At 32.5% G+C, this 72,089-nt stretch overlaps 6 protein-coding genes and 1 pseudogene across 10 annotated transcripts in view; all 7 read left to right on the top strand.

The window, feature by feature from the left end:
• Nucleotides 1-2,021, top strand: part of LOC139511389 (protein lethal(2)essential for life-like) — a 2,817-nt gene extending 796 nt beyond the window's left edge. Inside the window, exon 2 of the mRNA XM_071298086.1 lies at nt 1,087-2,021. Coding sequence (XP_071154187.1) covers nt 1,087-1,577 — 491 coding nt within the window. The 3' untranslated portion in view covers nt 1,578-2,021. The remainder of the gene's footprint in view (nt 1-1,086) is intronic.
• Nucleotides 2,022-7,076: 5,055 nt separating this feature from the next.
• Nucleotides 7,077-10,390, top strand: LOC139511390 (alpha-crystallin B chain-like). The gene is made up of 2 exons (XM_071298087.1): nt 7,077-7,455; nt 9,445-10,390. The coding sequence occupies exons 1-2, from the start codon at nt 7,224-7,226 to the stop codon at nt 9,933-9,935; spliced, it is 723 nt and encodes a 240-aa protein (XP_071154188.1). The 5' UTR covers nt 7,077-7,223; the 3' UTR covers nt 9,936-10,390.
• A 5,185-nt stretch (nt 10,391-15,575) lies between these two features.
• Nucleotides 15,576-17,770, top strand: LOC139510472 (uncharacterized; annotated as a pseudogene).
• Nucleotides 17,771-22,547: 4,777 nt separating this feature from the next.
• LOC139511388 (serine/threonine-protein phosphatase 6 regulatory ankyrin repeat subunit B-like) lies at nt 22,548-40,213 on the top strand. Of its 2 annotated transcripts, none has more exons than XM_071298084.1 (5): nt 22,548-22,822; nt 29,938-30,158; nt 31,230-31,447; nt 32,965-33,175; nt 34,722-40,213. In XM_071298084.1, exons 2-5 carry the CDS (start codon nt 29,942-29,944, stop codon nt 39,485-39,487), a joined length of 5,412 nt encoding a protein of 1,803 aa, XP_071154185.1. In that variant the 5' UTR covers nt 22,548-22,822; nt 29,938-29,941; the 3' UTR covers nt 39,488-40,213. The 2 variants fall into 2 exon arrangements, with proteins under 2 accessions (XP_071154185.1, XP_071154184.1); XM_071298083.1 differs by lacking the exon at nt 22,548-22,822 and adding an exon at nt 27,390-27,693.
• A 3,613-nt stretch (nt 40,214-43,826) lies between these two features.
• LOC139511387 (D-serine dehydratase-like) lies at nt 43,827-53,977 on the top strand. 3 transcript variants are annotated; one of them, XM_071298080.1, is made up of 9 exons: nt 43,827-44,031; nt 46,252-46,450; nt 46,847-46,984; nt 47,348-47,490; nt 48,948-49,128; nt 49,432-49,553; nt 51,115-51,304; nt 51,948-52,056; nt 53,660-53,977. In XM_071298080.1, the coding sequence occupies exons 2-9, from the start codon at nt 46,260-46,262 to the stop codon at nt 53,747-53,749; spliced, it is 1,164 nt and encodes a 387-aa protein (XP_071154181.1). In that variant the 5' UTR covers nt 43,827-44,031; nt 46,252-46,259; the 3' UTR covers nt 53,750-53,977. The 3 variants fall into 3 exon arrangements, with proteins under 3 accessions (XP_071154181.1, XP_071154183.1, XP_071154182.1); XM_071298082.1 differs by lacking the exon at nt 43,827-44,031 and adding an exon at nt 44,402-44,421; XM_071298081.1 differs by lacking the exon at nt 43,827-44,031 and adding an exon at nt 44,705-44,840.
• A 3,532-nt stretch (nt 53,978-57,509) lies between these two features.
• Nucleotides 57,510-58,882, top strand: LOC139510428 (uncharacterized). The gene is made up of 2 exons (XM_071297011.1): nt 57,510-57,999; nt 58,377-58,882. The coding sequence occupies exons 1-2, from the start codon at nt 57,510-57,512 to the stop codon at nt 58,880-58,882; spliced, it is 996 nt and encodes a 331-aa protein (XP_071153112.1).
• A 4,849-nt stretch (nt 58,883-63,731) lies between these two features.
• On the top strand, nt 63,732-70,237 carry LOC139511386 (D-serine dehydratase-like). 2 transcript variants are annotated; one of them, XM_071298079.1, is made up of 9 exons: nt 63,732-63,844; nt 64,878-65,049; nt 65,977-66,114; nt 66,532-66,674; nt 67,400-67,580; nt 67,881-68,002; nt 68,505-68,694; nt 69,224-69,332; nt 70,051-70,237. In XM_071298079.1, the coding sequence occupies exons 2-9, from the start codon at nt 64,892-64,894 to the stop codon at nt 70,138-70,140; spliced, it is 1,131 nt and encodes a 376-aa protein (XP_071154180.1). In that variant the 5' UTR covers nt 63,732-63,844; nt 64,878-64,891; the 3' UTR covers nt 70,141-70,237. The 2 variants fall into 2 exon arrangements, with proteins under 2 accessions (XP_071154180.1, XP_071154179.1); XM_071298078.1 differs by lacking the exon at nt 63,732-63,844 and adding an exon at nt 64,237-64,334.
• Nucleotides 70,238-72,089: the final 1,852 nt, after the last annotated feature.

Genomic DNA, 72,089 nt, shown 5'->3' with positions numbered 1-72,089 from the left:
TTATGTGGAAGATCGATGTTCGCAAGCAAGTTGTCTTCTTTTTTTCAAAATTTTATTTCTTTATTTCATAGGCGGACTCAGAGAGGGCTGAGGGGCCCGCCGCCCCCCCCCCCCTTTTCATGCGAATGACAACATTTCACTGTGAAAATTTGTCCATGACAATATTTTTGTGTGTGAAAGACTGTCCATGAAGATATTTCTTTATCAAATTATTACAAAAACAGTGCATGATTCATATGATATATGTTATTTACTTCATATAGGCGGACTCAGAGAGGGCTGAGGGGCCCGCCCCCCCCCCTTTTTCATGCGAAAATAACATAGCGAATCACTGAAGCATGACTAGAGCCTTTAATTGAAGTCAACGGGCCCCTTACAAAAAGTTCTGGATCCGCCACTGAACTTCCTCTTCATGAGATAAAATTTCATGACAATCCATCTTATTGCACACAAAATATTACCTCCCTTTAACAGGACTAAATTACAAAGTATTTATCTGTAATAATTTTTTATATGCAGACAATGAAATTCACTCCTTCTCTGGACATTTTTCATAGATGCAAGATTGTCTTTGGGGAAAATATTAAAGGACAAACTGTTGCTTTACAAATAATCTGCAACACTGTTGCAGGGCTCAATTGAGTAATGTTTTGTTATATCAATTCCAAGTGAAAATATAGCAAATACTAGTTATTCCTACGGTATTTATGTTCAAACAATACAGAATAAACGTAAAATGATTGAAATTAATAGACAACCAAAATAGCGTAATTTGAAAACAGGGGGGATGGCTTAATATCGTTGAGTCGACATGACATATGGCATATATTCATTATTCGTATCGTGGTCATTATTATAATATGACTAATTCAGATCACGTTATTCGTTTACCTAAAAGAGTACAAAGTACTTTTATAATAGGGTTGGGAACTGATTATTTGATTTTCGGGGTAGCGGGGTTGGACTAGTATAGTTCTATTTATACACAATTATTTCGAGAATATTTAAGAATGTGACAGATTTAAAAAAAAAAATTGTTCTGTAGCGCTTAAACTCAAAGTTTTTTTTTTTTTTTATATATTTCAGGTAAAGTAATTATTCATGCTAAGTACACAGACGGTAATGATGAATGGGGAGATACTGTCGAGCGCACAAGGACAGTCCAGATTCCTGAAAATGTTGATGCCGAAAAAATTCACAGCTTCATGAAATCTGATGGAACTATGATGTTAGAAGCCCCTTACCGGCTGTCAGAGGAAAAGCAACTCCAAATTGTCCCACAAGAAGGTCGGGCCTTGGTGTCCAGTGACAGCCACAGCAATTTGATGACTTTCAGTGTCGACAATTATAGGCCAGAAGAGGTAAAAGTTACATGCAAAGATGGTATGTTGACAGCCCAAGGAGAACGACAGAGGTCTGAGGATGGTCATGAAATTCGTGAGTCGTTCTTTCGTCAGATGACAGTTCCCCGGTCTGTGGATGGGAAGAACATCCAATGTTTTAGAGATGATAAAGGGAATCTTACTATCCGGGCACCAATGGCTGAAGATGTTGAAATGGAACAAGCCAAAAAGTAGACCCATGGTGACTTTTAGATTTATTTTCAATTTGTCATCTTACCAATTGCTGACTATAGACATTTGACCATTTTATTACTTTATCATTTGATTTAGTGTTCATTGTTATTGTTTTTGAATTATGTTTGGATGCTTTTGTTAATTTGCTAGTGAACTTATGATTAAATGGTGCATACTTTCAATTTTATCAAAAAAGAGGAACAACACTTTAGATTCTTTTTGTTAACTAGAAACAAGGTTTTGACAAAAGCTTGTTTAACAATCATGTGTTATCTGCAAATGAACAATTATATCAGTATTTGTAGTGGAACAATCATTGAATTTTTGTAATGGAACAATCATTGAATATGGCATAATTTTAGTTCAATTTAAAAAAGAGAACATACATGTTACTTTATTTACTTTGTTGTTGTCAGAGATAGACATTAAATATCATTTATACAATGTTTTTATCATTTATGTATCGAAATGCAAGGGACCATTGATTACCATAATATTGAATTTTAAATGATTCGTTTTCCATATATATATTATATACATATTTAAAAAAAGATGTGATATGATTGCCAATGAAAAATCCTTTGACAAGAGACTAAATGACACAGATATTAAAAACACGGCCTTCAACAATGAGCAAAATCTTACCGCATAGTCAGCTTTAAATGCTTATTACCACAAAAACAGATCAAGTTTGAATTTTGGTGGCGTCACAAGGTTTTAGTTGTCAACTTCCTTTAAATGTAGAAATGCGGCATAGTGTTAAGTTTAAAGTCTCGTGTTTGATGAAAATGAATTAACCTTAAATAACATTGGTGTTGCCTGACATGGAAATTATATAAATTAGGGATAAAATTATAATGTTTTTATTTTAGTTGACTTGACCACAATGATATATAGCTCTTGCCATCACTTGCTCTCCGTCGTAAACTTTACCTAGATGTTCATTGATATGATCCACTACCCATCATGGCCGCTGTTTCTAAAATTAGAACAAGTTAGTTACATCAAAGCAGTTAGAGATCTTATGGGTAAAAATGAGACGCCGGTCAAGATCTGTCCTTCAGTTAATTTTAAGAAAAGAATACTATATTCAGTTGTAGAGATATTGTCCCTGAACTGTCAATATTTTGAAAATTTCGATGTTATGGTTAATTTATTGAAAAATGTAATTAATAGATAGAGATATCAAACCGTATAAATGACAGAAAATAAAATCCACAAATAAGTCACATATATGAAATCATTTGTTGATCCCTCATATCGACCAAAATCACTTGAAAGAAGATTTGATTGACTCTATGGGACGCATATTTAGCTCACCTAGCTAATTAGGCGGGTTCGCCCCTATATTCTGACACCCCATTAGTCCGACATCCCTTGGGTGGAGATTTGTCTTGTTAGCAGTCATGCCACATGTTCTTATTTTTTTTTACTAAGTTAACACTAGATAGAAAAAGTGTTCTGGCGGAATGCTGTTAGTGCGAATAATATTTCGATTTACTTGAGAAATATGATATAGAAATCACGCTTCTTTTGTCGTAATTTGGAAAAAAAAAATCGGCTGTTGTCTGCTCTATGGTCGGGTTGTTATCGCTTTGACACATTCCTTATTTCCATTCTCAATTTTAATTTTACTTCAAGGTAAAACAACATGCAACTACTACCTACGTAAAACCTGGTTTTTCTGTGGAGAAGTGTATCATTGGCAATCATAACACATCTTCTTATTTTTATGTTGCATGAGTAAGTTGGGGATTTTTTTTTTTTTTTTTTTTTTTTTTTTTTTTTTTGTACTCAATCCAGAAAAGAAAAAATGTATTTGTATATGATGTTACGCATGTTATTGGTGTCACTTTTTGTAACGTCGTATATATGTAACGTCAAAGTCGTGTACTATATTGACGTGTTGTATAATTGCCTTCCATCCTAGCCTTTAAACTGAATAAAAGGCAATACGGGTATACACCATGTTCTTTTTATTAGAAAAAAAAAAGAAAATATGAAGTATGCGTATTGTGTTCTATGAAGAAAGAAGATATTCAGTAATTGGTCATAAGGATTTGTCACCTATAATTTGTTACTATATTTCATAAAAATCTACGTTTATTCATAAAGAATATTAAGGGACTATTTTATGTTGGGTTTTAATCAAATTGGTACCAACAGAAGCAGAACTCTCATAGGTTTATTCGTTTATTTGGTGATATATTTGTTGGGAAGCGTTAATATACGTTTGTAAACACGAAATTTATTTTATCCTAAAATTTGCTTAATATTCCAACCAATTAATTAAAAAAAAAAAAAAAAAAGTAACTGAAGAAACATTTTATTTAACATAAATATAAGTATTTTTACATTTCTGCGACTTTCAACACATGGTTTGTAAATGCTGTCAAAATGTAGTTTTGCATAAAATTCTAATAATTTTTATATTCACTAACCGATTTATTTGTATTTTTAGAAAGCAAGAATTATAATAAAAAAAAATATATGTAAAACGTGCTTTTAATTTATTGCTTTATTGTTTCCTAAAATAGTAAATGGGTGTGAAAAAGATGAAAAATCCCTTGTTAAATTAATAAACATTACTGGTAAGAACAGAATTATATATTTATAGGTTTAGCTAACTATAACATTGTATAAAACAAGGTTTTAATCCACCATTTTCTACATAAGAAAATGCCTGTACCAAGTTAGGTATATGACAGTTGTTATCCATTCGTTTGGGCTTTTGATTTTGCCATTTGATTGTAAGAGACTTTTCGTTTTGAATTTTCCTCGGAGTTCAGTATTTTAGTGATTTTGATTTTTATATATAAGTATTAATATAAATTGACACGTTCAAACCGAAAATATTTGAAAACTGATTGATTGAGTGTTGGTGTTTCATCAGTATATTAAAGGAGAAGAAAATGTTTATTTCTATTAAATGGGCCAACAAAGAGCATATAATATGTCCCACGTTAGGGGAGGGTTAGGATCCCACTAACATGTTTAACCCCGCCACATTATGTATGTATGAGCCTGTCCCAAGTCAGGAGCCTGTAATTCAGTGGTTGTCGTTTATTGATGTGTTACATATTTGTTTTTCGTTCATTTTTTTATATAAATAAAGCCGTTAGTTTTCTCTTTTGAATTGTTTTACATTGTCTTTTCGGGGCCTTTATAGGTGACTATACGGTATGGGCTGATTGTTGAAGGCCGTACGGTGACCTATCATGAGTTGTTAATTTCTGTGTCATTTAGGTCTCTTGGGAGAGTTGTCTCATTGGCAATCATACCACATCTTCTTTTTTTATACAATACGAGACATTATTTATGACATCAACAGGAAAAACAGAAAACATGGTGTCAAAAATTTGTATTATTTGCAGAGGAAACCGCAGTGCACGATCATCGGCCGTAAGCCAACCTTGACAATCCTAGTAAATAAGGTTCATCGAATTTACAACCTCGATCCTAATAATTACTGTAGATATACTTCGTAGAAAGCTCCGAAAACCAGGCCTCGGAAATTCTTGAAATGATAACAAAAAATATGGGTATGATTGACGATGAAACAATTCTCTACCAAAGAATTTAATAACTGCAGATCACCGTACGGCCCTCAACAATGAACAAAATCCATACCGCGCAGTAAACTATAAATGGCCCTGCATTAGAATTATGTAAAACAATTCAAACGAGAAAAGTAACGGGCCCACGACTAGGGTCAGGCACATACAGAATGTGGCGATGTTTAACATGTTTGCTGCATGACCCTCTCTAACCTAGATGTATACACATAGAAATACATATAAGATGAATCTGATGATCAGTAGTTGTCGCTTGTTGATGTGGTCTTAAGTGTTTCTCCTTTCTCGTTTTTTACATAGATTAGACCATTGGTTTTCCCGTTTCAATGGTTTTACACTAGCAGTTTTTGAGACCCTAAATAGCCTGCTGTGCGGTGTGGGCCAAGTTTCCGTGTTGAAGACCGTACTTTGACCTATAATGGTTTACTTTTATAAATTGTGACTTTGATGAAAAGTTGCCTTATTGGCACTCATACCACATTTTATATCTATATAACAAAAACACGTGGACGTGACCGAGGACTTGAACGTCCGAACAACAAGTACAGATCTGAGATCATCTGAGAGTACTCGCATTTATACATAAATAACTTTTTTAGCGATAACTGAAAACATGCAAATAACTGTCTAATCAATCTTGTCTGCATACTTATCAACATTTGCATATCTGTTATTTTTTCGTTCTTTGTATGTTTCAAATACATCATTTTTTTTTTTAGATTTTACAAAGTATGTATGAATGTGTAAAATACATAAAATGTCAGGTTCTTTGTTTGTAGAGAAAAATAGTTTTTTTTAGAATTATTAAGGGAGAAAAAAGTAGCGAAATACTTCTTAATGAAACACCCTTTTTTGACAAATGAACATAGTTATACATATAAAAAAAATGTATATTGAAAAAATTGTTCCTGAAGCCTATATAATCTGTCATATGTGTTTACCTTTACACATAGGCATACAAAATGGTACGTGTCGATGACGGATCCAGGGAGGGGGAGGTGTTCCGGTGGTTGGAACCTCCCCTCCCCTTTTTTGACCGATCAATGCATTTGAATGGGGACGTGTGGTTGGAACCCCCCTTTTATCCTGGGTTGGGAAGCCCCCTTTTAAAAATGGCTGGATCTGCCCGTACGTGTAATATTGAAAATTGTGTTTATTTCAATCACGTAATGAATAAGATCGAGCAATCTAATTAAAAACCGATCTCTCATCGCACCCGTTTTCTAATATGTCGCGAGCTCCAACGCGACATATCAGAAAACGGGAGCGATGAGAGATCGGTTTTTAATTAGATTGAAGATCGAGTTAACTCTTAGATTTTTTTAGTTGCTTTCTAATTACCATATGCATACTTATTTTAATTACATTCAGAATCCTTTATATACTTCTCATTAATCAAATGTTTTGTTGAAATGGTGTTTAACATCCAGTGTCAAATATTACATACATATAATATTTCAATTAACTACATTAGTGTGTTTTTTTTTTTTGTTTTTTTTTATCAAATTAAAAAAAAAATAGTTTTCCCGAAAAAACCAAAAACAAAATAACAATGCCACCCAAAAAAGCCTGTACCAAAAAGATGACGGCTCGGTATGTTCACATGAACACTGTTTGAACGGCTGTGGTTAAGTTACCCGTTTAAGCACAGTGATGAATATCTACTTTCTCTTTGACTTTGAATTTATCTAAATAGCATTCATATTCAAATTGATTAAAACAAAATGTTATACTGCCAAAATAATGAAACGGTTTGTATGTATATTTTGGGGGTCTAAAATAAAGTCTGCTGGATGTAGATGAAATAGAATACAATAGAATATGAATAGATAATCAATATTTCTAAAAATAACATTCTAGATCATACTAGATTATAACCTTGAACCCGAATAAGTTATTTACGTTGTTTATATTTAGAAACCGGTATTTTTCCTTTGTTTACATTCTACAACTTACGAGAATCCACCTCTCGAACTATATAAAAGCCGAAGAGACAGTATGGTATCAAAAGGAAACGGACATTCCATGTTAACAGTACTAGACTATCATTAACCAGGTAAAAATCGAAATCATGTCTTTTATCCCAGTACTTTGGAACCGCTACAATCAAAGGCAGAATGATTCTGAGGACATGTTCCACTTCATGGATGACTGGAACCCAATGCCCTTTAGCTGGGGGTTTGGCCGCCCCACGATACAGAGAAGACGCAGACCTGAGAATTCACTCGAGGATAGAAAGTGGACCTACAGTGTGAAGCTTGGAGACTTCGATGAACAACACGTCAAAGTAAAAGTAGATGGTGGTAAGTATTTAATTGATAATAGCTGGGACGATCATAGATATTTGGCGACAGGACATTTTTTCTGAAGCCCTCGTCCTTGTTTTCTATTAATTTTAGGAAAATGAATAAAATGGAAATAACGTACGTGGTATGAAAAATTTGCCTTTCGCTATGAATATCAATTTGTCTTTCCACAGCGGTCACTGATAGATAAGATATTTTTTATTCCAATTATGGGCCCCAAAGGGCATAAACATTACAACATCAATAATTTTTTCATAATACAATACAAACAATGAGATAAAAAAAAAAAAAAGAAGTTAAACGAGAACTATTTAAGTTCTTAAAGAATACGTAGATAAAGAATCTATAGTATGTTGGTTTTTTTTAATACTAATGCATTTTATTACAAGTGTGGTTGATATAGATAACAAACAAGCAGCCCAAAAAGAAAAAAAAAGAAAAATAGATATCCACATATGTATAGTACACAAAAAGTTGGATCAATTAAATATATAATAATTAGCCAAAAAGAAAGTAGAAATTAAACATGTCCATGACTCATCCTGTGTCAGCAGCAAATAGGAAAGCATTATGGTTTCCTAAAGGCAGCTGACACCAGGGGACGATACCTTATGGGCCATAGGCATGTAAAATGTGTGTAAATGTCTCTTTCCTACCTGTATCAAAAGCAAACAAGGAAGCATCATAGGTAACTTGAATGCAGTTGATACCAGGGGACGATGCCTCAAGGATATAAGAGAACATTTGAATAAATAATATATCTTAACAATTATTATTTTTTTTTTTTAATCGGCTAGTATGTTTGTGATATTCAGATGAATATAATTTTCTATGTCCAATCAAATGTATATACACACATAGATTTCCTTTAACTAATCTTCACTAAGGAAGATGTTTGTATATAAAATTACATATTATTTTAAGTAACTCAACATTTTCTACACTAAATAACCAGATAATTTTGCTTTTACTGTTCATATGATTAAAATAAGAATTATATTGTGCAATACTAGCTAACATACAATTTCTATCATCCTCAAATTTGTTACAATCAAATAGAAAATGAGCCTCGTCTTCGACAGTATTGGAAGAACATTTATTACATATTCTGTTAATTCGGGGAATACCCTGATATCTACCTAATTCTATTTGTAATCTATGAGAAGATATACGTAATTTAGTAAAACTTCTTCTAAGTTCAAAATTCTTTATCAATGTTAGATATTTTTCAAAACCAAAATTTGTTTTATATAAAAGGTAGGTTTTCAGTTTACTGTCTGAAAATTTATCTATTTGTTTTTTCCAACAGCTAATAAACAATATTGATAGCTTGGTTTGTATATATTTCTTAAATTTGTATAAGGATTCACAAAATGGAGCATTTATGGCATTTGTATAGTCAATACCAAGTATTTTAAAAACAACATTTATTGAACCATACCATGATGTTATATTCATGTGATGTAGTGTCTTTGATTGTGTATATGCCTCTTTTATATCATGATGTACGATAAAAACAAAAATTATGTGAAACCTTCATGGATTTTTATGAAATTTGTGTATGACCAAATTACAGTATCCAGAGTAAAATTTTGAAATTATTTATTTTCATTTATCTGTTTTCTGCTTATAAACGGACTTTTTTTTTGCAGTTTTACAAGTAGATATAGTCTGGGGTTAAAGTTTGTTACGCATCAATTACTTTGTAAAATATTCATAGAAATCCATGTGTAAATTCATATATTCTCGCATAGTGGCTATGCTTGAAATAAGACAGCAATTCAGAACAGGGTATTTGATTTCTTAGTATTAATGTTAGGGTAAGGGGATGATCGTTTGGTTTATTGGGGCTCGGGTTATGGACGAAACAACCGTTTAATCCTTATTCGGGTTGGTTTAATCCAAGATTATATATTATGGAATTCGGTAGAGTAAAAAAATATTCGTGAGCGCTTAAACTCAACAAGTTTTTTTTCTATAATTCAGGTAAAGTAATAATTCATGCTAAGTACACAGACGGTAATGATGAATGGGGAGATACTGTCGAGCGCACAAGGACAGTCCAGATTCCAGAGAATGTTGATGCCGAAAAAATTCAAAGCTTCATGAAATCTGATGGAACTATGATGTTAGAAGCCCCGTACCGTGTGTCAGAGGAGAAGCAACTCCAAGTTGTCCCACAAGAAGGTCGGTCCTTGGTGGCCAGTGACAGCCACAGCAATTTGATGACATTCAATGTCGAAAATTATCGGCCAGAGGAGGTGAAGGTTTTATGTAAAGATGGAATGTTGACAGCCCAAGGAGAACGAAAGAGGTCTGAGGATGGTCATGAAATTCGTGAGTCGTTCTTTCGTCAGATGACAGTTCCCCGGTCTGTGGATGGGAAGAACATCCAATGCTTTAGAGATGACAAAGGGAATCTTACTATCCGGGCACCAATGGCTGAAGATGTTGAAATGGAACAAGCCAAAAAGTAGACCTAGTGTGACTTTCAGTTGTACTTGATTAAATCATCTTATTAATTACAGACTATAGACATTTTAACTCATTACTTTATAATTTGATTTTGTGTTCATTGTTATTTATTTTTTTTGACTGACGAAAGTCGTAATTCTTGATAAAAAGAATATGTGTAAAATGTGTTTGCGAACCAATAGTTGCATGATGCATACCGTCAACTCAATAAAACTTGCTGTTTGCAAATTTTTACCCTTTTTGAATAATAAAGATAACATTTTGAGAAAGCTTGTTTAACAATCATGTATATTTTGTAATGGAATATATCATTTCATGGACTATTTGCATATGAACAATCATGTAGAACAATCATTAAATATCGCATAATTTTAGTTCAATTTGAAGAAGAGAACATGTTTGTTACTTTATTTACTTTGTTTTTGTCAGAGATAGACATTAAATATCATTTATACAATGTTTTTATCACTTATTTTACAAACTCCTAGGAAACATTGATTACTGCAATATTGCATTTCAAAGTTCTTGTACTTTAGAATAATATTCTTAGCTAAAATTGAGAAAGGAAATGGGGAATGTGTCAAAGCGACAACAACCCGACCATAGAGCAGACAACAGCCGAAGGCCACCGATGGGTCTTCAATGTAGCGATAAACGTCCTTCAGCTTGCCCCTTAAAAAAATATGTATACTAGTTCAGTGATAATGGACGTCATACTAAACTCCGAATTATACATAAGAAACTTGAAAAAAAAAAAAAATCATACAAGACTAACAAGGCCAGAGTCTCCTGAGGCACAAAATTGCGGCGGGGTTAACATGTTTATGAGATCTCAACCCTCCCCCTATACCTATAGCCAATGTAGAAAAGTAAACGCATATATAAACTATATTAACTAGTTTGATGGCGCCAAAATTACCACAAACTTGGGACAGTGGTGTAATAGTATACAACATAAGAGCAAACTATAAAAGTTCGTAAGCGTTCCGCGGAACCCGAGTCTTGCATACTTGCCCCGAAGGCCTCGAAACGATAATGTAAAACAATTCAAACGAGAAAACTAACGGCCGTATTTATATAAAAAAAAATGAACGAAAAACAAATATGTAACACGTAAACAAACGACAACCACTGAATTACAGGCTCCTGACTTGGGACAGGCACATACATACATAATGTGGCGCTGTTAAACATGTTAGCGAGACCCCAAACCTCCCCTAAACAAGGACAGTGGTATAACAGTACAACATAAGAACGAACTATAAAAATCAGTTGAAAAAGGCTTAATTCATCAGATGGACAAAAATACAAGTCCATTTAAAAGTAATATATGAAAAAACAGGAAAACAATCTTTTAAAAATTTCCTTCCTGATACTAGTTTTTGATCATAACCAGCTTCTGATCCAGGATAGTGAAAGTTATTAAAATTTTAAAAACTGTAACCACAGAGTGAATTTTATGTTAACTGGCAGAAAACTATTTATAAGTAATATACGGATGAACAGGATTTTGTTACAAAATTTACGTCTGGATACTATCTTATAATCATAAACAAGCTTCTGTCTACATTTGGTAGGAATGCATGATAGTTAAAGAAACTTTAAGCACAGAGTGATTGTAATGTTAACTGGCAGAAAAATTAATGGACAAATGACAGACGAAACCTAATCACATCAGTCACCTCTACAAATAAGGCATCTATATACAAAGTATAAAGCATCCAGGTCATCCACTTCTGAAATAACAAGCTTCTTGGTAGTAAGTCAGCGACGCTACCGACGCCACCGAATCCCTATCATAAGGCGAGCTTTCTGAGACAGTCGTAGGCTAGACAACAAATTAAACTAAAAGCAATCCTAAGCATAATTCAAAATTTTACTAAAACCTTATCATTTTGTATTAACAACACCTGTTGTAGCTATGTATGTTGCTAGATATTTTGGTATAGTCTGAAATTAACGTTTTTGTAGTATGTGTTATTTAAAAAAATGTCATTGAAGATGACTATTATTCAATTTTAGAATGTGACAAATATAACGATATCAGAAGTAAATGTATCAAAAGATATATGAGAGACCATCGACTTTTAGATAAGTGCAATTGTTATCTGTGAGAAATGCAAAAAAAGAAGAGGGGGGGGGGGCGATACCAGTGGAACAGTCAAACTCAAAAATTGAAAAATAAACTGACAGCGCCATGGCTAAAAGAAAAAGACAAACAGATAAATAATAGTACACAAGAAGCAACATACAGAATATGGCGGGGTCAGGATTTTAAACGGGTTTCCCATAGCAATGTTATAAGATTTTAAATCCATAACATAAACGGTACCAATTTCCCTGTGCTAGATGCGCATTCATTCCGCTGTGGCCTTAATTGTCAGTTAATAACCGATCAGAAAGAAGTTTAGCTTTCCTTGTCATGAATTGTGCTTACTCAGGATTTTATAAAAAAAAATGAAACCATATTCATCTACAGGACTTCAGGTAAAAGCATATGCATTTCATCTCATTTTTTCATAAAATTGGTTTAAAAGTTCGAGCATGAACTATTTTTTTTTGATACGGGTGTGAAAAACGGATTGTCAAACAGTAAATGGCACATAAAACATGCAAAAACAATTGTGATGTTCATATAAACCCAATTTAAAGGCTATATAACTCTGCAGCTATATCTGAACATTAATATTATTATCCAATAACTTTCATATTTAAAAGAATCACAAAGGCAAAAATGCGAAACCATACTCCGAACTGTGTATTGTTATCGTATATATTGTCGAGGCTAACTTCTAATATCGTAAAAAAAAAAAAAGTACATGTTCGATTTAGATTAAAAAATTCGTCAAATTAGAAATTTCATTAATCCCTCCCAGTCGAAAAGTCATAATTTACCCGTCAATACTACCGTTTTTCAAGCTAGTAACGTTACTCCCTCTGATACACCCATGCATACCTTGATTTCACCTACAGCAAATAGTGTCCTGTCAATCTTTGCATATGTTATTCGTCTTATAAACCATTGCACATGTAAGCCCTATCAATCTTTGTACATTTGTCAGTCCTATCAACCTATGCACATTTTTTCAATGATGTCAAATGTTGCACATCTGTCCGTCCTATCAATCTTTCACATATGTCCGTCCTATCAGTCTTTGAACATCTGTTCGTTCACCAATGTTCGATTCGCAAATCTTTCAGTCTTACTAATCTTCGAACATCTGTCAGTCATATCGATCCTTCTGCATCTGCCATTTTCATCCAATATTTACTCATCTGTCAGTCATATCAATCATTAAAATTGAGAAAGGAAATGAGGAATGTGTCAAAGCGACAACAACCCGATCATAGAGCAGACAACAGCAATAGGCCACCAAAGGGTCTTTAATGTAGCGAGAAATGTATACTAGTACAGTGATAATGGACGCATAACAATACGCACATTAAAATTCAGTTCAAGAGAAGTCCGAGTCCGATATCAGAAGATGTAACATAAGAAAATTAATAAAATGACAATAATCCATAAAAAACAACAGACTACTAGCAGTTAACTGACATGCCAGCTCCAGACCTCAAATAAACTGATTGAAAGATTATATAAAAAAGAAGATGTGGTATGATTGCCAATGAGACAACTATCCACAAAAGACAAAATGACACAGACATTTACAACTATAGGTCAGCGTACGGCCTTCAACAATCAGCAAAGCCCATACCACATAGTCAGCTATAAAAGGCCCCAATACGACAATGTAAAACAATTCAAACGAGAAAACTAACGGCCTTATTTATGTAAAAAAAAAATTGAACGAAAAACAAATATGTAACACAAAAACAACCATCATATGAATATCAGGTACAATCCTTCCCGTTAGGGGTTATAAGTATCATACTATCATAAAATATATGAGGAGAACATAACCCGTGTCATGCCAACAACTGTTTTTTCAAATAAATGTGTTTAGTTCCTATTCAAAGACCCTATAAGTAAATCAATATTAAAGCCAAAATATGCAATCTTTAATGACCTGGCAACAGTATCGTAACTATATCCCTTCTTAATAAGTCTGTTTAAGAGTTTTGTAAGCTTTTGAGGTGAATACTGACATGTTTGTGTTTTGTAAAGAATATTACCATAACAGGTTGGATGTGAAATACCTGAACGTATAAGATGTCTGCATGTTGAGTTATATTTACGAATTATTTCCTTATACCGATGATAAAATTTGTTTTAGCTAGTTTGTGATATCGGAAACCCTGGTGTAATAATTTATAAGTACTACATAAATTTCTCTCGCTAAAATCTAATACGTTGTTACATACACGAGCGAATTGTACAAGTTGAGATATATTAACACCATAAGATGGTGACAAGGGAACGTCACCATCTAAAAATGGATAAAAATATTGTATTAAGCTTTCCGTTACTGATATAGATTTCAAGATCGAGGAAAGGGCAGTGGTCTTTGTTAGTATTAGCTTTATTTAAAGTAAGTTCAACAGGATAAATTTCTTTAGAATACATACCGAAGTCGTCATTATTGAGAGCAAATATATCATCCAAATATCTAAAAGTATTGTTAAATTTTTGTATCAATGTTGTTTCGATGGGTTTTTGCTAATTTTAGTCATAAATTGTAACTCACAACAATACAAAAAGAGGTCCGCAATAAGTGGTGCACAGTTAGTCCCCATTGGAATTCCAATAACTTGACGATTTATGGAATCTCCAAAGCGAACAAAGATGTTATCAAGTAAAAATTCAAGCGCATATATAGTATCAAAGCATGTCCAATTGACATAGTTCTTTTGTTTATTGCTACTAAAAAAGGACCTAAAAGAGTATGAACATATGTACTCGCATTCTGACTTTTTAAATGCCCATTTAATTTGCGCATATATGTCGGTCTTAACAACTTTAGCATATCTGCGGATGGGGACTGCATTTTTGTTTCTCCTTGATGCATACCCATTCATTTTTATTCACATTCAGTATCCTTTTAAGCCAAACTTTGTATAAATATATATTTGTTGTGTGTTAAATTTGATATGATGATTTTTGGTTGACGTTTAACGTCCAGTGACAAATATTACATTCATATCAGGACGGAATATGTACACTGCTGTATATTTGCAAAATACAGAAAACTACAATAACGTATGTACACTGAAGGAGTGACAGTCGATAAATAAGTCAAAACTCAGCCATTGTAGCCAAAGGGTCCAACTGAACCTTTAGATATGTATATTTTGAATTATTGCATTCACAAAAATGATTCATACTCAACATAATTTTATACATATCTACGTTCAATCGGTTTAAAAATAACTTATTTTAGAGGTCTGGAAAAAATGCATGTTGCATGTATGGAATAGAATAGAATAAAATAGATCTATAATCAACATTTGTAAAAATAATATTCTCGATCATACTAGATTATAACCCTGAACCTAACAAGTTATTTAGTTATTTACGTTGTTTATATTTAGGAACAGGTACTTTCCGTCTTTTAATTTCTACAACTTTGAGAAGCATCCTTCTCCGCTATATAAAAGCCAGAAGAAATAAAATGGTATCAAAAGGAAACGGACACACAATACTATCAGTTTTAAACTTCTAGCTAAAACACAATCTGCAAAATATGTCGTTTATACCAGTACTGTGGAATCGCTTCAATCAAAAGGAGGACGATTCTGATGGTATGTTCACATCTTGGAAGACTGGAACCTAATGACTGTAAGCTGGGGGTATGGCCGTCCCATGATACTGAGAAGAAACGGACCTGAGAATTCACTTGCGGATAGAAAATGGACTTATAGCGTGACCTTCTGTGGCTCCAAAACCCTTCAAATTTTTTTTTTTATGCAGTTGGGAATTTAAAAGATTTATTTCTGCAGAGGGGGAGGGTTAATCTAATTAAATGGTACATGATGACTTGACTATACTATATGTATTATTTATAATAAACAAATCATTAAAAAATTTTATGTTTTCGAATATCAAAAATATAGTTGTGAAAATGAATAATCAGTCCCTTGCTTTAATGAAAATGAAAAATCTTGCTTCGATAGTGCAGAAAATGAATAATCTATCCTCTTAGTTTACAAAAATAAATAACCGATCAAAAACAAATCCTCCTGCCCCCCCCCCCCCCCCCCCCCCCCCCAGAATATCAAATGGTCGTCCCCTTATCCACAACAATCGCTATAAAATTTTTACAGAGACAAGTGCCAATGGCCATTTCTATTTTGGTCTACTTTGTTTTAGTTTTTTTATTAAGTTTATATGTAAATAGAAGTTAAATTAATTCACTGGAGAACATAAATTATATTATGATTTGAATGTTGTTGCATTAAGTATTAACAGCTGATATTTTTTTAAGTGGGGTGGGGTGGGGTGGGTTTCAACTGGAAAGACGTATGTGATCTGTATAGCCCTATTTTTGTAAGAGATTTATAAATAGATAGCCAACTGCAGGTCCCAATCACCTTTTCTCCGTACTTTCTGTATTAATAGGCACTTTTCTTACATATTTTTTTTTACTCGTGTATTTTTTTATAACCCAGGCCTTTTTCTCTCAATATTTTAACCCATATACCTATATATAACACTGTAGGCATTTTGTCTCAAACATTAACATTATACAAGAAGAAGAACTGTTTATTATAGTGCAACCTGAGTATAAAGTATATCGTCACATTAAATACATAATATAAAACTTCAGCCAGCCAAATTGGCTTAAGATTCCTTTATCATCTCTAAAACATTGGATGTTATTAACCTTATATACACAGACACAGTTTTAAGATATATAGGTAAAATCTGAGACTAATGCCTGTGTTACATTAAGGTAGGTATATATGGGGGGAAATTGAAACAAAGGCCTGTGCGTGTAATCTAGTTCGAACAAATCGCCTAAAGTTCCTACACCGTTATCGTCACATGTCATTTTTATTACAAGACAACGAGAAGGAACGATAGCGTGTGCCTTACGGTGCTATCGCAATATCATGACAGCAATTAAGGCTATTGGGGACGACCATTTGTATTGTTGTTTGGTGTTATTTAATGGTGCTTGGGATATTGTAGACGGATATAAATATGATTCGCCTATTCACAATTATATCCTAAATAATAATGAATGTGACAGAGTTAACATGTTCTTGAGAGATAAAACTTAAGTTTAGCAGTATTTTTTCTTCATTTTAGGTACAGTAATTATTCATGCTAAATACACAGATGGTAATGATGAATGGGGAGATACTGTCGAGCGCACAAGGACAGTCCAGATTCCAGGAAATGTTGATGCCGATTTCACAGCTTCATGAAATCTGATGGAACTATGATGTTAGAAGCCCCCTACCGCCTGTCAGAAAGCAACTCCAAATTGTCCCACAAGAAGGTCGGGCCTTGGTGTCCAGTGACAGCCACAGCAATTTGATGACATTTAATGTCGAAAATTACCGACAAGAGGAAGTTAAGGTTGTATGCAAAGGTTGTTTGTTGACAATCCAAGGAGAACGGAAGAGGTATGAAGATGGTCATGAAATTCGTGATTCGTTCTTTCGTCAGATGACAGTTCCCCGGTCTGTGGACGGGAAGAACATCCAATGTTTCAGAGATGATAAAGGGAATCTTACTATCCGGGCACCAATGGCTGAAGATGTTGAAATGCTACGAGCCAAAAAGTAGACCCATTATAACTTTCAATAAGTCATCTTATCAATTTCTGACTATATAGACATTTAAACTCATTACTTTATATTTTGTTTTCATTGTTACTTTTTTTGCTTGCAAATTGATTCTATTTGTTATCTAGAACAAACAATTGAGAAAAGCATAACAGTCTGTTTGACAATCATGTGTATTTAGTAATAGTACAATCATTAATTATTGCATAATTTTAGTTCAATTTAAAAAAGAGAACATACATGTTACTTTATTTACTTGTTGTCAGAGATAGACATTAAAATATATATACAATTATTTTATCCCTTATTTATCAAAGGTCAAGGATACATTGATAACCATGCTATTAAATATCAAACTTTCATATTCATAAGTCGAAAATAAACTAACAAGGCCATGGCTAAAAAACGAAAAAACAAAGAGACAAACAACAGTATACAAAACGCAACATAAAAAAACTAAAGAGTAATCACGAAGCCCGCCAAAATTGGGGGTGATCTCAGATGATCCTGCACCACATGTATCACTCGTAAAAAGAGGATTTTTATGAGGCCACGTGAGGTTTAAACTGATTTTAGTTCACTGATTTCAGTTCGCCAAAAAGTTGAATACTGATTCTTTTGGTAGCCTCTGCTCATGGCTGAAAATTATGTATAAATGTAAATGTTACACTGTAACCGCTATTAAAGATAGGAAAAACAAGTCATGGATTAAAGTATCAACTGAGGGACAAATACTCTATATGCAAGCGCTGTTGGGATGTTGACTAATTGCGTCCTTTTAATAACAGATTAGCAGACTTGCTTTTTTACTGTTATGAATCCCAGTTTTTGACCAAACTCAGTAAAGACCCGTCAGAAATAGAAAGTTAACTGCTGGGAAGCTGAAACCATCTCTTTCGTGATAAAGTTTTGTCCTCAGTCAACATTCGTTGTCTATATCTTAGGTGAAAGACCAGCCATTAGGCAATGAGGATATAATGCATCTGTTGTATCTTTCATTTAAAGTTAATTCGGATAGATGCGTTCAAAATAGTCACCAACTACGAACTTTGAATTATTTGATGAGAGGATTTCATCTATGTAAAACCTTTCTGGACCCCAATTACAATTATATTTATTCATAGTTTATTTGAAAACATGATATGCACTATCAGCCAAAAAAGTAAAATAACAAAAATACCGAACTGCTAGGAAAATTCAAAACGGAAAGTCCGTAATCAAAAAGACAAAATCAAAACATCAAACACATCAAACGAATGGATAACACCTGTCATATTTCTGGCTTGGCACATGCATTTTCTTATGTAGAACATAACATGAATTTAACCTGGTTTGATAGCTAGATGAACCTCTCACTTGAATGACTGTCGCATATAATTCCATTATAGTGACAAAGATGGGTGAACAAAACAAACAGACATAATAGGTAAAAATGTCAAAAATAAGGGCACAGCAGTCAACATTGTGTTATAATGGTAAAGATTATAAAAACAAACAAATATGTAACAAAGAAAGATAAAAAATCATAAAGACAAAGCATTTTAGATTAAATGAAAGACAAGAACACAACAGATTATTATAGCACACTAACAAAATGACGGGATGTATAATTATCGGTAATTTGTACATTTTTCCTTTGATGTATACTCGCTGTTATGTCAGTATCAGTGGACTTGCCGTGATATAAAAATTATTGGGTTAGTACGCAAATGACATGCGCGAATGCAACGCGTAAGGATCTACTTTCCCCTTTCATTCACAAAATTGCACGTGATTTTTTTCGCAGAAACGCACGAGATTTTTGGCGAATGAAACACTTGACATTGTTTGAAACTTTCACAAAGTCAGTTTAGCCTTTTTGAACAATTGTTGTGAAAATGTGAACAGAAAATGCATGAAAACCCCGATAGTCTTTTTTAAAAAAATGCGTTATATGAAGTACAAATAACATATCGTCCATGCTGAGTTTTTATTAATACAATACCAATACCTGATACATAGCCTGGTACACCTGATACATAGCCTGGTACTGTTCCATGTAGTTTTCTTTTTCTGTTTCTTGAGAAGTATTTGTTTTACCTGTTCACTCACTATAAAGTGTTACAATTCATATTCAAACGCAACACATAAATAGTTACCAAAAAGGTACCGCAGTCGCATGAGAGAAGCTAGAAGAAAAAAAATAAATTTACGCATTTTCGACATTTTTGTGGGACCATGTCGACCATCATATACAATTTTAAAAGATGTGGTTTCATTGTCAATATGACAGATATTCATAGAACAAAAAACAAAAAAGTGAACCGTGATATTCATATGCGGATCTAGGATAAATTTAAAAAATGAGGGTAACCGGGGGCACCAAACTTTTAAAGTCTGCTTTGACCAGAACTGTAGCCTTTAAAAGGGGTGACTGTGACCCCGGTCGCCGGTAACCGGGTCGCCTACCCCTAAATTCGCTTCTGAAATTAAAGGTAACCGCAGGGCCTTTCCTAGTCCAAATAATTATGACGTCTTGAAGGCTATTATATTTTTTTTCTTTGACGCCTTACTTCGTCCTAGTCCAAATAATTATGACGTCTTAAAAGGCTATTATAATAGCCTTCAAGACGTCATAATTATTTGGACTAGGCCTTTCCAAGTTTCAAATTTCTGGTCAGTGTTGAAAATAAATGAACATGACTTTGAAAAATCAAGAATTATAAGCTAAAAGTTAGGTGACGTCTATTAAAATGTTTGAAATAGCCGAATTATGAAGTCGACAGGAAATGAGCTTATTCAGATAATTTACAGTCAGCTTACATTGGGTCATTGCCTTCTGTATAAATGTCTCATCACAGTGCTTTCTTAAAATTATTTGAAATCAATGTGATCGTTTTCAGTGGCGGATCCAGGGGGTCCGGGTGTTGGAACCCCCCTTTATTTGGACGATCAATGCATTAGAATGGGGAACTGTGGTTGGAACCCCCCTTTTGTCCTGGGTTTGGACCCCCTCCATTTTAAAAAATGACTGGATCAGCCCCTGGTTTTCATGATGAACACTGAGCGAATAATGACAAAATAAATGTAATTTTATCCACTAAACTAAGTAAAACATAATTATAATAACATTAACGGTACCAATTTTTCTGCACCAGATGCGCATTTCGACAAATAATGTCTCTTCAGTGATGCTCGTGTCCAAAATATATCTTGTCTTTGAACTCGAAAAAAACTTGTCTTTGAACTCGAAATGATGATCGATGAAAAATCTGCTGATTCATATCGTATCATTCTTATTTGAATATTTCTGACTATCACTATGCTGATGCTTCGGGCTCACCTGATATTTAATGTGATAAAGTCAGTATCAAAAACAAAAAGTCCTTTATTCTATATGTACAGCGCCACGTCAAATGGATATCATTGAAAATAGACTAAACATTTAAAGTAGACAAATAAAATGGAATTCTGAAACTAAAAAAATATCCGTGTATATTTATCATTCTACCTAACTTTATTTATTTTTTAAATGAACGATATAAACAGGTAATGATTTATAAATACCTGAATATTATTACGTGATGAGCTTTATGACCAAAGCGACATAACAAGATTAGCTCAGTTTTAATAACCTTTACACATCTGCTAGTTATATCAACCCTTGTACGTCTACAAGTCTTATAAACATTTGCACATATGTCAGTCCTATCAATCTTTGCACATCTGTCAGACCTATCTATCTTTGCACATCTGTCAGACCTATCAATCTTTTCACAACTGTCAGACATATCTATCTTTGCACATCTGTCAGACCTTTCAATTTTTGCACATCTATCAGTCCTACCAATCTTTGCACATCTGTCAGTCCAACAAACCTTTACACATATGTCAGTCCTACCAACCTTTTCTCATCTGTCAGTCCTACCAACCTTTTCCCAGCAGTCAATACTACCAACCTTTACACTTCTGTCAGTTCTATCATCATTTGCAAATTTGTCAGTCCTACAAACCTTTTCACATCTGTCAGTTCTGTCAACCTTTTCACATCGGTCAGACCTATCAATCTTTTAACATCTGTCCGTTCTATCAACTTTTTCTCGTCTGTCAATCGTACCACCTTTGTAAATCTGTTTGTTTTTCGCAAATCTGCCAGTCATATAAACCTTTGCACACATATCAGTCTTATTAACCCTTGCACATATGTCAGTTCTGTCAACAATAGCACATCTGTCAGTCCAATCAAGCTTTTTACATCAGTCAGACCTATCAAACTTTGCACATCTGCTTGTCCTTCAACATTTCCACATTTACAAGTCTGCCAATTCTATCAACCTTTGCACATATGAACATAAACAGGTACGACTAATATTGTTAATGATTGAAATGTTTCTTGTTTTTTTTCCATATTCATACCACGCAGTGAAGAAGACTGCATTGATAAATAAATATTTATCATTCATATTATATGATTTCGAATTTGTTAAATTACAAGATGAAGATGTTGGATTTCAAATGCATAATAGGACGAGATTAGGCTAATGTAATGTGGATATAAACAGTTCTTTGTAGACCGATTAACAGAACCGTATTTTTAACGTGCTTGTCCACAAGGTAGCTGTTAACATAATGACCACTCTGCCTGTACACAATATTCTAAATAGTCATTGCACTTACTCCTCAATTCCGAGTGCTGAGCGGAGAAGCACAAAATACGAATTTCCAACTCTTTGGTTTGAACCGATAGAATATCGAACCCTCTAAATTCCACACCCTAGCACACTTCAATGAGACCACTGCGTCGCTTTCCAATTGAAGGTATTTAATATACTGTCGATATATTATTAAATAAACAGATCAATTCTATAAGTATCCAACAAACCATGAAAGTCTTTAAACTTTATGTTGTCGTTATTCTATTTCTTTTTATAAGAATATATTGGATATCAATAGTGTCATTAACTTGTTTGTGGTAACGAACAGAATTGGCTTATTCAATGCATCTTTTTCGATAAGGAATAATGTTGAAATTTTGATACAGTTAAAGGGTCATAAGATTCTGAAACATAAGACTTGCCGAAGCTTAATTTAACAGCAAAAATGATTTACAGTAACCTGAATATTTTATTCGACTGTGCTTGTTCACTCAACTGGATAAACGTATTGAAGTTATAGTATTTACCATTATATATACAACTTGTTTTGTGAGAAACTACAGGTAAGTAAGAATGATATTGAATATAGTTGAGTGTTAAGAATGTGAATTAAAATAAATACATATTTATATGTCTGCTTTTGTTCCATTTTGTTGATAAAAAATATAGTTGGAAATTAAATGGTTTGGATTTTGTTTGTTATGTAAAGGGAGAAGACAAGATTAGCAAGACTGTTATCAATGGGACACGGATCTGTTATACAGATGATGTTCTCTCACTAAATAATTTAAAATGAGGTGACTATATTGACCCCATCTGTTCTATCAAACTTGAAATGAAGGATAAAATATATATAATTGAGTCTACCTGCCTCTTATCTTGACTTACATCTTGATAATTACAATGTAGGTAGTGATAATAAAACATTACGACAAAGAGATGATTTCAGCTTTCCAATAGGGAACCCTCAATTTCTATGTAGCAACTGCATATTATGGAGTATTGCTTCACATTCATGATTTCATTGATCGAGGGTTGCTTCTTATAAGAAAGCTAATTAAATCTAAGTGGTACAGTTAAAATCGTCCGTATGAAAATTATTCGTACGTCATCACGAATTGATGAACCGTTATGAAATATCTGTTTCACATATGACGACGGATATAAATGTTCCAATTATCGTTACTACAATACTTTTTCATAAGAGAAATACAATTAAAACAAAGAAAAGCAGAGTATGTTCAGGCCGACCCTACCTAGCTGTCGCCATCATAAAAGTACCTTTTTGTAATGATTGCGTTTGGTACCATTCTTACTTCAGACCTTCACGACAGCTACATTTAAAGCAAACTCATATGACTAAATATATTTTTCCTTTTTCTGTAGGTTTTTTTTTCATAGGCGTAATTTGGTTATGTGTATATAACTGTCTCATTAACATACATATGCCCGACATCTCCTTCACTAATATCTTTAGGCAATCAAAACCCTAGTTATTTTTCATAAACTTTCATTGACTGGAATTTATATGCTACTTGAAAGATATTTCCAAGAGTTACGTTTTGTTTGAAAGAAATTCGAATGTTGAATATAAATAAACTCATAATAGATACATACCAGGATTGAAATTTTTATTTGCGGTAGACGCGCGTATAACACATGTTATGTGGAGCCTTCAATGTAATTCAAATTTGTTCCACTAAAATATCTAGTCAAGTGGGCTAAACTAGTATTTACGGAGGTCCGGGTTTTTTTCACAATACAAAATATTAGAATTAAAATTGATCGTAGACACTCTATAATGTTTACACAGTACGTATATGTGTAAAGGATCAACAGAAAATCTGTGCATACAAAAAATATAACGAATGATCCTCGATTGTTTCATGATTTTGAATCTGAACATTTTATTATTATTTTAATTTTTTTTTTTGATGAGATTAAAAAAATTATATTTTTAACAAATTGTTATAAATTTTTATGCAAAAACAATCATAAAATATAACAAGCTTATAAATAGTTAACGCATAATGCACGTTTCAGCTACAAGATACTCTCCAGTTGCTCCTCGAATCAACACATTGAAAGGCCGAACAAATAAAAGTACTATGATGAAGAGTATTGAGACAAGTCAATCTATTACTATTACCATATCATTTAGTTCATTTAAACACAGAAGTGCTGACAACTGGGCTCACTCGTTAAATATACCAGGTTTATGAGTTTGAAGTCAGGCTGGTGTTTCGTTTACAACACCTGCCTCATCAGTGACAGTTACTTAGTTGTTGTCAGAGAAAGACATTAAAATATATATACAATGATTTTATCCCTTATATTTATCAAAGTTCAAGGATGCATTGATACTATAATATTAAATATCAAACTTTGTGTGAAAGAGAGGCAAAAGATACTTAAGGGATATTCATATTCATAAGTCGAAAATAAACTGACAAGGTCATGGCTAAAAAACGAAAAAACAAAGAGACAAACAATAGTATACAAAACGCAACATAAATAACTAAAGAGTAATCACGAAGCCCGCCAAAATTGGGGGTTATCTCAGATGATCCTGCACCACATGTATCACTCGTAATAAAAAAAGGATTTTTATGTGGCCACGTGACGCTTAAACTGATTTTAGTTCACTGATTTCAGTTCGCAAAAAAGTTGAATACTGAATTCTTTGGTAGCCTCTGCTCATGGCTGAAAATTATGTATAAATGTAAATGTTACCCTGTAACCGGTATAAAAGATAGGAAAAACAAGTCATGGATTAAAGTATCAATTGAGAGACACATACTCTATATGCAAGCGCTGTTGGAATGTTGATATATAGAAATAGAAAGTTCACTGCTGGGAAGCTGAAACCATCTCTTTCGTGATAAAGTTTTGTTCTCAGTCAACATTCGTTGTCTATATCTTTGGTGAAAGACCAGCCATTAGGCAATGAGGATATCATGCATCTGTTGTATCTTTCATTTAAGGTTAATTCGGATAGATGCGTTCAAAATAGTCACCAACTACGAACTTTGAATCATTTGATAAGAGGATTTCGTCTATGTAAAAAATTTCTGTACCCCAATTACAATTAGATTTATCTATAGTTTATTTGAAAACATGATATACACAATTTGATTGCACTATCAACCAAAAATGCAAAATAACAAAAATACCGAACTGCTAGGAAAATTCAATACGGAAAGTCCGTAATCAAAAGACAAAATCAAAAGCTCAAACACATCAAACGAATGGATAACACCTGTCATATTTCTGGCTTGGTACATGCATTTTCTTATGTATAACATAACATGAATTTAATCTGGTTTGATAGCTAGATAAATCTCTCACTTGAATGACTGTCGCATATAATTCCATTATAGTGACAAAGATGAGTGAACAAAACAAACAGACATACTAGGTAAAAATGTCAAAACTTAGGGTACAGCAGTCAATATTTGTGTTATAACGGTAAAGATTATAAAAACAAACAAATATGTAACAAAGAAAGACAAAAAATCATAAAGACAAAGCATTTTAGATTAAATGAAAGACAAGAACACAACAGATTATCCTGGCACACTAACAAAATGACGGGATATATAAGTACAGCGCCACGTCAAATGGATATCATTGAAAATAGACTAAACAGTAAAAGTAGTATTCATCAAGACAAATACAATGGAATTCTGCAACAAAACAAAATATCCGTGTATATTTATCGTTCTACCTAACTTTATTTATTTTCTAAATGAACGATATAAACAGGTAATGATTTATAAATACCTGAATATTATTACGTGATGAGCTTTATGACCAAAGCGACATAACAAGATTAGCTCAGTTTTAATAACCTTTACACATCTGCTAGTTATATCAGCCCTTGTACGTCTACAAGTCTTATCAACCTTTGCACATATGTCAGTCCTATCAATCTTTGCACATCTGTCAGACCTATCTATCTTTGCACATCTCAATGATCTGTCAGTCCTATCAATCTTTGCACAACTGTCAGACATATCTATCTTTGCACATCTGTCAGACCTTTCAATTTTTGCACATCTATCAGTCCTACCAATCTTTGCACATCTGTCAGACCAACAAACCTTTACACATATTTCAGTCCTACTAACCTTTTCACATCGGTCAGTTCTACCAACCTTTTCATATCGGTAAGTCCTATCATCCTTTGCATATCTGTGAGTCCTATAAATCTTTTCACATCTGGCAGTTCTGTCAACCTTTTCATATCGGTCAGACCTATCAATATGTGAACATCTGTCAGTTCTATCAACTTTTTCTCGTCTGTCAATCGTACCAACTTTGTAAATCTGTCTGTTTATCAACTTTCGCACATCTGCCAGTCATATAACCTTTACAAACATATCAATCTTATCAACCTTTGCACATATGTCAGTTCTGTCAACAATAGCACATCTGTCAATCCAATCAAGCGTTGTACATCTGTCAGTCCAATCAATCTTTGTACATCAGTCAGACCTATCAACCTTTGCGCGTCTGCTTGTCCTTTCAACATTTCATCATTTACAAGTCCTATTAACATTTGCATATCTGCCAATTCTCTCAACCTTTGCACATATGAACATAAACAAGTACGACTAATATTGTTAATGATTGAAATCTGTTTTTTTTCATATTCATACCGCACAGTGAGGAAGACTGCATTGATAGATAAATATTTATCATTTATATTATATGATTTCAAATTTGTTAAATTACAAGATGACGATGTTGGATTTCTAGTGGGAAATATCATATGCATAATAGGACGAGATTATGCTAATGTAATGTGGATATACATAGTTCTTTGTAGACCTATTAACAGAACTGAATTTTTAGCGTGCTTGTTCACAAGGTAGCTGTTAACGTAATGACAAACCACTCTGACTGAACACAATATTCTAAATAGTCATTTCACTTACTCCTCAATTCCGAGTGCTCAGCGGAGAAGCCGAAAATACGAATTTCCAACTCTTCCGCGAGACCATTAAGGTGGTTTCCAATTCAAGGTGTATACTTTCAATTATATTATGATATAAATAGATCAATTATAGTACTAAAAAGTATTTAACAAACCATGAAATTGTTTAAACTTTAAGTTGTCGTTACACTGTTATTTATAAGAATATGTTTGATATATATAGTGTCATTTACTTGTTTGTGCGCAAATTTGATGAAATACTTTCGATTAGGAATAATGTTGAAATTTTGATACAGTTAAAGGGTCATAAGATTCTCGAACATAACACTTGCCGAAGTTTGTTTTAACAGCAGGAATGTTTTATCATACACTGAACATTTTATTCGACTGTGTTTGTTCACTCGACTGGATAAACGTCTTGAAGTTATAGTATTTACCATTATATATACAGGTATTAGAAACACGACTGTGTTTTGTGAGAGTGAGAGACGACAGGTGAGTTAGAATGATATTTAATATAGCTGAGTGTAAAGGAGGCACAATACAAAGATTTTATAACTCAAACTCCAAGTTTTAAAATGTTGTAACTTTCTTAATAATGATTGAAAATTTATAAAAATGGTAGTTTTGGATAGCTAACAGATTACTCTTTCAAATTAATGCAATGTTAGTATTATGCAACAATTATGTAACCAATTATAATGTTAACTGTGTCTAAAATATTTTTCACCCCACTTTCAAATGAAATTAGCTTCTACATAGGTATCCCTACAGGGTTTATTTTATTATATGTTGTTCCTATGGCCATTATCTACAGAAGGGTGTCACAGATTTCAGCTAGAATGTATGAAACAAATTTTACACCTAATCAAACATTATCTTCTTTTATTTGGTTAGGATGTTTACATTAATTAGAGATTTATGAGAGAATGGAATACCATAAGGACAATTTGAGACACCCTTTTGAAGCCCATGATGTGTTGATTAAGATTTCGTTAAAATTTTCTGTATAGTTAAAGAGATGATAGAACTAAATTCATTCAAGTTAACTGACCCAGATTTTGCCACTTATTACATAATAATTGATTACATAATGATTGCATAATAAAAATTTTGCAACCATTTAAAAGATTAATCTTTTATCTTTCTATATAAACCTCTTTTATTATTTTCTATGCATTCATAAGAAAGTTACAGTTTTTTAAAGGTAAGTGATTGGAAGTAAACAAATCTTTGTAGTGTGCTACTAAAATGAAATATAGCCTAGTTGATCAGATAGTCTAGCGCGTCGGGAATAGTGCAAGGCGATTTGGTGCCACGATATCTCAGTAACAAAAACATGCGAAAGCAAATTTACAGATCTAACATTGTTGGGCTGATGTTTAGACGAATTATGCTTGCTTCTACTCCATTATGATGATCCGATATAATTGGAAATCAGATAGTTTGGATTTATTTTTGTTACGTAAAGGGAGAAGACAAGATTAGCAAGTCTATTATCTCACCATTGCCCCTCAAATCAAGACATTTAAAAGTTCGAATAAAGTACTATCATAATGGTGAAGAGCATCGAGGACAAGTCAATCTTATAATATAACCATATCAATGCTAATTCATCTAAACAAATTAGGTGCTGCTGACAACTGGGCTCACTCATCAAATATACCAAGGGTTGAAGTCATCAAACTTTGCTCAGTGCTCGGAGCACAAAAATCATGCTCGAAATATGAAATCAAGCATTTTGATTGGTTGATGCTCGAGTCTGAGTACAAAAATCGTTCTCGAAAGTTTTATGACCATAAGGCCAGGCTTTTAATTTTTAAAGCCATACTGGAGTTTCGTTTACATCAGCTGACTCATCATTGACACCTGCATGAAAAACATAAACAAAAACAAACGTGTATACATAGTATATTGCTCCTCTGATTGTGTTGAAGATGAACTCATTTTTTTAAATTTTTTAGTGAAAAATTTAACTCTGATAGAGATGTTCTCTTTGACTTTGTTTGCCATAAAATACCAAACTTTTCTAAAATCAGCAAAATATCTCATATCTGTTAAGCTGTGGAGGCAATCAGGTTTTTAATGCTGTTTGAAAATTAAGTCATGTCAATATGAGTTAGATGTATTTATTTCTTACATAAACATATCATATACTATAAACCAAGGGCTTTTTAAATGTCAAATTGTATTTCAATTGTGTATTTATCTATGTATCTATGTTAATCAATATTTTGTTTCATTATACATGTATTCTCTACATGCCCCTTATGGACCTTTTTTGGTAATAAAATATATCTTATCTTATCTTATATATCTATTAGGTACATCCCCATTGAGAGGACCTAAATACTGTAATTGCGTGTAATCGTTGTTATAGATAGACATTGACACACATGTTAAAGGTTAAAGGTTAAAGGTTCGGTTATAATGACTATATTCAATTTGATATTACATTTTAATATTAATAATAGTAATTGTTTCGACACTTATTAAGTTTCATCTATTATGTAACTAATATGCTATGAGCCCTAACCATTTATTGTTGATGAGTTTGTGCTTATAAAATATTTGTCTTTTGTATGTGTATTTGGTAAAAGTGAAAACGATCGAGTTTCAAGGTGCCCATACATAATTCTGAGCAGTTATAAACCTCGTCATAATTCCTCGTCATACTGAACAAGTGTGCGTAACTTTGTACCGATGAAATACACTCACCAACTTTTTATCTCTATTCAGAATTATGACAACACTTATTACAATGGAAGAGTCGAACTACATAAAGATTGCATTACTATTACTGAGAATATCACCACGAGCCGTCAGAATACAGTTTGACTATGAATTCCATCCTGATTGCCTGAATAAAACATTAAATTCAAATAAATGCAAATTGACCGACCTAAAACATAAAGGACGCATTAACAAAGAACAATGGAATTTACTTTTTCCAAGAACAGGTTGGTCAATAATTATTCTATGTTGTATCTATATTCTATATACAGAAGCCAACACCTTGCTCTTTGTCAATAATTTATCAAAAATACATAAAAGTCTGAAATTGTTTAATATTTCACAGCGGTATAATACTGTTACTTTAATTATTCACGCCTTATTTTATTGATTTTGTATTTACATTGTATCATAGATTAAATTATTCGTTCAGTGTATGTTTACTTGTCTTTTGATTGAGTTAAGCCATTTCAATTGATATTTTAAAGTGTGTCTTTTTATGTTGTGATGCTACACTATTGTTTCAGATTAGGGTGATGATTGGTACCTATTAAAACATTCAAACCCGCTGCAATTGTTTGCAACTGTCCTAAGTTGTTCAGTAGTGTCTTTGTTGATGTGGTTTATAAGTCTTTCTCATTTCTCGTTTTGTGTCTAGACCGTTGGTTTTTCTCGTTTGAATGGTTTTACACTAGTCATTGGGCCGCTTTATAGCTTGCTGTATGGTGAGCCGTGTTGAGAACCGTACATTGACCTATAATAGTTTACTTTCATAACTTCAAGAATTTTGTCTGGGATGGAGCGTTGTCTCAATGGCACCTATACCACATCTTCCTATATCTATACATTATAATTTTATGTTAATGACGACAGTAGTTTACCGATGTTCAAATCTCGTAAATAGATTAAAACTAAGGGTTACAAACAGAAACTTCTGGAATAGCAAAAAAAAAAAAAAGAAAAAAAAAACCTCAAAAAGAGCCAACTCATGTGCGTCGATGGGGCAATTGTCTCCTCCTACACGTCACTCGCCATGTGAATTCACACTCAGTCACAATGTTATAATCGGGAATAGAACACATCGGTAAATTTATAGATCAGAAGACTAAACTGGTACCTTAAATCTGAGATCTCGAAACATATCAATAGTGAGTTAGACAACGACTCATCCTACTGTAGGGTCGATTTCCATCCTGATTTCGCCATAATGGCGTCCAGAAAATTACAACCATGCCTGAATACGTCCCACAGGAAAAATGAAATCTATTTGCAAATTATTTACTTTGTAATTCTTTCAGGAGAAGGATCATCAAAACATTTTGACAGTACGTTAATGATTTGTCTCATAAGGAATCTAACGCCAATTCAAATTAGTGACAAACCTCCGATATCAGCTAATCTTACTGTAGGAGCTGATCTGTCCAGAATTAAATGTTACAGAAATAAGATAGCTCACTCTGAAGATGGTTTTATTAGTAGCATAGATTTTCAAGATTATTGGAATGATATAAAAATGGTGAGTTTAAATATTCATTTAAACATTTAGAGAACACATCCAGACTATTGGATAAATCAAACAAAATATCTTTTTCATTGAAATAATTAAATGATGTTGGAGGTTTAATTAGCTATAAAACCAGATTTATCACACCATTTTCTTCGAACTTATCAAGACAGGCAAACGATGATTGTTTTCCATTAGTTCCGTTGGTTGACAAAGTCTCTCGTTTGATTTTGTCAGATGTTATGGACGTGGATTTGACTTTTTTGAATTTACCTTCGATTTTTTTTTTAGTCATACTTTATATGCCCCCGCAACAAAAAGTTAGGGGAATATTGTTTTACCCCCATCCGCCGGTCGATCATTTCGTCCTTCCGTACGTCCGTCTGTCCGTCCCATTATGGGTATATAGTTATTTCTTATATATAACTCCTCCTACAGTTTGAATCCTAGAAATGTTTCACTTTGCTGTCAGTTTGTACATATAAGGAAGGTATTCATGTGGTCAGGATTTAAATTTTAATATTTGCTCTTTTGGGAGAAAGTTGAACTTTGTATTTTTTTTTGGAGTATTTGCTTGCATAAGAGGAACGTTTCCAGATAACTTCTCCTACAGTTTGAACGCTAGATAGTTTTTACTATACTGGCTGTATGTACATATATTTTAGGTGTGTATGTGTGCATTTGTTCAGGGTTTGATCATTGTTTATATTTGCTCTTTTGGGAGATAGTTGAACTTTGTAATTTTTTGGAGTCTTTACGTGCATGAGAGGAGCGTTTCCAGATAACTTCTCCTACAGTTTAAATGCTAGAAAGTTTTCACTTTGCTAGCTGTTTATATATATATTGAAGGTGTGCATGTGGTCAGGGTTTTGTTTTTATTAATATTTGCTCTTTCATGAGATAGTTGAACTTTGTCATTTTTGGGGTAAAAGAGGTTAAATATTATAGTTATTTTGACATAACATCTGTGTGTGCATCAATTGAGTTTCCTAGACACAATACTATTCCAAAGAAAGACCTACATTGACTTTGTTATACTAAAGTTACTTCAGCGTTGAAAGCGGGGGCATTTATTTGTCTAAAAAATTATTTATAATTATCCTGAACAAACATTTTAGCCACAAAGTAAAGACAGACATCTGTTTCTATCAGATATGACGATTAGTCTTATTAACAGGAACAGACTTTTGTGTATTTGGAAATATGGCGCTTATTTCCAGCATTAGGGAATACAGTTATGTATTTCAGATAGGTTGTGTTTTTTTTCTGGAAATTTGAATAAGTCAAAAACCTCTATTCGCAAAAATCAATTTGGATTGTATTATGGACTGTTTTTAACACCAAGAATTTATGGAGCTGTTTAATAATCCTACAAAGTCTTCTGTTGATTTTAGTTTGATAAAAAAAGACCCTTTATATCATGACGATTATAGCCTTGGTTCGCTGTATTGTAATTTCCACAAATGATATTACTATGCTTATTTTCATCGAGGTTCTTAATTCCAATATTATTATAATTACCATTCTAGGCACTAATCAGACTCGGGGGTGATTATATGGAGACAGAATGTGATACTTTGTATGCGAAACAGTTTGATACTTCACAAAGAGAAGATCATCTCAGTTTTATTAAAACTCAAAACAAGTTAATAAAACTGGAGGAAGAATTGGATAAAGTTACTGAAAGAGTTAAAACGTTAGAAGAGCAACTGAATGATCCGATACCAAAAAATTTGAAAGGTAGGGTTTATGATACAATAAAGCATTTACATGTATTTATATTTTATGTCGTTTAAATTTTCTAAAAGTGAGCTGAATGTACTTTCTGCTCTTCAACTTTGTACTTTATTTGGCCTTTTTAACTTTTTTTTAATTCTGTATGATGAGTGTTTTATAGACGAAACGCGCGTCTGGCGCAAATCAAAAATTTCAATGCTGGCATTTACTAGTATGATGAGTTTATTTGTTACAGTACAAATTGAATTCCAATGTATAATAGTAAAAATTTAATTTGTGATACATATTAATTAAAATCCAGTACAAATCTACAGACCTAGTTAAAGTTGGGGTATCCAGATTTATACTAGGAAGATCCGAAAATTTAATAAATTCGGATTACTTTAAAAAAAATAGTTTGTTTTACTTCAATGAAATGAACTGATAAATGATTTTTATAGTTATTCTTATGTTCCGCTGTGACACCAATGACCCATGTTAGGGAGATATTTAGGCAACTGCAAACATGTTTTACCCAAACACTTTCTGAATATTCATGTCTCAAGTCAGGAGCCTGCAATTCATCGGCTGTTGCTGGTTGCTGTATATTTCACATTTCTTTGTGGTGTTGTACATACATAAGGCCGTAAGTATTTTCATTTAGGATTGTTTTACATTTTGTCATGTCGGGCCTTTTATAGCTTGATATGCGGTGTGGGTTTTATTTATTGTTGAAGACCGTATTGTGACATTCACTTGATTATTTCTATATCATCTCATTTGGTCTCTGGTAGTTTGTTGTCCCATTGGTATTAATGCTGCATCTTCTTATTATGAATATTTACATTTTGTCTATTGCAATATCAAATTGTTCGTAATTTGTCCTATAGTAACCTTTATAGTATCCTACCTGTTTCACAGTTTAACAGATCTTTCAAGGAAATATTATTTTCAAATGTATGTATGTAAATAAATTTGCTCACTTCGGTAAACCAGAATAAAACCGATAGAAATTTAAACCTGGTTAAGTTATCTTTCTGATCATGCACTTTACGGAAATATTTATTCTTAATTAATACACTTACTGATCCATGTGGTTTTTTTTTTAGACATCTTCATAAAATAGTATAAAACGTGTTAATTTTCAGAAATGCCAGTTTTGTTAGTAAATCAGGATATTCCTTTCTTCTCTTGAAAATCAGATCTTGACACATTTTTCTTTTGAAGATGCCTGTACCAATTCAGAAATGTGATTATTGTTTTCATCCGTTGTTTTATAAAGTTCAACGTTTCAGTTTTAATGGACTTTCTCTTTTTGAATTTACCTTTTAGTTCGGTATTTTTCGTGATACTTTTTCATGAATAAGTGTATAATCATTGCCCATATTTAACCCACACATTTAAAATCATTTTTTTTAAGGAATTGTACTTCTAAATATTTTTATACAAAACCGAGAAAAAGAGAACATGCAGAAAATAAATGACATATATAAAAGACTGCATCGTAGGTATCTAAAGGAGTGCTCAGGTTCAATATGCTTATATAACCACCGTATTTTATAAATTACAGATTTGTTTACAAAGGAGATTGAACTTTGGAGAACAGAAATGATGACGTTCTATATTACTACTGGAGCAACAAAAGTCCTAAAACAAGTAGAGAACAACTCATTTGTAGTCGTAACAGGGAATTCTGGGATGGGAAAGTCCGCTATTTCTCATTATATAGCATTAACTTTACAGATAAATAATGGCTATCAAATTATACCTTTGACGGATGCATGCGATATCGTCAAGTACTATAATCCGCCGCATGATCAAATTTTTATAATAGATGATATATTCGGAAGATTTTCTGCAGAACAAAGTATATTATATTCTCTGGAAAGGTTAAAAACTAAAATTGGTTGCATTAGGACTGAAAACAGTACATTTCGCATACTTGCTACTTGCAGGTTACTAATTTCAAATACACCAATTTTTAAGAAGTTTTCACAAATGTTTCAAACAGTGGAATGCAACTTACTTTCTAAAGAATTTGAAGCAACTGTAGCAGAAAAAAGAAAAATTGCAGGTTGCTACATTGATCAGAAAACGATAACTCATATTAGTGACGATATGGTTAGAGGTATAGATATGTTTCCACTACTTTGCGTGATTCATAGAAACAGAAAGCAGGAAACAAAAGTACTACTATTTCAAAATCCGTATGACGAATTTGAAAAAGAGCTAGACGAGATGTATGACAATAATAAATGCTGTATTTTAGGTCTAGCATTGCTTGTTATTCACAATAATAATCTACGAAAAGATTATTTTTACGACAACATTAAATTTATAGAGGCATTTGATGCTATTGTAAATTATTTGAATTTACCTTCTCGCCCCACGCTGCAGTATGTCTTATCGTGTCTACAGACTCTAAAAGAAATTTACATCAGGGAGAAAGCGAATACGATAACAACTTTACATGATAAAATATTTGACATCATAGCTCTGTACTTTGGGAAAAAGATTCCTAAAGTTATTTTGCAACATGCAAACGGCAATTTTATTCGAGACCGAATCCAATTTGCATCCGTAAACAAAGAACATGATGAATTTACTATACTGATCCCGCCAGAATTAGAATGTGTATACTTTGTTCGCATGGGTATGGAAATTGAAAGAAAATCGTTTGTCAATGTGTTTAACACGCAGCAGATGAAACATAGATTGTTTCAAGAAAAAATTATAAAGTTTTTAAACAAAAACGAAAAATACATTCTGGCTATAGTACACAATCAATGGCCTTTATTTCTGTCTACATTGAACGGATACAAGGAAATAGTAAAATTCATAATCAGTAAAAGAAACATGAATAACGCACAACGTAGAACAAGTACTGACAAAAATTCACCGATGGCTGAACATGTTGAAACTATTCATCATCAAAATGGTAATAATGAATGGTTGGTTGATACCCAAATCTTTTTAAGACATCGACACGCACCACTTCTTGTGGCATGCAAAGAAGGACGAGTAGACATTGTTGAACTCCTTTTGACCTGTGATTATGATATAAATATTCGTGGACATGACCTAGATCCTCCATTAGTTGTAGCTTGTAAAGAAGGTCACACAGAAATTATGAGTGTTTTATTAAAAAATAAATGTTGTGCTAATGTCCGAGATGAATTTGGACGCACGGCCTTGCATACTGCTTGCGGGAAAGGTTACATGGACATTGTTCATCTTCTGTTATTGTACAATTGTAATATAAACCAGACCGATAGATACAAAAGAACACCGTTATTCATAGCCTCTGAAAACGATCAACATGATATCGTAAAAGTTTTACTTGATTTTAAATCAGATGTAAACATACCGAATTCAACTGGCAAAAACGCTCTACATGTAGCATGTCAAGGGAGAAATATGACTACTATTAATTATTTGCTCGCTACGAAAAGATGTAATATTAACCAGGTTGACACAAAAAAAGAGACACCCTTATTTTCTGCATGTAAAGAAGGGCATAATGATGTTGTTGAATTATTGATAAGTAATAATGCTGACTTAAACATACGTAATATATTTGGCGAAACTGTACTGCATATTGCTTGTATTCAGAGGAATTATAATACAGTGAAAATCTTACTAAAAAGTAATATTGATATTAATCAAACAGATTCAAAGAAAAGAACTCCATTGTTTATCGCAAGTGTCGTAGATAGAAGATCCAGCGGCATATGCGGTTACAAGGACATAGTGAGAATTTTACTTGACCACTATGCAGATGTATCGATCTGTAATCGGAATAATCAGTATATACCTGATGTTGCTAGGATATATGGCTATGCAGACATTATTGATATTTTTGACAAATATCAATTTGAAAGTAAAAACTCGAAAAATGAAGAATCTAATATCAAAATATTTAATGCTAGCAAAGAAGGCCGTATTGAGGTTATTCACAATTTTCTTGGAAAAGAATATAGCTTAAATATACGTAATAAATATGGTCAAACTCCCCTTCATGTTGCTTGCATACACCGGCGCTATAATATAATTAAATTATTGTTAAATAATAACTGTGATATCAATGCAGTTGACAATAACAATAAAAGTGCACTTTCTCTTGCCAGTGAAATCGGTGATGAAGAGATTGTTCTGCAATTAGATAATAACAACGCAGATGTTAATATCAGCAATTGCACCAGCCAGTCTCCTATCCATATTGCATGTGAGTTTGGATATACAAAAATAGTCAAAACTTTATTAAGGACTTGTTCTATCAATTTAGGTGATAGTAACAATTGCACGCCATTATACCTTTCTTCTAAGTATGGACGTATTGATATTGTCCAGTTGTTAATAAGTAAAAATGCTGATATTAATTACACAGACAACGATAACAGAACCCCATTATTGGTTGCCTGTGAGGCAGCTCATATTGATATAATAAAGTTATTGATTGATAATAAAGTCGATATTAATCTTGGCAACAACAACAATGAGACACCTTTACATATTGCCTGTAAGCAAGGAGACGGAAATATCGCGCAGTTGCTTATTACTCATGGTGCTGACGTGAATTGTTTTGACAATGAAGGACAAACACCTCTCCATCTAGCATCAAATGTTTATATAGTTGAAACCTTAATTAGGAACAATTGCAATACTAATATAACTGATATTGGTAATAAAACTCCGTTGTTTGTTTACTGCAAGCAAGGAAAATTTGATGACATTTGTCTTTTAATCGATAATGATGCCGACATCAACATCTGTGATAATACTGGGCAATCACCACTCCATGCAGCGTGTAATAGTAATGCTGACGCCTACATTATTGTGAAAATGTTAATTAATAAAAACAGTGCTTTGAACACAACCGACAATAGAAATAGAACCCCATTGATGATTGCTTGCGAAAATGGCAAACATGACATAGTTCAGATTTTAATTGACAATAAAGCTGATGTCAATATATCGAACAACGAAAAAGAAAGTCCTTTATTTGTTGCCAGTTCGAATGGCCAAACTAATATTGCAAAGATAATAATTGAAAATAGTGCTAATATTGATGATGTTAACAATAAAGGTCAAACACCTTTATTTATTGCATGTGAAAGGGGAAATTATGACATAGTAAATCTGTTAATAAGTAATAATTCTGATGTTAATTTATGCAGTTATACTAAGGACACCATAATAACTACTGCATGTAAACAGATTCGCCTTGAAAGCTTGAGCGACGACAGTTATTTGCGCATAGTTAAAATCTTACTCGATTGTAATTGCCGTATTAATCAAGTGGACAACGAAAATAAAACGCCGTTGTTTTACGCATCAGGCATAAGAAACGATAAACTTGTTCAGCTGTTGATTGATAATCCGGCAGATCTTCATATTCGAAGTGATGATGGAGAAAGTCCGCTGCATGTCGCCTGTTATTGTGGATTTTCAGAGAATGTTAAAATATTGTTGCAGACTAACTGTGATATTAATATGACGGACAATAGAAATAGAACGCCGCTTCACATGGCTTGTGTTAAAGGACATGATGATATTGTTCAAATTTTGTTGGATATTAATGCTGATTTGAACTTATTTGATGACACGGGTCAGACCGTACTGCATGTGGCATGTAAAAAGGAATATCCGGAAACACTTCAACAAACAATTGTAAATTCTCGGTTCTTCAATATAGTTAAACTGTTACTAGAAAATAAATGTCCAGTTAATAAGCAGGACAAACACAATGATACTCCATTATTGTATGCATGTTCAGTTGAGAATGAGGACGTGGTACAACTATTGATTGACAACGAGGCTGATATAAATGTTGTCAATAATGATGGACAAAGTCCTCTTCATGTAGCTAGTTATTCAGGACGTTTGAACAATGCAAAATTATTAGTGAGGTCTAACTGTGAAATTAACCAAGCTGACAGGGAGAACAAAACTCCATTGTATATAGCATGTGAACAGAGTCAATCTTGGAAACATAACTATCATGATATCGTGCAACTTCTTGTTGATTATAATGCAGATGTGAATATATGTGGATCAGATGATGAAAGTCCGCTTCACGTAGCTGTCTTATCGGGAAGTTTTATAACTGTAAAGATTATGTTAAGAACAAATGTAAATATTGATCACATCAACAACAAAAAGAAAACAGCATTACATGTTGCTTGTGAGAAAGGCCATTATGACATCATTAAACTCTTACTCAATAATAAAGCAGACGTAGATATAAAAGATAAAGGTAATCAGACAGCACTGGATTTGGCCTGTAAATTAGGTCATACAAACATTATGAAACTAATTGAAAGTAGAACAGATTAGTACGAGAAATGGGAAGTGTCAAACATTTGATTTATTATGTAAGAAGGTTTTATTTAAACCATTAGAAATTGTAATGTAACAGTGTATACTTTAATTGATAAACCATTATCAAGAATCACCTTCTCTAATGCGTATGGACAAGGGGTCATAAAAAACATTATAACGTAGATGTGGGTTTTCAGAAGCTCGATATTAAAAAAAAATCATTGAAAAACATATAACGAACAACAATATCAAATTAAAGGTTTATCGAAAGATAGCTACCTTTTGACTGAAAAGTTCTGATCGACTTGAAGAAATATTGAAATTAGACTTCATGTTTGAATATCATAATTGTGTAGAGAAATTGTATTTTTGCTTATCAGCATACCACTTAGTCGCGGAGAAGATATTAAAGTTTCCAAATTGTATTTGATATTGTAGTTAATATACAGTTGTCGTACGGAAATGCAAGTGTATTGACAGTCACAAAAGGAAAGAGTTATGGCTGCTGTTTATTTTTATCTAATTCTTATCAATATAGAAATATTTTGTTGTTTACATTTTCAACAATTAGTCAGAGTCTAGGATAGGAGATTAAATTGAGACCGTCGTATAATACAAAATACTTTTTTTTGGTATCAAATCGAAGGTTTTTTGGTTATTCTCATTTAACTTATTAAAACTAATGCGTTGCATACTAATTTTGCCCAAAAAAAACCACAGATATAAGTTGTTTTCTTTAAATTTGTGTATATTTTGGTTATATAGCCCGGGTTACTGAATAACGGTTTACTGTTACAAGATAAAACGGCAGATACAATTATAAAATCCTCAATAATTCAAGCCTGAAGAAAAGGATTTGATACTATAAACGATGTCAATGTTTCTACACCAGATGTCCATTTCAACAATAGATATTATTTCAGTGATGTCATGGCCAAAATATTCGTAAAACAAAAGCTGATTTAAACGACGAAGAGCCTAGCCAAAAATGAACAAAAAGATTATTCCTTCACTTAAATTTTCTAAAATTTTGTAACAGCAAACAATAATAACACAAAATCCGTATTTTCATGCCTATACCATCGTACCGGAAAGTGACCTTATGATAGCCTCTGGAAATAATATTCGACCAACAGAGACATCAACCCAGTGGTAGTATTACCATTAACGGTACCAATACAAATTATTCTATATATGTACAAAGACCTACTTAAATATATTTGGGAATAAGAACGAGGTATATAAACTGTAAAACGTTGTATGTATCCAAATTAAAAAAAAAATGTTTGTTATCGAAATCCAAAAACAACACATGAACACATAAAAATAAAACTCAAATTTATTTTGATTTCCATTTCAAAATGTTGTGATAAGATAAAAAAAAAAACTTATAAACAATATCAGACAATAGATAGTACAAATTCCGTAATTACGTAATATGAGGAAACTGTAAAAAAAACAAATTGTCAAAATCAATGTATTTATTTATATATTATTACTGTATGACTAATCATATTTGATATATAATAATTTTACTGTATAATCTCCCTGGTTAAACAGTAACTAATTTACAGGGATACCCGACTGAATGCTGTGAGTCGAGTAAGTTGTAAGCAGCAGAAAATTGTGCAATAAAGGATCTATTTTATCAACAAAAAAAAACAAAAACAAAAAGATAAAAAAAAACAACAACACTAAAACATATAATAAAAACCTGCCTCAGCAGATAACAACAGGATAAACAAGTTTATAAAATATTAAACATAGATAATTCACGACTGAACCTAGTAAGTTCGGAATACATAAAACAAAATTGAAAATTGAAAGGAATTATTACTTTTGTGATGTCTTCCGGAAAGTTACAGTTGAAACAAAATAGATTAGGCATTGTTTTTCCTGTTTGAATTATTTTACATTTGTCGTTTTTTTAACCCTGTATAGCTTGATGTTCGGTGTGAGCTAAAGCTACGTGTTAAAGACCTATAATTGTTATTATTGTTGACTTTTATACCTTGTGGCTTGGTTGGAGACTTGTCTGATCGGCACTCATTCTGCATCTTCTTATTTATATTGTGAAATGTGGAAGAGTTTATATTTAGAGACACAACGTTTGTCGTGCAACATGACGCATACGGATTCCTAATGTAAGGCTGACAGTATTCTTTCTAAAATCATGCATATGATTAAATTCCGAACGTAACCTCGTTTTTTGTTCTTTCAAAAATAAATGGATACCCCTCAGTCTGAGTTTTATCATACATTGTCTTCAGGTTGCACTTTGTAAATATAGTTGTTTTTCAAACCACGCCTCTTTTTAGGGAGATATATAATATTCATAGATAATTAATTGTGTTTACATACTGGTTTCCGGTTATGATCTGTATGTTGCATCTACTAAAGACATAACGTGGGAATGTTACCAGTAAATATACATGTGGATATTGTTTAAAGCGATTCGGATGCATGAACATTATATTGTGTTGTTTTCATTTTTTAATACTATTCACGAAAACTCCTCGGATAGAGTTATAGGGAGGCACGACTAGAATTGACCCTTCATAAGTTTTCCTATCACCATCCCGAATTGGTTGACCTGTACGATTTGTAAGTGTTTCAACTCAAAGGGGACATTTTTTCGCGGTCTTAGATCTTTTGATACCAGTATTATCACATGATCTGTAATTTCATTATAACGATTATTGTGACAACATGCGTATCAAAAGACTCTTTCCCTTTCGTCAAACCAGTCTCGCTCATTTCGGAACTCATTATATTCCTACTTATTGTTTCTGTTCGATACCTTTATATGTCTCTTCCTAATCAGTTTACAGGACTTGAACATTGTTAAACTACTGCAGCCTTAAATAAAAGTCTTGTTACTTTTCTGTTGTTTAATTCCTTTTTTGGTCCTTTATTGCTAACCCTTCAACGTTTTTATAAGTTTTGAATTTCATTTTCCCCTCGACTATCACATTGATGTCCAAATGCACATGAGGTACAATTAAATTGGTACCCTTTTAAAATGCAATACAATTGGACGGGAGTTAACATTGATTGATTTGTTAGTTAAATTCTGTGTCTATTCCTTACATAGTTTGAAGCATATAAATAAAATGACAGAATATACGTCAATCAGACAGACAGTAACCTGAAAATGAACAAAACTTCTGCGGGTTTCTTTTGTTTAGTTTTGGTTCCCCAATTTGTTTTCCCTTGACAAATGGGGATAAGTGCAAATGAATATAGCAAAAACATATGACGTTTTACTCTGATTGAAAATACTGCTTGTTGGTACGATTCAAACTTTACAATTACAACCATTTGTTATAAATGTTGTTGTTGGTTTTTGTTTTTGTTTTTCCCTCTGTTTTTACTGTGCTTATGGTACTTCTTTTCAAACAACTACCTCATCTGTAATTACATTTTGTCACTTAAGTGCCCATTTGAAACCAGTTACTGTGGGGTACGGAATTACTTCTTTAGCTCGGTCGGTTTGAGCGGTTACTTGCAATATAGATATTCCGTGTTCGAGTTCAGTGGGAGATAATGTGATTTGCTAATAAGAATCATGTTTTTCGGTTTTCAAGTTATTGAAGCCCGTCTTCAAATGTATTTAAAGTCATAGCCAACGAGTGACTGGTGACAAACAATATTAATCCAATTCTTGAACCAATGCATGCCTATATCATAAACTTAGTCTTCTATACATTATGGTTTTTTTTACGTATTCACATCGTTTTTTCGTTAAAAAAATATTTCACTTGGTCAGTGTTGAGAAAATATGACAGCCAATTGTGAAACCGACGTTTACTGATTGCCACTTTCGTAAAAAAAAAAAATAACAAAGAAGCATGAATATCAGGTAAGCACGTGTATTACATGTACCATAAGATATATAAGACGGAGCGATGTTTACATTTGTTGACTCTCTCTGCCAATTTGATTTCCCCCTTCGGACTTGTGTATCTCCAGATTTTTACGAGGAGGGTCACGCTGAGGTAGCTGCATAAGAAAAGATGTCGGCGAATTGTTGGCTGTAAGATAACAATCAAAATAAGTAATTTTTTTTCTAAATTCAGACAAATTAAAGAATTTCCTTCAGAAAATAATTTATTTAGCTGTTGTCTGCTCTATGGTCGGGCTGTCGTCGCTTTGACACATTCCCCATTTCCATTCTCAATTTTATGTATATAAGTTTTATAATTTAAACTAGCATTTAAGTAACAAAAAACATATGCATAAGTATTTTTTTAATTTGAAGTTTCATATTACTTTTTAATAAATGAATATCCAGTTAGTGTGATGAATGCAGCGGTAATGCAACCCTTTTCTGTGTGATTTATTCCCCTAATAAGACTAGCTAATAAATCTCAAGTAATTATTTAATGTGCCTGAGGAAGGACAATAGTGTATTAGGCCTTTCATATATGACCCACTGAATAGTGTATATGAAGACTGGGTATGAGCTTTATATGTTCAGATATTTATAAGTGTTTACTTGGTAATTTCTTATCACTTTTCTCTGACCTGTGTTTCTTGATAAACCACAATACAGACAGGTAAGTTGTACAAATAACCAATCAAATACATAGTACTATATTTGTTGATAAATCTTGGTTTTTTTTTATAATTGCATACAACGGTAAAACAATAATATTGATCTTAATATTATCGACAATAATATGTGTATGTTCCTCGACACAACTTGAGGTCACTAGCTAGTACATACATGTATACATGTATATGTGGGTGTTAAAAATAGATTGTTAAAAAATTATGCATGTGAATGTATACAGTACATTTTTCTTTTAGTACGTACGTTTTTAATGGTCGTTTCTGATTTTTGGTATTCGAACAATCTTTATGCGTATATACTTTATAAGATGACTTTAATGTATGTTCTACAGTACCGTTTCGAATTAAAATACTCAGAGTAAGCGGGGATGTTGGTAAATATGTGTGAATGATCGTGTCAAGTTTTGTAAAGTGATAAGGAAAATATCAATTTAAGTTTATCTTGAAAGTTCAAGTTTGTTTTCAAAACCATTTTTAGATTTCATTCAGTCATACAGCAAATAGCACACACAAAATACAAACAAAAAGAGATATAAACCGTCTTCTTCATGCCTTGACTATAAGAAATTTGCAACCGTTTAGTTATGTAATTCATTTGTCTTAAATACATATACATGTATATGTATAGTTGATGTGTTTCCCTCGGTTATAGTTATAGATTCCTTTCTCTTAATCGATTTATGACTTTTGAACACCGGTATACTTCTGTTGCCGTTATATATGTGAACAAATACTTATATAGCAGCTGTGTGGTTGTAAATCTCACACTGATAATTGATACCTTTAATTACAGGTAAGTCAGCATATAGGTGTGCATACATGTAAATTAATTGTTAAATCAACTTTGTGTAAATGACAGTAATCTTACATATATTGTGTTGAATACAAAAAAGTTTGGATTCTATACATTAACGTGCATTTTCATATTGATTCTTATCCTGCTTAGTCTAATTCATGTGCAGATCAAAATTTCAAAATAAACGTTAAAATAAATAAGAATAGGCGTGCGGTGTCTGAAGATAAACATTCAACTGATCTGTTTTCTGATAACATATACTGTTTTTTGTCTATAACATTTTAGTTTCTGAGCGTCTCGACAACTAAAGTGACGGTCTTTTGTTAACACATTGGTGTCGATATAATGGAACTTTTATGCGACTGCGAGAGGTTTAACTAGCTATAAAACCACGTTTAATTCACAATTTTCCATATAGAAAATGCCTGTACCAAGTCAGGAGTATGACCGTTGTGTTCCCTTCGTTTGATTTATTTAAGCTTTTGATTGTGCCAGTTGATTTGGGACTTTTCGTTTCCGTTTTGAATTTTCGTCGGAGTTCGGTATTTTTGTTATTTTACGTTTTAAAGATCATTCCCTGCTTTGAGCGGTAAAATGATTTATACGGATGTCAGGATTGCTTCCCTTCAGTAGTAGATATTTAGTCAGCAGTAAGCGGTTGAAGCGCTGTCTTGTAGCACAGAGGTCCCGGGTTCGAGTCTTGATGGAGATAATGTGACATTCTCATGAGAATCATGCTTTCTGTTTAAATTTGGCGCCCAACTAAAAACCGACGGTCGTTAAAGAGGGTTTCTAGCTGGGGTATGTGTGTGCGAGTCATAGTAGTATGATGATTCTTGAAGTGGGAGAAGTCTGACGGGATTGCTTCCCTTCATTATTTATGTAGAGACTTGGTCAGCCGTAAGCGATTGAGATAAGAAAATACTTCTTTAATTCAGTCGGTTAAAGCGCTGCCTGGTAAGACAGAGGTCCCAGATTCGAGTTACGCTTGAGATAATGTGATTTTCTCAAAAGAATCATGCTATCCGGATACATAAGTAAAAGAAGGTTAACATTCCTTAGACAACAATCAAAACAAAAAATAACCAATAGACACGTTAGAGGTAACCATACAGAAGGTCCTTAAAAATAGACAGATGTCAAAACAAGTGTCTTCAATAATTTGGTATAACTGAAATAACTGTTAAACATGTATTCCCGTTTCGTATTTTTCGTTACCTTTTTGCATGTGTATTTGTTTTATACATGCTTTGTATAGAAAGGTAGGACTCAAAACATTGTTTCGGATGCAGTAATTTTTGACACGTTTATAACGTTGTAGTGACCCAAGTGACCTTTCTGCATTTACGTTTTCAGATAAATTCAAGTGATTCATTCATGAAAAATAATTCCATAGTTTCAATTTCAGGTTAAAAAATGGCTGTTTTCTTACCTCCTCCTTTAGAAATATTGGAGCGCAAGGAAATGCCAACAACAATTTCTGATGTTCCGACACCAAGTTTCCTAGTCGACTATGACAAAGTTAAGAAGAATGCTCAGAAGATGATAGATACTTGTGAGAGACTTGGAGTTCAGCTACGTCCACATATGAAGACGCATAAAACTGTGTATGTATTATTCCTTTTCATCAGTTGTACTGTCATCAAATAAAATGAAATATTATTATAAAGCACAACTGCCATCAAACTTATATTCAAATGCAGGATAACTTGTGTTTATCTATCAGCTCTCAATAAACCATTTTGGGCAACCCTTGTGTTCCGTGTTTATGTGTTTAAACTTTAACTTTTCAGATAAAATGTTTCCCCTTCCTTTGGTTTGTTAGGCCAGTGTTCTTTTTCCAAATTCAAAAAACTCATAGTTGGATTTTTAAAAAAACAATGTCACAAAAGATGGCAGCAATGTTTATAATGTACTAATTTAGATCTTTATAAAGTTATGAGTAAACAAGAATAACATAGAAATTCCTTTCTTAATATTAAATAAACCATGATTTGTTTCAGAGAGCTCGGTACCTTAATGACCAACGGCACAAATAGAACGATAGAAGTATCAACTTTAGAAGAAGCTGAATTCTATGCTAAGAATGGATTTGATGATATTCTATATGCTCATCCACTAATAGCTGCCCGTATTGAAAGGTTGGTTAATATTTAACTTAAATTAAAGGGGGAAAAATATATAGGATATACACTATTGAGATAACATAAAACCATAGAATCAAAAAGAATAATTGGAGGTAAAATGATTTTTTACCTTCTATTTTCTCTTCAGTACTCTGCAGATGTATTATTTGTAAAATATTAATAATTGACATATTTCAAAATCATTATTAAAAAGTTCCTAATGCTTATTTTGTTTGTTTTTCGTTTTATACTGAGACATTACAAATTTTGAGGTATCAAAATATTATAAATCAAATTCATCCAGAAATTAAGATTATTGATATTATATTCCTTCAAAATATTTATCTGACGTTATAAACTTTCGATGCATCTTTTCAGGTGCAAAAAGTTAGCTTATAGATTAAAAGCTTTCCATGTGATGATAGAAAATTTCCATGGATTGATAGCTTTGTTGAGTAGTCCGTTAGAGAACGGAAAGAAGTGGTCTGTATATCTCGAGATCGACGACGGCTGTGGAAGAAGTACGTATGTCGTTTACTTTAAACACAGAAGGAAAAAAACACAGTACAGTTCGAAATAGAAAAGTCCGTAAACTCATACTTGGGGTACATATGGTCTAAAAAAAACTTTCGACTTAAACAGCTTCAAATCATCTGGGCCCGTATGCATAAAACTACTTAAGTTAAGATTGATCTACATGTCCTACAATAAATGAATTGTGAACTTTCCATTTCTGAGTAGCAACATTCCAGCAGCACCTGCATACGGTGTATATATCTCCCAATTGATACGTTTTCCCGTGCTTGCATTTCATATCATGATTTTCTTGATAGAGGGTTGTTGCTCACAAGGAAGCTATTAAATCAAGAGTTCCAAATGGTGAAGTTGAAATCATCTCTTCGTAAATTTTACGGACGCCATCACGAGTTGGTTGACCATTATGGAATAACCGTTTCACAAATGATATCGGATATGTTCCTTACGTCGTAACTACAATACCCTTCCCTTTCATAAATGTGACCTACCGAATTAGACTATTTACCGGATTTGTTATCACATAAGCAGCACGACGGGTGCCACATGTGGAGCAGGATCTGCTTACCCTTCCGGAGCACCTGAGATCACCCCTAATTTTTGGTGGGGTTCGTGTTGTTTATTCTTTAGTTTTCTATGTTGTGTCGTGTGTACTATTGTGTGTCTGTTTGTCCTTTTTTCATTTTTAGCCATGGCGTTGTCAGTTTATTTTCGATTTATGAGTTTGACTGTCCCTCTGATATCTTTCGTCCCTCTTTTAGTACTACGAATGAATATCTTAACTTTAGTGGTTTTATGCATACGTGCCTAGATCATCAAATGGACTGAAATTAGCAAAGTTGATGCAGAAATGAAATTTAAGTGTGCGACTTCTCATTCAAATGAAGAAATTCTTGCAATTTTATTACATGATAACATAATTTTTGACCAAAAATACAAAGAAAACGTTTTCGTTGATCGAAAATTTTAAACTTTTATAAAATCGGGGAATATAATTTAGATATTTCATTTCTTTCAAAGGAATGGTCATCAAATTTACAATTTTTTTATGTAGCAAGAAAACGAGTATGTTGAAACATTTTCATTTTCTGAAAGAAAATCTTCTAAAGTTTTTATTTTAAATTCTATCTTTGTGTTACATGTATTATCCGCACAAAACCATACAATTTTGCACAATAGTTCCAATTCCTTTTGGTAGCAAAAATGTTTTTTTCAAATACGCCACGGAAAAATTATTAAAACAACTAGTTGGACACTTATGTCTGCCTTACACCAAGTCAGGAAAATTATCGGTGCTTTTTGTCTTTAATGTTTGTTGTCCTATTTATTCTGTCTTAATAAAAGATCTTTTGTTGTTTCTGTTAAAAACAAACACTAAGAAAGATATGCGTTTTATTAACTTGCTAAATATTTTTTTTAAATGTTTTATTCTTATTTTGGTTAGGTGGTGTACCATGGGACAGTGATGACGTTATTAAACTTGCGAAAGAAGCTTCCGAATCTCCTCATATAGACTTGCAAGGATTGTATTTGTATAATGGAAGAACGTATGAAGCAAAAGACTCAAAAGGAATAGAAAACACAAACAAAGAAGGAACAGATCTACTACAAACTCTGCATAAAAGGTATGACATTAAAATTCTTCATCTTGTTTTCCCCTTTATAATAAGACGATGTGATAAACACTATCATCGCATTTTGTAATAACAAATGGCCGGATAAATATCGTGTATGATTTTAAAATAACATTTGTGAAATGATCAAATAGTTTCCCTTTAAATTGTGAACTTTTCTTTACATAATTATTTGTTCATCTCCTTGGTTCTTATCTATGTCAAGGATATCAAGGGATAGAATGCTTAAAATTACGATATTTGTAATAATTTGCAAATATGATTATTTGTTTTTGCATTTTAAATTTGTTATAGATTTACTGACAACAATATCGAATGCCGAACTTTAGCCATTGGTAATACACCCAGTTGTTCACGTCCACACGAGGGTATGAATGTTCTGACGGAATTCCATCCTGGAAATTACATATTCTATGGTTCGTATTTTAAAGTTTTAATTGTTAATTGTATTTTTTTTATTTTTTAGTTTCTTAATTTAATTTACATTTTTCAGCGAACATGCAGACAAATGACGTTTTTTTTTTTCAATGTTGATGTTTTTTCTATAAATTGTTTAACATTTCACAGCGGTTTTATAATTTTTCCGTAGTTTAAACCTATTCATTAACTTTTTACATTAATTATCCATCCCTTATTTCTATTAATATTTATTTGCATTGTATCACAGATCAAATTTATTCGTTCATTGTGTGTTAATTTGTGTAACTTCGTTTTTTGATTGAGTTAAGCCTTCCAATTGATATCTTATAGTGTGTTTTTCTATGTTGTGATGTTACACTATTGTTTCAGATAAGGGAGACGGGTTGGTACCATTAAAACGTTTAATCCCGCTGTAATTGTTTACACCTGTCCTTAGTCAGGAATCTGATGTTCAGTGGTTGTTGTCTGTTTATGTGGTTCATAAGTGTTTCTCATTTCTCATTTTTATATCCCGACCGTGCAAGGGCTGTATAGCCAGTCAAGTTCGTTAAAAACTTCCATTTGTTGTTGTTTTTATATAGATGATACCATTGGTTTTCCCGTTTGAATGGTTTTACATTAGTGATTTTTTAGGCCCTTTATAGCTTTCTGTTCGGTGTGAGCCAAGGCTCCGTGTTGAAGGCCGTACCTTGACCTATAATGTTTTTCTTACAAACATGTTTAACCCCGCCGCATTTTTGCGCCTGTCCCAAGTCAGGAGCCTCTGGCCTTTGTTAGTCTTGTATTATTTTAATTTTAGTTTCTTGTGTACAATTTGGAAATTAGTATGGCGTTCATTATCACTGGACTAGTATATATTTGTTTAGGGGCCAGCTGAAGGACGCCTCCGGGTGCGGGAATTTCTCGCTACATTGAAGACCTGTTGGTGACCCTCTGCTGTTGTTTTTTATTTGGTCGGGTTGTTGTCTCTTTGACACGTTCCCCATTCCCATTCTCAATTTTATTCTTTTATAAATTGTGACTTGGATGGAGAGTTGTCTCATTTGCACTCATACCCCATCTTCCTATATATAAATACATCAATGTTATAGCTACAATCACAACATTGATTGAAGGATTAAGATACGAAACATTGTTTACCGGTATTCTCACGCAATACAGAAATTTTCAATACATTCCAAACGGTACAAAAACCTTATATTTATTTCATTGAAGAATTGAAAGTTTTTTTTATATTATATTGGGGTGTTTCAAGCGTTTATCGAAGCACATCTTATATAAGTGTGGATGCTTTTTCAACACAATAAAGTGCCAAAAGGAGCATTCAATTCTCATAATTACTTTTTATGCTACAAGAATGAAATTACGAGAAAAAGGAATGTTCCGGATTGTTTTCCTATGCAATCTAATAGTATATTACTATGGTTATTGATATGAAAGTCTTTTTTTTTTTTATTATTCCTCATTTACCTCAATGTATTTATCATGTAAATGTGACTGGCGTACATAAATTATAGAATCTTTGCAAACAAGTTATCAATATAGTCATTGTTTTAGATATGCAACAAGTCACCATTGGTAGTTGTGACATAGATGACATAGCATGTCGTTTGACCACACGAATTATTGGACATAAACCAAGCCATAATATTTTCCTGATAGATTGTGGATTCTTGGCTCTTAGTTATGACGGAATGAATGAATATCCAAATGAATTTTCGACTTTTGTGGACAATCCTGATTTGAAGTAAGCATTGTTTTTGCGTTATTATAGGTGCTATAGCATCTTGACTAGTACCTTCATAGTGATATTACCTATAATGGTTTACTTCAATAAATTGTGACTTGGATGGAGAGTTGTCTCATTAGTACTCATACCACATCTTATTTCTATGTTGTTTACAACGTAAATAGTAAAAGATTTTGTCCCAAAAAAACTTGAAAGGCATTTTATATTTTGCTTAAATGACTTTTTGATAATAGTAGCAGCTATTCTGTTGTTGTGAAAATTATAGTCTTGAAATATTCGGTGGGGATCAATATTTGGCTTGCTCTATCCCATTAACAGTTAACACGAATAAAATCTTTCATCATATATATTTTCTCTACTGAAATTTAGCAGACATAGAAGTTATGAAAAGGTCACTTTTTTTTGGGTCCCATGAATTCGAAAATCTAATAGTATCGTATCAAAGAGCATCCTTCTGGTTTTTTTCTACTTCATTGTATTTTTGAGTTGTCGTGTCCTATAGAAATTGTGGATATTGTTTATTACAATGATGGTTGTAAATTAAGGTTCAAGCTTCTTAAGATTACTTTTCAAATTATTTTTACTTGTTTATTATATAGGTATTCAAATCTTGAAAAACAGATTTTTTTCAATATTTCAGAGTTATTGGGTTTTCACAAGAGATTGGCAAAGTAACTACAAAATCCGGAGACAAACTTAATTATGATAAATATCCTATTGGATCACAGTTGTTTATCATTCCATGGCATGTAAGTTCCAGCGAAGTTATAAAGAACGCATAAATCACACATCTGAATTACCCACATACTTAAAAAGTCATTGATTATTCTTGGAGAGCGTTCTGTGTTTGTAACCGCTGACACGGCAGCCAACAAAGGTCATTGCTTGACGTCAGTAATTTACTAAAATACTCAAAACAGATATCCCAAATAGCAGAACGTTTATACAAATTCGTAAAAAATCTCCTGAGATAAAATAACTGATGAACACATTTTGACCTAAGGCTGCCACCGAAAACCACTTTCTAACTGTGCAATGTTGAAGATTAAGCAAAACGAACACCACAAAAATACGGAGATGAACGCATGCGATGTGGATTGGTAAGCAGTTTTAGCTCAACATGTAGCATCCTTGTGTTATTTATGTAAATCAAAATTATTCGAAGATAATACACATTTGCTGATGTCGCAGTCGATCAAAAACGCACCGGATTATGTTTAAGACAATAAGAACATATCGTCGCTGGGCTTCTAGAATGTCGTATATGACGTTTTTTTGGCTAAAAATACTTTTTGACACCAATGGTCAGGGCGGGAGGAAATCTTTGGTATTACAAAATAGCATACAGTTACCACAATCAAAATATGTGAAATAAGACTTTTTACAAAATTGCCAAAGTTTGCTTTCAAAATGTTGTATGAAAACTTGAAAATCGTTGTAGAAAGGCTGTGGGGGGAAAATGTACATTTCTTTATTTCTGTGAAAATAGTTTAAGTTCTTGGATAATCCAGAAATGTCAAAGTTTTTATTTCACTGCTATTTACAAAAATTTTCAAGTTCACATACGACATTTTGGAATATATAAAAAAGAAGATGTGGTATCATTGCCAATGAGACAACTATCCATAAAAGACCAAAATGACACAGACATTAACAACTATAGGTCACCGTACGGCCTTCAACAATGAGCGAAGCCCATACCGCATAGTAAGCTATAAAAGGCCCCGATAAGACAATGTAAAACAATTCAAACGAGAAAACTAACGGCCTTATTTATGTAAAAAATAAACGAAAAACAAATATGTAACACATAAACAAACTACAACCACTGAATTACAGGCTCCTGACTTGCGACAGGCACATACATAAATAATGTGGCGGGGTTAAACATGTTAGCGGGATCCCAACCCTCCCCCTAACCTGGGACAGTGGTATAACAGTACAACATAAGAACGAACTATAAAAATTAGTTGAAAAAGGCTTAACTCATCAGATGGATAAAAATACAAGTGGAAGCATGCATTTTGTCAAAATCTTCAAAGCCTGTTTGTGAGATATTTTTTTATTGAAAAATTTGTAACTTCAACAATTTAGAAGCCCAGCGACGATATATCTTTCTTGTAAGTAACTCTCTATCATAAAAAAAATCGTGATTGGGAACACCAGCTTGAGTATATTATCAACTGGAAAATATATACTTCGTATGCATGCGCTATTTGAATGATGCCGTTATCATATCTTTCTTGTAAAGTCGAAAGCCTACTAACAAACTATTGTCTATACACAACTCGTTAAACGCATGTGATTTTTATATCTGTATATTTTATTTTCTGTGTTTCTAATCTGTTTTAGTCATGTGCCACTGCTTGTCAACACACTGTTTTCTATGTACATTCTGGGAACAAGATAACTGACATGTGGAAACCAGCCAAAGGATGGTGATACAAACTGACTCAGTGGAATCAGAAGTCTCATTGAAGAAACATAAAGTGTACAGTTCATTATGTCTTTACACATTAAATTCTAGCATACAAAATTAAAAATGAGGAAATCATTTGACATATAATTGAGACTATGGAAAACTAACACATATATCAGGCTTATAAATTACATTCGTTTAAAGTTCATGAACATAGCACGACACCAGAATAATAAATATGCAATACCGTTGTTAGTTTTGTAAGTGACCGTTAATACCATTGTCAAGTAGCAAGCGTTTTGATTTTGGCAATGATCAAATACATTCATAGATATACGAAGATGTGGTGTTAGTACGAATGAGACAACTCTCAATCCAAATAACAATTTATAAAAGTAAACCATAATAGGTCAATGTTAGGCCTTCAACACGGAGCCGAACAACAAGCTATAAAGGGCCTCAAAATTACTAGTCTAAAACCACTCAAACGGGAAAACCAACGGTCTAATCTATATAAATAACGAAAAACGAGAAACGCGTATAAATTACATAAACAAACGACACCTACTGTAAATCAGATTCCTGACTGAAATTTCAAATCATAAATCATGCAATTATAGCATTATATCATTAATCATCACGTTGAAGCCCGTTCGGCAAAGGAGGGACGAAAGATACCAGAGGGACAGTCAAACTCATAGATGGAAAATAAACTGACAACGCCATGGCTAAAAATAAAAATACAAACAGACAAATAATAGTACAGAAGACAACAATAGACTAAGCCGCAACACGAACCCCACCAAAAACTGGGGTTGATCCCAGGTGCTCCGAAAGGGTAAGCAGACCCTGCACCACATGTGGCACCCGTCATGTTGCTTACGTTATTACAAATCCGGTAATAAGTCTAAATCGGTATGTCACATTCGTGAAAAGAGAAGAATATTATAGTTACGAAATAAAGAACATATCCGATATCCTCTTTGAAATGGTTATTCTAAACGGTCACCCAACTCGTGATGGCGTCCGTAAAATTTACAAAGGGATGATTTGTACTTCACCATTTGGACCTGTGCCATAAGTGGAGTTTGGTTGTTATGTTATTTTTTTGTCATTTGGTATGATTGTAAACGAACAGTTTATGCATTATTTGTCACGTGCATATCTGATTAGTTTATTCCTGAAATTAATATCACGCATACCGAAATATGGAATAAGCGTTAATATTGTTTTTGACTTTCCCAAAGTAATGTGCATATTTATGACATTCGAATAGCCCTTGATAGAATGTATCCTAGTATAATACATTGATACATGTAATGGTATAACCAAAAACTTATGAAACGAAAATGGATATATATCATAAGTAAGTATTAAGTCAACAATACCAACTTTACTTTCCCCAACAGAAAATTACAAATGACAATCTAGAGATATACAAGACACAGAAACACTAGAACAGGTTATTTCTATCAAAAGAACAAACACGCCAACATGAAAGAAACACTTGAATTACAGTAGAACGGACACACGAACAAGACGGAAAACAACATTACTTAAAGGAATACAAACACACAAACATGATAGAAACACTTGAATTACAGTAGAACGGACACACGAACAAGACGGAAAACAACATTACCTAAAGAAGAACAAACACACAAACAAGCCAAAGAAACACGTAACTTACAGATTGGACACACGAACAAGAAAAAGAAACACTTATCTTACAGGAGAACGGACTCACAAACACTTTACTAACATACGCACAGACACACAAACACTTTACTAACATACGCACAGACACACAAACAAATCAAAGAAACACTTCAATTCCAAGAGAACAGACACACAAACACAAATAATCACAAGAGAAAAGATACACAAACACGTATTTTACAGCAGATAGCCTCTATATAGGTCGTTTGCTGGAGTAACTATTCGTCTTATTTTCTTTATGTATAAATTATCAACGAATATATAACTTAACATCGGACTTTTATTTGTCATGAGCACAAATGAAATAAACTAGCTAAAAGTACTGTAATATAGTCCCTTATTTAAATATTTAAAAAAAAAAACACTCGATCTTGGACTATTATACTGGGATTAGTGTAATTGTTCCAGACTCGAGGGAGTAATATTTGATATGACAATAAACTTATCAAATAATTTTAAAAAAAAGAAGAGAAGAATCCATACATATTATATACTAGCATTTAACTTTTTTTGTAATTATTTTATTTTTGAAGATGAAACATGTGAAATTACATAATACAGTATTAGACACAAGTATAAAAAGTTAAATAACACTTGTAAGGTCAATTAAATCATAATGGTATAATAAGATATAAATATTACAATTGATTTTGTTAATTTAATGCTGCTTCTAACAATTGCCACTTCTGATCCAATTTTATTTTTTGTTTAGGGGTTAAGAAACATACAGAGTATTTTTCTATTTTGATCCAATACTTTAGATATTCTATCCCACCATATTTTGTGGGCAATACGCTCTTACATCTACATTTGTATATATAGTATTTAAGTAACAACAAAATATTATTAACTGTTTTACTGTTGACAAAATCCTCAGACACACCTAAAATGACCTCTTTTGCACTAAAAGGCAAGAAGATGTCATAATTTCTAATCCAATCTATAATGGAAAACCAGAAGTTTTTTGTTACATTACATTCCCAAAAATGTGAAAAATATTTTCTCTAACTTCTGAACAAAATGTACAAAGTTCAGTTTCTTTTAATATACATTTATATAAAAAGGAATTACATGGTAAAATTCTATGAACAATCTTAAATTGAAAATTTTGTAAAAACAAATTTCTTGTTATAATGAAGGGCATGGAATAAATAGCATTCCAATCTTCAATCTGTATATTTAAGTCTATTTCCCATTTGTTACGGGAAGATAGTGATAATACTTTATTATCCTCCAGAAATAAATTATAGAAAAATTTACAAGATTTTGTTTCTTTTTTAACTTTATCTACTAATTTATTTTCAATATTATCAAGTTTAGAACTACCTTCTATCCTACTTTTCCATCTATTTGGAATAGCACTTAAAATACCATAAAACTCTACAAAATTAGTCTTGATATTATACTCAAATTCTTCATATGAGAATAATGTATCATTATCCGACACCAGATCATTGATAAAAAATATACAATTTTCAATATATTTACCCTTCAAAATCATCTTGCCATCCATTTTGATGTTTGGATTTAGCCATATGGACTAGCCTTTAACTTTCCAGAGTTCATTATAGGAGGGTATTGATTTCTGACTTCATTTCTTCATTTCTTTATTTTTCTAGACCAATTTTTGTCTATTCTTTATTCACTTTGTCCATTGATTACTCTCCCTACTTTATATTTTACCACCCCATTATTCTGTATTCTTTTCTTTTTCTTTCTTTTGCCTATTTTTCATTTTTTCCGCCTTATTTTGAACTTATTGCCAGTTATTCTCTAGTCAAAAACCAGTAAAGGGAAACTAGAGACACGAGACAAATTTGTTATGGCGCAAAAGAAATTCGATAAGCGTTTACGATTTCATGAACGGAAATATAAGCAGGATTGTACTTTACAAATAGAAACTCTGAATACAGAAGATCCTAAAAAATTTTGGGCAGAATTACAAAATCTTGGTCATAAGAAGAAGAATGCTATTCCGATGGAATGTGTTAATGACGATGGTTCTATGTCATCCGATGAGAAAACAGTGATAAACAAATGGGAATCCGATTTTAAAATTTGTACATGAACAACAATGACGATTACGATGATAAATTTTATGAAAACGCATTACGACATAAAAGACTTTTGAAAGATAATATGCTTGACCCGTTGTATATACCAAATGATATACTGAATCAGAACATTCATATAGACGAAATACAAAAAGTTGTTCTACATTTGAAAGAGAAAAAAGCTCCTGGAATAGGTGGAATTTATAATGAAGTGCTTAAAAATGAACCAATTATTAAACTATTGCAGGTGTTATTTCAGTTCTGTTTCGACACAGGAAAAGTTCCATCGTTATGGAGGAAAGCACTAATTCGACCAATTCCGAAAGGTTCTGCTATTGACCCAAGAATTCCACTTAACTACAGAGGGATCAGTTTACTCTCGGTAATTGCGAAATGTTACAGTTCTACTTTAAATAACCGAGTGCAACAATTTTTAGAAGATAACGGAATAATTGTTGATGAACAAAGCAGTTTCAGAAGAGATAGGTCATGTGAGGATCGTGTGTTTTCTTTTAATTGCCTTATTCGGGACAGGAAATCAACATTTGATACCTTTGAGGATCTGCAAAAAGCCTTTGATTATGTAGATAGGAATTTATTACAAAACAAACTGCAATTAAACGGAAACATGTATAATGCTATTTCTAGCTTATATATTGACACAGAATCATGTGTCTGCGTAAATGATCATCGTACAAATTGGTTCCAGTGTTCAAATGGGGTCCCCCAAGGGGATAATTTATCGCCTTTTATCGCCTGTTTGCTTTATTTGTCAACGATTTAGCTACTGAAATTAAAGATCTAGAAACTGGAATACCTTGTGATAATGAGAAAATCAGTCTTCTATTATATGCTGACGACATTGTTATTCTAACAGAGAACGAAAATGATATGCAACGTTGCTTAGATGTTTTATATAGTTGGTGCCAACGATGGAGACTTAGTGTTAACTGTTCAAAATCAAATCTCATGCATTTTAGAAAACAGCGTGTCCCACAAAGCAGCTTTAATTTCAAGATTGGACCAAACAGTTTCCAATATGTAAGTCAATACAAATATCTTGGCATTATTTTCAACGATAAAATGGATTTTAGTATTGCCACCGAAACATTAGGTAAAGCTAGAGGACGGGCACTAGGAGGGATGATATCAAAGATTCACAATTTTAAGGATGTTGTATTTAAAACATTTGAAACCCTTTTCGAGTCGTGTGTTGTACCAGTCATTGATTATTGTGCAGGTGTTTGGGGATATAAAACATACCACTCAATTGAAGCTGTACAAAACCGTGCTATTAGATATGTTTTGGGATTACACAGATTTGCACCAGTTGTTTCTCTGAATAGTGAACTAGGATGGTTACAACCAACTTTAAGACGGTAGATTTCTATGGTTAGAAGATGGAATCGGCTTGTTAAATTGGACAATGATAGACTAACGAAACAGCTTTTTCTTTGGAACTATAATAAATCGGGTCAATGGAGCTCTCAGATGAAGGAAATATTTCACAAAGTGGACATGGACAGTTGCTATGAATATGTAAATTTATGCAACATTGAACTTTTTAAAACAAAGATTATGGAATACTGTAAAAACGATTGGACTGGAAAAATCACTACTCCAACAAATTAAGGACTTACATTGACGTTACGCACGTTATTGAGTCAATGCAGTGTATTCAACCAGTCCACACTAATAAACAGCTATTCTATAAAATCATAACAGTTAAGTTATATGTAATTTATACCCATAGACTAGACAGGTAAATACTATTCCGAAAAGACTAAAAAGGTTTTATTATATTTTACAATAGTCTAAAATAAGGACAACACATTGTGTTCTTCAAAAAAGTGTTATATCCGCGAAAATTCGAATGAATGATATGCTCAGTTTATTTATAAAGTATTACAATATTACTAAACATGCGTTCCTGTAACGACCAACGCTATTTTGGCAAAAAAATAATAGTGTTCATTTTGGTCAGATTTAGGAAAATGTTAAGTTATCAAAATTCAAAGGTTTTAAAATATAAGACAATGTGAAATTTTGTAAATTTCTGGTTTCTATAAATTATGCTCACAAAAGTACATAGATAGACCATATCAAGATCTAATTTTTGCAGCACTCACACTCAAATGTCTTGCAAGATGTCCAATGTCTGATTTCGCCGCTTTTTACAAATAAACTGTCATTTGCGACGTTATTTTTTGAAAATTTAGATTTGTTGAAAACTAAATAGTGCTTTTCCGTAATTGTACTTTAACTCTACAAAACAGCTACATACTTTTCTGATAATTTGCGTAGTCAAAACGACTTCGTTTTCAAAGAAATGAAATGTCTTGCAAGTTTGTCCACTGGGCGATTTTCATACGTTTTCAACGTTGTCGATTCGGGACGCTACTTATGGTGGATCATCTGTATATATTTCCTCATGTAATATAATTTTCTTGATTGTCAGATACTATCAACAAGACCACAAAGCATAAAAATAATCCGATGACTGTTTTTTTTTCGTTTAGATGCGGTTTTTAAGTTGTGAAAAAGTTGTGTATTACGAGGGGATAAAAAATCGTCTTTTTCAAATTTTCAAATTTTGGAAGCGTAAAACTGGGATTTTTTTAATTTCTTCTCTGCAATATGATTCATAGGTATGGAACATGAAAGTGAAAATAAAATTGGGACTGAAGCTTGGCTATATACCTCACCATATCATACAAAGCTTGTAAACATATGAGATGAATATACATTTTAATTATCTTTTTTTTCTGACAATCATTTCATTTCTTAATCTAATTGTTCCGTTATTAAAGAAAGTAAGGTGAATTTTATAAGCAAGACCCGTTAAACTTGTAATAACCGACAAACTTTTTTAATTAAAGCAAAATACATGTCTGCTTCTTTTCAGATCTACATGGGGAAACATTGCATATTTTTACGTTTTATGTCAATTGGTCTCTGGTAGAGGGTTGTATCATTGGCACCCATCATACCGTATATATCTTCCTATTTTATATAGACTTATGCATTACCCAAATAATTAATACGATATATTTTGTTTTTTTGTTCCTTACGTTACTTTCAGTGGGAAATATTTCATGCATATTTAGTACAACCAAGCATTAAGAAGTATCCATATTGATGTTCAAAACAAAAATTGGAAGCGAAATAAAAAAAAAATATCCCCAATAATCATTAATCGCCGTAAAACGTAAAAATTTGACGTTATCATTTGAGACGCAATATCGTGCGTAACTTCATAATTACTATCAAACAGAAGTACGAGACTGGACTTTACGTCAAAATGAACATCAAGAAACAAGAACGATTTGTTATGGCACAATTTCGCTGTGGTATTCTACCTTTACGCATTGAAACTGGACGATTCAGAAATGAGGTTTCTGATGAACAATTTTGCACTTTCTGTGATGACGGATCTGTAGAAGATGAAAAACATTTCTTGTTGTACTGTAAAGCTTACCATACTTTAAGACAATTATTATTTGAATCAATAGAACATTTGCTAATTTAATGAAACTTCATCAAAGACAAACTGCCAAATATTTAAATTTATTTTTCTGTAAAAGGAAGGAACTTCTTTATAAGTAACCATCACATTGCGTATTGAAAATTTGAACATTAAGTTTAAAGTGACTTATATGTCCAACGGGCCGGGTGTAAATTTATTTAACTATTGTATTCTTATTATGTAATATTATCTATACTACACATGTCACTATAATAAATGATATACTTACTTACTTACTTACAGAAACTTGTTTATGATCATAAGATAGTATCCAGAAGTAAATTGTGTAAAAATAAAATTCCATTTTTTCCGTAATTTACTTAAAATAGACTTATTTTTCTGCGGGGGAAACATTACATTCACTCTGTGGTTAAAGTTTTTAAAATCTTAATAACTTTCTTAAACTATCCTGGATTTGTACCAAACTTGAACAGAAGCTTGTTTATGACCATAAGATAGTATCCAGAAGGAAATTTTTTCCTTATTTAACTTTTAAATGGGCTTATACTTTTTGCAAGAAAACAACACATTCACTCTGTAGTTAAACTTTAAAAAAAATTTAATAACTTTTTCATATTATTTTGGATTTGTACCAAACTTGGACAGAAGCTTGTTGATGATCAAAAGCTAGTATCTAGAAGGAAATTTGGTAAAAAATAAATCCATTTTTTCCGTATTTTACTTTTAAATGGACTTGGATTTTCTGCCAGAGAACAACACATTCACTATGCGGTTACACTTTTTAAAATTTTAATAACTTTCTTATACTATTTTGGATTTGTACCAAACTTGGACAGAAGCTTGTTTATGATCAAATAATAGTATCTAGAAGGATTTTTTTTCTCTTCCAGTTAACATTAAATTCAGTCTGCAGTTAAAGTTTTTAAACATTATATTAGATTCATAAACTATCCTGGATATATCTAATCTTCTAAATTTCAAAAACGTTTGGTACATATATTTATTTTAGTGTATTATACATATTTTTCAAAAGTATAATTAAAAAAAATGTTCTTGCATAGAAAATATAGATAAGGTTCAACTACACATTACGATAATCAATTAAGTATATCTCAATGTTAAGGCACACGTCGCAATTTCAAAAAACAGAATGCTACCTTTTTAAAACAATATGCTAGTAGCAAGTTTATATAAAAGCATCAAAATCAATGGTATTTGCAGAAATGTGACCTACCTTTTACTAAAGCTATAGCTAAAATTTATATAAGGTACAAAATGGTAAATATACAAATCTTCCATGAGGTTCAAAGTTTTATTCATTTTAAAAATCTTCCATTAGGTACGAAATGGCATATATATATATATATAATTCCATGAGGTACGAAATAGCATATCTATAATGAATTTACTTACTTTTATTTATATAGAATTAAGCTCCTAGACTTTACTATATGATGATGTCAGAAGTCAAAGGGAAATCTACTGGTTTTTATATGAATGAACGTTACTATCATGATGCTTCTAATATATAAATATATTATTATCTGAAATACATATTTCTTCATCAACATATTGCTGCAAAAATCTATTTTCTTACATTATCACATGAACATTATATTGAAGTCATGTACCACCGCTTGTCAACACACTGTTTTCTATGTACATTCTGGGATAAGGATAATTGATATGTTGAGACCAACAAAAGGATGTTTCTGCAGATGTTACACTTGTTGATGAAGCATTCTTAGGTTCACGACTTCAATCTTCTTGTTTACTATCTTACCAGTAACGGAAAGGAAGTTTTTGATAAAAGAAAGTACTGGTTGTACTCTAACAGGCGATTTCAGTCCTACACTTACACCATTGGGCCGGTAAACCTTGTCCCAGTCAATTCGCTATTTCAGTCCATTAAACTGGGCTTTGTTACTAGTGATTATTTGATTATTCCAAACGTGTATATGTAAAGCGTCAGTCGAAATGTTATAAAAAAATACCTAATGGCGCGCTTTTTTTTTACCTGACGGCTTCCTCAAAAATAGAAGAGCACTCGTCAGAAGAATATGATGTAAGATAGTCCTGTTAAAGATATTTTGGAATATGACGGTGGGGTTTCCATTTACAATCCCTATCTCCATATCCTTGCCATTTTACAAGAAACAGTCGCTCCTGAAATACTCCTCCAAATTTAACACCCTATATACCAATTAGTTCAATACTAAGGAATATGGCAAAAGATATAAGGAATATAAAGTACGAAGCAATAAAGCTTAGCAACGTTAGACATAGACTGGAGACTTTAAGATACATTTTAAAAATGAACAGATAAATTGATCAATTTTGTTTGTTATAACTTATCTTTTAACTTGTAGATGAAAATCGTAATTTCGCTTTGGTTCCCCAATTTTTCGCCATTGACCAATAAAGATTAATGCAAATCGAATGCAGCAAGTCTGATTGAAAATACTTATAACAGATCCAAATTCACAATTAAAAACATAAGTTCAACATGTTACACACTGACATTCATATGTATCGATAAATATCCAGATTCAGAAATAACATTGAATCCCCTGATATTATTTCTTCTACCACGACTAGCATTTGAATTCAATCTTAACTAAAACTTTGTAATAAATCCTAAATTATTATTTGGCGTGTCTGTGGAATGACAATAGTGCATGTCCTTTGCTTTCAGATATTACCCATTCTTTAGTGTTTAAGGAGACTATAAAAAGACACGGACAGAAAATTTGTTAGGTTTAACAGGTTTAATAACGTTCAGATATTCTGTGTAAACTTGATAATTTCTTATCACTTTTCTGTGACCTGTGTTTCTTGAGCTACTTCTACACAGGCAGGTATGTTATACCATATATGTAATTCATAATACTCTATCTATAGATAGATTTGGCTTTGTTAATTAATGCACTTACAACGGTAATACTTGTTATGTTATGTATGTCCATCGATAGAACTTGAAGTGGTTAGCAAGTTTTATATACATAAGTGTATTCGATCATTGTGTATGTTTACAAATACAGTTTTAATGTACGTGTATTTCTTATGGTTGTATTATATCATCCTTTATACGGTCGTGGTGTAACATTAAACAGAGGTTTTGATATTATAAATGTTTTTTTTGTAACTCACTTTAAAATTCTATTAAGTCAGAAGCAAATAGCACTTAAAAACCTAAATCAATAGACACGTAAACATAAACAGTCTTCTTTGTTTGACCACTAAAGTGGAACCTAATACATGTGTCTTAAATATATGTATGTGAACGCATACCGGCTGTACATGTGTGGTAGTAAATTTTACAATGATAAATTCAACCTTTAATGACAGGTAAGCCCATATACATGTAAATTAATTTTAACTATACAAATCCTTGATGGACCAAATCTTACTGATATTGTGTTGAATACAGGTTGATTGATTCTTGGTTGCTTAACGTCCAGTGGCAAATATGTCATGCATTTACAGAACGAGAATAACTTAATAATTATCATAAAGCGGGATGAAGGTCGGCGAACTTTTGACTGCCACTGGAAAATGAAGTTATATTAGAAAGCGACCGACAATTTGCCTTCAACAGAGCACTCACTGACACCTAACAGAGTTGTTGCGAGGGTTCTTATCGTGCAGGGAGCGTGGTAATATACACGAGTCATCGTATTTAACGTCCCAATTCTCAACTGATGTTGCTGCGTACTTGTACATCCTGCACTGCAAAACGGACGCCCCACTTTGGGAAGGGTTCTCCTGCAGGTAAGCCGCACAGCCAAAACTGAACGAATAGATTATCTCTTATGTCTTTATTTTCATGACTTAGAATTACACATCTTGAAACAGAAAACAACTAATGATTTCTCAAATCTACATATTCAGTTTTTTTAGAAAAAATGGAGGATACGAAAATGCCAGCAACAATTTCAGATGTTCCAACACCAAGTTTCTTAGTAGACTTTGACAAAGTTAAGAAGAATGCACAGAATATGGTAGATACTTGTCAGAGACTTGGAGTTCAGCTACGTCCACATATGAAGACGCATAAAACTGTGTTTGTATTAAATACTGTAGTAGCAACACATACAAAATATTTTCGTTCTACATTTATAAATTAAGATATGGAATAAAATATTCGTATGTTTCATAGACTGAAGGGAAATGGTATTATTTTGTAGTATTTATTTAGCATCTTCATTTTAGCGAAAATACGCGACATGCAAATATTTTTGCGTTTAAAATAAAATACATTTTATTTAGTATAATTATATGATGCAATATGCTGATTTATTGCATAGCAATATAATATTTCCCACAACCAATTTTTACCTTAAATATTATATTGCTATACAATAAAAGAGTTATTGCATGAATATTGGTGAATATTGTCCCTCGTAGAACATATATTGCACTCGCAAGCTCGTGCAATATAAAATTCTACTCGGGACAATATTCCCAAATATTTATGCAATAACCCTATAATATTCCTGACATCGGTTTTGCTTTTGACGTCACGTCAACCCAATGATAATATTATGCTCATAAATCAATGTCTTATTTTTGGAGTTTGAAAATTCGTTATTGATGATGGTCTTTTTATTAATTTCCAAAGCAAAAGTAGCCAAACATTTACCTCCTCCTTTCGGTTTATTAGATCACTGAATATTTTCCTCAACATTCTAGCAGCTTTAGACTTTTATTTGTTTGTGAGTGAATTGGTCGATATTATACACCAATAAATTCCTTTAAACAGGCGTTTTATCCTATAATAAACTGGACCAAGTCACTCACAAACATATCATAAAAATCCCCAAAAGTCCTTTGGACTTTTATTTGTTTGTGAGTTAATTGGTCGAGTTTATACACTAATAAATTCCTTTAAAAATGCGTTTAATCCTATACTATACGACTTTGGATATGACAAAATGAAATAACATAGAAATTGCGTTCTAAAGATAAAATAAACCATGCTTTATTTCAGCGAGCTCGGTACCTTAATGACCAACGGTACAAATAAAAGGATAGAAGTGTCAACTTTAGAAGAAGCGGAATTTTATGCTAATAATGGGTTTGATGATATTCTCTATGCTCATCCATTGATAGCTACCCGTATTGAAAGGTTTGTTTTTATCAACAGAAAAGCTAAGAAATGTAGATTACACATTAATGATATGTAACACAACACCATTAAATAAAAAAAGACTTCTAGAGGTTAACAAACATGCGTTACATAGAGGAATTACAAAAGTGTAGAAGACGATATTTCTTTTTACTGCCTTATAATACTGCCGGATAATGAGGGCGGTAGACTAAAATGGAATTATTCTCCCAAGTAAAAGTGTCAAACGCCCCTCATTGTGGTTTTATTTCTGTACCGAGTTTTTTGTTGTTGTAAAACTGATTGAGTTTAATATAATCTATCTATTTACATAAGTATAATTCTGTGCACATCTTTTTTTTCTTTAGATTATTAATGATATATCGCTTCATAATATTTAATATGACATAACAAATTTATACTAATACATTGTTTCAGATGCAAACAGTTAGCTTACAGATTAAAAGCTTTCCATGTGATGATAGAAAGTGTTCATGGATTAAATGCTTTGTTGAGTTGTCCGTTAGACAACGGCAAGAAGTGGTCTGTTTACCTTGAGATCGACGACGGTAGTGGCAGAAGTTAGTCTTTTTACTTTTATAACTAATTTAGAGACACAAAACAAAATCTTCATACTGAAGTCAAGGGTCTAAATTGATTTTTGTATTGCTGAAAGCAATCTCCGGTAAAGAGTTCATATATATCCTGTTTCATTCTATTTCAAACTGAACTAAAAATTTACTCTGCGATACCATTTTTCGCGTATTAAGTTGAATGTTACGGAGCAAAAACGGAAAGATTATGAACTCAGAGTCGGAGATTGTGCAAACAGCTGCAAATTATCGGTCTAGACTTTTAGTGCATTAGCAACTTTGTTGCAGAAATGATATTTATTTGAGAGACTTTTCTTTCAAATGAAGAAGTGTGTAAGATTTTAACATAAGTTTTGACAAAAAAATCAGAAAAAAATCATCGATTCCAGAAAATAAAACTTTGTAATATCAGGATATTTAACTCAGTTATTTAAGTATTTATTTAAAGGTTGTACAGCAAATTTATATATCTTATTATGTTACAGTAAAACGTTTATGGAAAACCGAACTTTTTTCTGAAAGCATATTCACTTGAATGGCTTTCTTTTGAAGTTTATTTAAGATTTAACATTCAAATAAGGAGTAGTGCTATCTCAATATGTGTTGCTCTTTTATTTTTTTCTTGATAGAAGATCTTTGGTGTTTACAAAAAACTTATCAAATATACGACATCCACAACGTGCTAAATTGAATCGTATTCTTATTTTGGTTAGGTGGTGTACCATGGGATAGTGATGACGTTATTAAACTTGCGAAAGAAGCCTCCGAATCTCCTCATATAGACTTACAAGGATTGTATTTGTTTAATGGTAGAACGTATGAAGCAAAAGGGACGAAAGGAATAGAAAACGCAAACAAGGAAGGAACTGATCTACTGACATCTCTACATAAAAGGTATGGTATTAAAATTCGTCATCCTGTTTTCCCTACAAAATAAGACGATGTGGTGAACGCATTTTGTAATAACAAATGGAAGGATAACGGTTGTGTATGATTTGAAAATAACATTTGTGAAATGATCGAATAGTTTCCACTTAATACTAGTATGAGAACTCCATTATTCTATTCGTTGTACATCTAAATTTGACTATCTCCTCGGATAGTATCAATATCAACGATAGCATTAAGCCTTATAAAATCGTAATAATATACATATATATTTTTGTTTGTTTTTACATTTCAAAATTGTTATAGGTTTACTGACAACAATATGGAATGCAGAACTTTAGCCATTGGTAATACTCCAAGTTGTTCTCGTCCACACGAGAGTATGAATGTACTGACTGAATTCCATCCGGGAAATTACATTTTCTATGGTTCGTATTTTGAGGTTTTTTGTTAAATATTTGATGTTATTTTTTTTCTTTTTTTTTCTTCCTAATTTACATTTTTTAGCCAACATGCACCAAACACATTGTACATTAATTTTATAACTATAATCACAACATTGATTAATAGATTAAGATAGGAAGCATTGTTTACCAGTATCATCACTCATGCAATGCACAAATTTTCAATATCTTCAAAAGGGGTACTAAACATTATATATATGTATTTTATTCAAGAATTAAATGCTTCTTTTTGATATTTTGTTGGGGTGTTCAAACGTTTACCGAAGCACACCTTATATAAGTGCAGATGCTTTTACAACCCTATAAAGATCCAAAAGGAGCATTAAATTCTCATAATTACATTTTTTTCTGCTACAACCATGTAAATACGAGTACAATGTATTTGGAATTTTTCGGTTTATTGTCCTATGCCATGAAATCGCGTTTTCTCCTGACTATAGTTCTAAACCTATGATCATTGTTTTAGATATGCAACAGGTCACCATTGGTAGTTGTAGCGAAGATAACATAGCTTGTCGTTTGACAACACGAATTATTGGACATAAACCAAGCCATAATATCTTCCTGATAGATTGTGGATTCTTGGCTCTTAGTTATGACGGAATGAAGGAACATCCAGATGAATTTTCGACCTTTGTGGACAATCCTGATTTAAAGTAAGGGCAGTGTCTGTGTGTTATTACAGTTGACAGGTGCTGTAGAATATTGCGTAGTACCTGAATGGTAATATTATTTACAACGGAAATATAGTAATACAATTGTCCTAAAAAGCCTTTGAAGACGTTTTCTCTTTTGCTTCAAAAATAACTTATTGATAAGTGTTGAGAAATTATTCAGTCTTGTAATATTTCGTGGGGATCAATATTTGTTTGCTTAATCCAATGTTTACAGTTTAAAACACGAATAAATCTTTATGCTTATATCTTTTCTGCGGACATAAAAGTTGTAAAAATGTCACTTTTTGGGTCCCATGAGTCGAAAATCCTAAAGAATCATTATTACATATTTTAAGGCTGTCATGTATAGAAAATTTTGACATTATTTATAACGATGATGGTTGTAAATCCATTGTTCAAGCTTAATTTAAACTGTTGTAAAGTATTCAAAAAGACTTCTCAAAATGTGTTTACTTATTTATTACATACAAATTCAAATCTTGAAAAAAAGATTTTTTCAATATTTCAGAGTAATTGGATTTTCACAAGAAATTGGAAAAGTAACTACAAAATCCGGCGATAAACTCAATTATGATAAATATCCTATTGGATCACAGTTGTTTATCTTTCCATGGCATGTAAGTTACAGCAAAGTTATAGAAAACATCTGAATAACCGACATGCTTAAAAAAAGTTATTACATATTCACGGAAATCGTTCTGTGTATGTAACCGCTGACATGGCAGCTAACAAAGTTGTCGTTGTTTGGTGTGAGTACTTTTACTTAAATACTCAAAAGAGATATCACCTATTACAATGTGTTTATACAATTTATTTATTTTCAAATCTCAAAAATTAATTAACAGATAAACACGTTTCAGCCACAACTGGAGTAAAATACTGCCACTGAAAAACACAGGATTCCAACTATGCAATCTAAAAATTAAGCAACAGGAACCCAACAAAAAAACCGGGGATGAACACATGTGCTGCTCTGGATTAGTAAGATTTTCTTGCTCCACCTCGTTATTTGCGTAAATCAAAAGATATTACACATTCGCTGGTGTAGCAGTCGATGAAAAAAAGACTGAAATATGCTTAAGACAACATAGGAACATATATCTTTATTGTAAGAAACTCTCTATCAAGAAAAGTCATTATTGGAAAGCCCTGGAATATATCACCAACTTGAAGATATATACTCCATATGTATACTCTGCTGGAATGATGCCATTATCATCTTTTTGTTGTAACGTTTAGTCGAAAATCTGTCAATAAACTGTATGTAAAATTAACTCGTTTAAAGCGTGTGAGCAGTATGTATATTTTATTTTCTGTGTTTTCGATCTGTTTTAGTCATGTGCCACTGCTTGTCAACACACAGTTTTCTATGTACATTCTGGGAACAAGATAACTGACATGTGGAAACCAGCTAAAGGATGGTGATTTAAACAGACTCGGTGGAATACTGCATCTCATTCAAAAAGCATAAAGTGTTCAGTTTAATTTGCATATACACATTACATGCTATCACTGTTTTCTGCTCTTTGGTCGTTTTTTTTTTAACATTCACCATTTCCATTCTCATTTTTATAGCATACAGAATGCAAAAGAAGAAAACCATTTGCAATATAATGTAGACTATGGAAAACTAACAAATAGATCAGATTTATTAATTGTTACAATGATATCTGTAATGGTTTAAACAAAAATTGTGAAACGAAAATGCATATGTATCATAAGTAAGTATTAAGTCAACAATACCAGATTTACTTTCTCCAACAGAAAATTACAAATCACAATATTAATCTAGAGATAATATATATTCAAGGCAACACTAGAACAGCATATTACTTACAGTAGAACGAACACACGAACAAGGAAAAAACACCACGTAACTTAAACGAGTACAAATACAGAAACAAGACAAAAAAAACATGTAACTTGAAGGAGAACAATTACACAAAAAGACAAAGAAACACATAACTTGAAGGAGATCAGACACAAAAACAAGGCCAAAAAAAACACGTAACTTACAGAAGAACAATCACACAAACATGACGAGGAAATACTTAACTTACAGGAGAACGGACACACAAACAAGGCAAAGAAACACGTAACTTACAAGAGAACAAACACGCAAACACAACAAAGAAACAATATACTCACAAGAGAAAAGATACACAAACAAGGCAAACATGTAATTTACAGCAGATAGCCTCTATATAGGTCGTTTGTCGTCCTATTTTCGTTATGCATTACTTATCAACTAATATATGGCTTAAAATCGGATTTTTATTTGTTATGACATGACATGATGACGCCATGAGGAAACACTTTGAAAAAAAAATCTTCCATGAACCGTCCGATCGTGGATATGAATATAAATAGTGTGCCCCATGAGTTTAGTTTTTATAGGAATTTATTGGTTTATAAACTGTACCAAGTCACTAACAAACATATCATAAAGGTCCTTCGGATTTGTGTTTGTTTGTGAGTGAATTGGTCGAGTTTATTTTTATGTGCTGAAGCCAGTATTTCATTTTTGTTTTCTCATAATTGAAAAACATTTGAATTAACGGAGTACTGTTTTATATTTTTGACTAAATGAACAAAAAATATGCGGTTTAATGTATTTGTTTCTTGTTTGTGAACTATAAACAAAAATGACATGGTCTAAAAGAATTAACTATATCAAACTGGCGTTTAATCCTTATAATTCTTTAAAATTGGAGACATTAAAGGAATTTATTTTTCACACTCGTAACATCTATCACACGTAAACTGTATATTTGTGTAATTGAATAGGTCTGGTGCATGGATATATTTTTTGGTTAACGCAAACATATGTACTCAATGAAATTCACAATCTAATAAAAAAATAAACTACAAAACTCTTATTCGAACAATTGTTTTGTGTTTATTATTTGATTTAACGATTAAAGCGAAGTGAAAATAGATTTGGTAACGTCGATCCAGATTGTGTCATTATCGCCGTCATCTTGTTTACATTGATTAAGAAAAGAAGACATTACTCCTAAAATAAAATATTTACACATTTATACATCGTTGACCTTCCGATGATTGACGATTTGAATGTTCCTGTTGCATGGAAGGTAAATCCAGAAAGCGCTTCGGACGCACGACATTTGTAAAGTACTATTTTCATTTACTAAAACTGAGTCGATACCCCATTTTTGTGGGCTCTTAGTACCTGAGGTTATTATAGACTTATGTGTAAGTACTTCGGTGTCAGGATTTAAATTGAATTTAATAAATATCACGAACCTCGGGTTTCAACTCTCTCAGGGACCTTATATGAATTTGATTTTTTTCTCGTGTGAGAGTTTCTGATGAAGGTACAGAAAAATGCTTCTTTCGTTTTTATAGTGTTA

The sequence above is a fragment of the Mytilus edulis genome, chromosome 2, assembly GCF_963676685.1.
Source record: "Mytilus edulis chromosome 2, xbMytEdul2.2, whole genome shotgun sequence".
In the NCBI taxonomy this organism is placed as follows: Eukaryota; Metazoa; Mollusca; class Bivalvia; order Mytilida; family Mytilidae; genus Mytilus; species Mytilus edulis.
Note: the sequence above shows the minus strand (reverse complement) of the source record. Positions and strands in the feature narration are given on the sequence as shown.

What these genes read in the sequence shown, in the direction of transcription:
- LOC139511390 (XM_071298087.1), top strand. Translation starts at nt 7,224, where the DNA reads ATGTCTTTTATCCCAGTACTTTGGAACCGCTACAATCAAAGGCAGAAT. An exon ending in CAAAGTAAAAGTAGATGGTG is followed by an intron (nt 7,456 to 9,444) that starts GTAAGTATTTAA and finishes TCTATAATTCAG; the next exon opens with GTAAAGTAATAATTCATGCT.
- LOC139511388 (XM_071298084.1), top strand. Translation starts at nt 29,942, where the DNA reads ATGACAACACTTATTACAATGGAAGAGTCGAACTACATAAAGATTGCA. An exon ending in TTTACTTTTTCCAAGAACAG is followed by an intron (nt 30,159 to 31,229) that starts GTTGGTCAATAA and finishes TAATTCTTTCAG; the next exon opens with GAGAAGGATCATCAAAACAT. An exon ending in ATTGGAATGATATAAAAATG is followed by an intron (nt 31,448 to 32,964) that starts GTGAGTTTAAAT and finishes TTACCATTCTAG; the next exon opens with GCACTAATCAGACTCGGGGG.
- LOC139511387 (XM_071298080.1), top strand. Translation starts at nt 46,260, where the DNA reads ATGGCTGTTTTCTTACCTCCTCCTTTAGAAATATTGGAGCGCAAGGAA. An exon ending in ATGAAGACGCATAAAACTGT is followed by an intron (nt 46,451 to 46,846) that starts GTATGTATTATT and finishes GATTTGTTTCAG; the next exon opens with AGAGCTCGGTACCTTAATGA. An exon ending in CGACGACGGCTGTGGAAGAA is followed by an intron (nt 47,491 to 48,947) that starts GTACGTATGTCG and finishes TATTTTGGTTAG; the next exon opens with GTGGTGTACCATGGGACAGT.
- LOC139510428 (XM_071297011.1), top strand. Translation starts at nt 57,510, where the DNA reads ATGAACAACAATGACGATTACGATGATAAATTTTATGAAAACGCATTA. An exon ending in AGATAGGTCATGTGAGGATC is followed by an intron (nt 58,000 to 58,376) that starts GTGTGTTTTCTT and finishes TTATTCTAACAG; the next exon opens with AGAACGAAAATGATATGCAA.
- LOC139511386 (XM_071298078.1), top strand. An exon ending in CGACGACGGTAGTGGCAGAA is followed by an intron (nt 66,675 to 67,399) that starts GTTAGTCTTTTT and finishes TATTTTGGTTAG; the next exon opens with GTGGTGTACCATGGGATAGT. An exon ending in GTGGACAATCCTGATTTAAA is followed by an intron (nt 68,695 to 69,223) that starts GTAAGGGCAGTG and finishes TCAATATTTCAG; the next exon opens with AGTAATTGGATTTTCACAAG.